Here is a 72,089-nt window from a genome sequence, read left to right as displayed (position 1 = left end):
ATGGTAAATTTTGAGAAGCAAAAATTTAAAAAAAAAATAAAGAAAACAATTCTTTTAAACAGAGTCTTGAAACAGGGAGATGTTGAACTGTAGCTTAGATTTGTCTGCCTCAGCCTTCTGAGTTCTAGAGCTACAGGTATGAGCTAACAAACATGCCTTACGAAAAGTGTTTCATAATAGAGCATTTCAGTTATCATGATAAATAGAGACACCTTAAGTTAAAAACGTTTCCTAAGTGGCCTCAAACTCCTGTGATGTTTGAAGCTTTCAGACTCACTGACTTGAAAGCCTTGACCTGGTACTTAGATTTTTCAGGGCATTCCCTTTTTCCGTAGTGGTAGTGGATGGGTTGAACAAATGCAAATGGATATGCATAATTTCTTTCCCAATTAGGCAAATAGAACAGGCTCTTTGTATAGGCAGAAAATTAGGAGTCACCTTGATAGGAGTGGATTCTGAATAGAGGGTAAAAGATTTTCCTTGTGTTTCATCTTCCAGGAGGGTGCCGGTGTGGTAGAAAGGCCTGAAAGTGGTCCAGGACCATGGAAGCATCAGTGCTGAGCCCCACATCCTGGGAGAAACGAAGGGCATGGTTACAACAAAGTCGTAACTGGCAAACCCAGGTCCTGGAAGAGGAGGCTGCAGCTGCCTTGCAGGATGCACTGGATCCCGAGCCTTCCAGCCTGGATGATGTTTTCCAGGAAGGTAAGAAGCTTCTGGACATCACACAGATATCCACTGTGTCTTGCAGAAGTCTGCAGAGGATGGAAAGTGGCCTCCGTTAAGTTAGGACCTGACAGAGGCTCATTTCAAAGAGTGTAAGGTTGAGATGTAGTATAATATGATATATGAATTGTTTGAGGAGGAGGCAGGTATATGTTTAGGAAGCAGAAAGGAACACCTTTACACCTGAGAATCTTCTGTGACAGTCAAAGGAAGAGGGCTTGTTTGTGAATTAAGTTTGCTTGTGTAACAAGACTGCATACAGTCTATGCCCAGATTCAGGCTGCAACTCTGACAACTGTGTGGCCTTTGAGAAGTCTCTCTGGAGATTCTTTGCTCACTGAAGCAGTGGTTCCTTCCCTTCTCACATACCCATATTATCTGAAGTACAATAGAAAGATCAGAAAAAAACAAGAACTTTTAGGTGATAAACCCACCCTTTTTTTATTTGTTAGAAAACAAAGGCCTAGGGCTGTCCCTCTTCTGATATTTCCTTCCTTCCTCCCTTCCTGTATCCCTCCCTACCATTCTTCATTTTTTTTGTATTGGGAAAGGAACCATCCCTATTGCCAATCTTTGGGAAAAGAAAGCAGAAGCATGGTAGCCTGGACTCTGGGAACTTGCCATTTCTGAGGTAGATAGAAGAGAGGCAGAGGCAGGACACACACCCATCCTCTTTACATATGAATGTATCCCTTTCATATCTCCCTTCCATGGGTAAAAGAGTCATGTTTTGGCTTGTGTGAAGACAGCTTGCTGAATGCCCTGAGTTGTTTGAGGTAGTGTACTTTTTTCAGTTACCACAATAACCAGTGTCTGCTTTTTCTAGGAAATCCAATCAATAAGATTGAGGACTGGCTACAGGGCTGTGGGTAAGTTCTCACAAACAAAGATGAGGCTGGTGGATGGCTGTGATGGTGGACACAGTCCTTATGCACTCAGAGACAGGAAAATAGTGAGAATCAGTTTGCTGTGCAGGCATGATGAAGAGAGTTAGGTCTTGGATCAGTTGGTGATCTAGGCTGTGAGTCAAATGTAACTCAGAACTGAGATACAGTTCAACTGGTTGAGAATCCAGGATAGATCTGGGATAGAGCTAAGAATAGATGGAAATTTGCCTCTTTTTAGAATCCCAGGGATGAGTGGCAGCCCCCACCCATTCGCTTTTCCCATTCTGATTGCCATTTTACATGGTATAGCAAAAATGGAAGAGCTGGAGGTGGACCATTCCTCCTCAGTAGCAGAACACAGGAGAGTCTCAGGGACTTCAAAACCATGAGGAGTTTAGAGACTTTAAGATAGTATTACCTCTTTTCTTGAAAACAATTTACTATATACTACAAAGAAGCCTGAAAACTTTCTTACCCTTGTTCTTGAAGGGTAATTGTTATGCTTTGAAAATATTTCCAAATTTCTCTTTTAAAAAAATCTGTCTTATATCTTTGCACTACAATCATACACAGGGAATAATCTGAGTACGATAGGATGAGTGTCTTATATCTAGGTACTGGTAATGAAGTTTGATTTGCAGAAATCAGGAATTTGACCAGTGTCACTTTAATGTAAATTTTATTGAAATGTATCATATATGCCAGCACAATTTTATTTTTACTTTAAATTTTATTGAAGCAAAATATTCCTGTTTAAAGATAAATTACTATGAACTAATATAGCTGAATGAATTTTCACAAAGAGAATATAAACAAGATAATTCAAACAGAACACCATCGGCATTCTTAAAGGCCTTTTTGATAATCTTTCATTCACTCGTCTGCCTTGCAGGGCTAATCAATATGTTGATAGAACGTCACACACACATTTTTGTCAGCCGAGTCTGCTTGTTCATTACCAGCTGCCCAGACCTGAAATAATCTCACAGAAACTATATTAATTTCAATAGTATTTGGTTAAATTAAGCTATTTCTATAATTTTATATTTACCTCATGGTTTTATATTTACTTCATGGCTCGTGGTTTACTGGCAAAGTTCCAGTGTGTCTGTCTCCTGCAGCAACTACACGGCTTCTCTTTGACTCTGCCTACTCTCTCTTCCTCTGTCTGCTTGTAATTCCTGCCTTGCCCTATTCTGCACTGCAATAGGCCCACAGCAGCTTCATTATTAACTAATGGTATTCACAGCATACAGAAGGGAATCCCACATCAAGTTTTGGCATTTTCTGAACTGCCTTTTTTGGCTCTGTATTATTTGTGATGTTCATCTACCCATTTTTGTGAATCTATCAATCCTTTTTTACTGCTGTTCAGTATTAACTTACATAAATTATTTTAACTTTTTTTCACTTTCTAAAAATTAAAGATTTTGGTACTTTCTGGGATATTTATGAGTAGTTTTCTTTTTCTGAATATATGCAGACATTTCTATTGAGTAATGTATAAGTAAAATAATATTCTGCTTTAATTGTCATTCTGTCTGCAGTAGACAGCTGAAAAAATTGTAGCTCTAATCTAAAATATTCTATATATAGTGCTTTTTGAATTCTAGGATAATACCATGTGTGTGAAAATCCCATCATGTAATGGGTCACAGTTGAAATGCATGAACTTCGTATAAAACATTATATAAGGTTACTGTCATGCTAACTCACATATATGTGAAAGATCAATAAATTTAACATTTTAGACTTGTTAGACTTGATTCTCTTTCCTAAGATATTATTATGCATGTACAAATATTCTAGTCTGAAAAACTATCTCAAAGCTTGTTTATTTAGAATATTTTGAGTAGTAAAGGACACTCAGTTTGTATGATTTGGTTATGACACAAGGATTTAATTCCGTTATTCTAACATTCTAGTAGTATATAACTGCATTGGTTATAAGAGGTTTAATACTATTGAAAAATTAATTTATATTAATATATGAATAAATATATATAGTAAAATATGCAAAGTATTTCTGTGTAATTATATATTAAGAATAGAAGTACATATTCATATGTCCAGTTGGATTATAAATTATCAACTCTTTTATTTAATTGTTTTTATTGAGCTATGTATTTTTTCTGCTCTTCTGCCCCCCTTTCCCCCTCCCCTTCTACCCTCTCCCATAGTCCCCACACTCCCAATTTATTCAGGATTTTTTTACTTCCCATGTAGACTAGATCCATGTAGGTCTCTCTTAGGTTACTCTTTGTTGTCTAGGTTCTCTGGGATTGTAATTGTAGGCTGTTTTTTTTTATTTGCTTTATGTCTAAAAGCCACTTATGAGTGAGTACATATTATATTTGTCTTTCTGGGTCTGGGTTACCTCACTCGATATGTTATTTTCTAGATCCACTCATTTGCCTGCAAATTTCGAGATGTCATTGTTTTTTATTGCTGAGTAATACTCTGTTGTGTAAATGTACCACATCTTCTTTATCCATCCTTCAGTCAAGGGACATTTAGGTTGTTTCCAGGTTCTGGCTATTACAAATTCTGTTGCTATGAACATAGTTGAGCACATGTCCTTGTGGTATGAATGTGCATCATTTGGGTATATATCCAAAAGTAGTATTTCTGAGTCTTAAAGTAGGTTGTTTCCTAATTTTCTGAAAAATCACCATACTGATTTCCAAAGCAGTTGTACCAGTTTGTATTCCCACCAGCAATGCAGAAGTGTTCCCTTTACCCTACATCCTCTCCAGCATGAGCTGTCATCAGTGTTTTTGATCTTGGTTATTCTGAATCTCAGAGTTGTTTTGATTTGCCTTTCTCTGATACCTAAAGATGTTGAGCATTTCCTTAACTTAATTATCAATTCTCAATTGGATTGCTGTAATTTCACACCTTTTTATGTATATTTACACACAATTTTATTGTAACAAAATAAAAATTCAAATTCAAGAACCATAGTTGACATTTTTCATGATTGATAAGAAGTTACTGGCTGAAAATACTAATATAGGAGATCAGTTTCATAAAATGGAAGCACAACTTTACAGATTCTCAGTTATGAGTCCATTTCCGTTGTTAACTATCTAAGATACTTCAAGAGCCATCTGGCTATGTACACAATTGGACACAGACAGAAGGGAAGATTGGCTTAGTACTAGCCCCATCGGGTGCACTTCAGCCTCTGGTAACCTAGACTTCTCCTACATTTCTCCACTCCAGACTCCACCTGAGGCTACACCCAAAGCACCAGGCATAGCTTCCATCTTGAAAGTGCTTGGAAAGCAAATACTACAAAACTCAAACCATATCAGTGCTTCAGGTAGGATTAGATGATAAAAGTCAAGGGATCCAAATTCCTTTTTGGTATTCTTACTCTTACTTTAAAAAAAAATTGGAAATAGACCCAGAAGGAAGTTTAAGTACCATTTTATTAGAATTTGAGGTGAAAGAAACAGGGCAGACAAGATTTAAGTCATGGCAGCTGCTGGATAGGTAAAGACAGAAAAGATGAAGAAAAAAGGTATTTTAAGAATTATTTATCTTATTTTTGAGATTATCAGATGATTACATTATTTCCCCACCCTTTCCTTCTTCCAACCCCTCTTTCCTCTCACTCAAATTCATAGCCTCTTTTTATATTAATTGTTGTTGCATATATATGTATGTATATATGTATGTATTATATACACACATTTTTAAATATAAGCTGATCCATCTGTAATATTACTTGTATGTATGTTTTCAGGAATTTTTTTTTGGTTTTTCGAGACAGGGTTTCTCTGTAGCTTTGGAGCCTGTCCTGGAACTAGCTCTTGTAGACCAGGCTGGCCTCAAACTCACAGAGATCCACCTGCCTCTGCCTCCCGAGTGCTGGGATTAAAGGCGTGTGCCACCACCACCCAGCCAGGGATAATCTTGGATATTGGGTGACAATTTGTTGTGCTCTTTCCCAGATAAAACTCTTTCCCCTACTCTCAGCATTCCTTAGTTGGTCTTTGTCTAGGGTTGAGGTTTCATGGGCTTTCCTCCATCCATGATGATAGCTTGTCTATCAGTGTCCTTGTTCAGTCCATGCTTTAGACAGTCATGTTGTTGAGGCTTTATATGTGTAGCTTCTGACATTCATAGAAGAAACAATCTTACAGAAAGCTCCCTGTTCCTCTGGCTCTTACAATCTTTGTGTCCTGATGCTGTGTTTAGTAATATTAGTTAGGACTAGGATCCAAACTTCTGCATTTTTATTGGTTGCAGTTTTCTGCAATAGTCTCCATCATCTGCAAACAAGAGTTTTGTTCATGAGACTTGATGATTATACTTATTGACAGAAGGACAAATAATTAGAGTGTAATTAGAGATTATGATGGTTAAGTAAAGCGATGATTGTAAGTTTCCCTCCACAATCCATCACTTCACCAGCCCTAGGTAGCTGGATAGGTGTCCAGTACCAGAGATGATTTCCCTCTTGTTGAGCAGACTCATGTCCAATTACAGAACTATTGAATACTGCTGAGATATGTGTGGCGCTACTATATCATTACGGTTATCCTGCAATGCTGCTCCTTGTCGTGGTTCATAGGCACCAGAGCTGTGTAGGAATGTTGGTTGCTTTTCATCCTTTAAAACTTGCTTGGCACCTTATTATACCCAGCTCTTACACAGATTACTTTGCCTACCGATTTCAGAGGAAGGGAATTTGTTTTGTTTTGTTTGTCAAACTGCTGCTGTTTCTTACTATCTGTTATGCTGATTTCTGTTTTTCAAGATGGTGAATGATTGATAAGGCATCATTACAAAACCTAAAACTATCTAACAGGAAGCAGTATCTTTTGTTTCCTGAAAGATGTGATATTTAAATAAGAGTTTGGGTGCTAGGAAAGTGAAGGGATGTGGGTAGATATGGTGAACTGACAAAAACCTGAAAAAATTGACCTTTGTATATGTTATATAAAAATAAGGATGTCAGATATTGTCAAATTCTAGCTATTAGATCACTAGGAAGTGATAGATATCATGGCATCAAAAACCTCTATTCTAGTAACATATTTCCCCAATTTTGCTTCTGTATTTTTTTTCTTATTTTGATAAAGACTGATGAACCATTGCAAAACCAATTTCAGGCTATGCAGCCATAACAGCAGTAGCACATTTAGGAAATACAACCTATTGCAATCTCAGGCTCTCATCACTATTTCTACGAACCTGCCAGCCAAGTAGTCAGAGCCTAGTTGTCTTCAATATGAAAGCAAATTCAATAGTGCTGATTCTCACTGGAAAATTATATGAACACGTGGGAGATATTTGAAGAAAGGCATGAAAATGTATTTTTTTTTCTTTTGGCTTTAGAGACACTGAGGAGGGACTCTCTGAAGAAACGGGGCAATCCAACTGCAGTGGTGAGCTGCTCTAGTTTCTTTTCTTTTTGGATGCTGTGCAGTTGTGTGTGTGTGTGTGTTTACACAACTACATTTATGTGTATGCGTGAGATTATGAGTGTCTTTAGTTTCTGAAAAATACCATTTGTTTGTTAGAGAAGAGTCTAGAAAGTCCAAAAAGAAGTGCTACCGCAAAGCAAATGATTCTAATATTCATAGATTACTACTATTGGAGAAGAACCTTGTGAACTGTGTGAATTTATATTTGTGTGTCCCTAAGTGTGGTCACACACCCCCATGTGTTAACTACTTGGCAGGAGATTGTGTGCATGATTATGATAATGTGTGGTAAAGTACACAGATAAATTACACATGAATGCATATAATTCATCATCAAAACATGACTATGATTGCTGACATAAAGCTGGGAGATTATTTGTGAACATGTAGATATCTAGCATGTTTGTGTAGTCATAAAAGTCATGTCCTTAAACATGTTCAAGTGTGTATTTGTGTGTGTATTTGTATTGTGTTCTGACTATTTTCTGCAATTTTTCTGTGATGTTTTTGGCAGGGTACTCTAGCCATGGGACTAGCTTTGAAGATGACTTGAGTCTTGGAGCGGAGGGTGAGTAGCACAGCTGTATAAGGTTGGAATCAGTGCAGAAGGATCACGTGGTAAGTTTTAAGAATAGGGTGAAGGGGAACGTAATAAAGAATCAGGGTCATCTTTGAGTTCTATCTGGATGGAAAGAATAGTTTGGTTTTCTTGTTGTTTGTTTGTTTGTTTTGATATGGGATAAACACAGAAAGTGTTCCAGATTTAGAAACATTTCTTCACCTGCCTATTATGATTTCTGACAGTCTTTTTATGGTGGTTGATGAGACAATATTAAAGTACCATAAAATCTGCTATATATTTACCTTTGTGATTTCTTTCTTTGTTAGCAGTCCAAAGAGCCAAAGAAGTTTGAGAGCTTCTTCCTCCTCTTCTACTTCATCTTCTTTATATTGGGGATCTGATCCAGTGATCCATTCTGCTAGGCAAATGCTCTATCACTGAATTATATACCCTTCCCTGAGAAGTGGTTTTAAGGGGTAAATTTTTCTACAGAGGATAAGGGTTTGAATAAAAGATAGAAGAACTGTCTCTTTCCAGTATCTCCAGAGACTTGTAAGAGACCCATATGATGAGCAGGAACAAGATCCTAAAGATCTGAGTGACTCCCACCCTCAGGTCAGAGAGTTCCTTGACTAGATCTCAGTTACAGATCGTAAATTCAGATTCCAGGCTAGGTGTTTGCTTGACCTGTCTGCTGCACTTCTTAGGCTGTGTTGGATGATACTGGGATCCCAAACTCTGTACCGCTCTGCTGGCCTTCAGTAATTATAGAGGTGAAGAGTGGAGCTATTTTATGGCCTAAGAAACAACACAGGTAGCTGGGCGGTGGTGGCGCACGCCTTTAATCCCAGCACTCGGGAGGCAGAGGCAGGCGGATCTCTGTGAGTTCGAGACCAGCCTGGTCTACAAGAGCTAGTTCCAGGACAGGCTCCAAAGCCACAGAGAAACCCTGTCTCGAAAAACCAAAAAAAAAAAAAAAAAAAAGAAACAACACAGGTGTTTTTTATTTATTTATTATGTATACAATATTCTGTCTGTTTGTATGCCTGTTGGCCAGAAGAGGGCACCAGACCTCATTACAGATGGTTGTGAGCCACCATGGGGTTGCTGGGAATTGAACTCAGGAACTTTGGAAGAGCAGGCAATGCTCTTAATGGCTGAGCCATCTCTTCAGCCCCAACACAGGTGTTTTTAATTTTCCTTCTAACTTATTTTTACCTTTCTGTTCCTATCCAGCCACACTACTGGCGACCAATGGAAACCTCTTCTCCAGGTAAGTATGACGTTTAGACTGTTTAAATGGTGTCTCCCAAGGAGACAATAAACTGGAGGAGGTACAGAATCAGAAATTTTAAGCAAAGAGCTAAAGATACATGGCAAAGAGGAAGGCTTTCTAAGCAGCAAAGGAAGGCATAGTCCTCAGCATAGGAAAAGTATACCCAGTAGGGGGAACTTGGGGCCGGGTATAGATTAGAAACTAGAGCTGAATGTCATCAACTTTGATCTCTGCAGGAAATTCCTCCAGACACCCAGGCCTTGTCAATTACTTGATCTTGGCTGTAGTTTGGCTTCCAGCAGCATGACTGGTGGAACCAACAAAACCAGTTCAAGGTAAGTAGGAAAGTTTGGAGGGTTAAGTTCATTGAGGGATAAAAGGCTGTGGAGAATGAGCTGAGAGTCTGCATACTGGAGCTTTTGTGCATTGTCTATTGTACAGTCAAGAAATATGATGATTTTTGTACCATGATGAGGGAGGGGCGTAGAGGAATATTCATCTCAGAGATGGATGCTGTGTATGAAGCATAGGAACCTTCTTCCAATGAACCTGTACGCCAAGAGGTATAGTAACAATTATCATCACAGTACCTAGATGTATAATAGGTATTCAGTAAACAGTGTGTATTATGTAATCAACTAATTTGTTGATAGAAGCAACGCAAGGACTCGTTCACTCCAGGCATTGACTGTATAGAACTTGCAAAGATAAAGCTGAGTTTGTCTTGAGGGTCTCAATTATTCCATAGAATGGAGAAGGTACACATGCAAATAAATCTAAAACAAGTTAGAAAGTGATAAGAATTAGTGGAATATAATGTGAGTGTCAAAACTTTGGGGACTAAGTTTTAATTTGAGTCATAATACTTAGACTTAACATTTTACTTCCACAGTGACTAACCCTACATACATGGAACTCAATTAAATGGGAAAGTATAGAAGTAGGATTCAGATATTAAATTAGTCAGTGTTTTCTAGTGAAATAGAACTTATATTATGAATATTTCCCTATATAAGGAAAGGGTGTTTATTAGAATAACTTACAGGCTGTGGTCCAGCTAATTCAACAAAGGCTGTCTATTAATGAAAAGGCCAAGAATCAAGTAGTTTCTCAGTCCAGGAGTCTGGACATCTCAGCTGACTTCCAGTATATTCGGGGATCCCAAAGCTGTAATGCCTTGAAGGCATGAGCTTGCTAGGGAGGCAAGAGCAGACAGGCAAAGAGAAAAATTTCCTTGTTCCTTGTGCTTATATAGGATATTAGCAGGTGTGGCCCAGTGTAGAGGTGGGTTTTCCCAGCTCAAAAGATCTGTGATGTAGGTGTGTCTTCTATCTATCTGATGATTTTATTGGTTAATTAATAAAGAAACTGCTTTGCCTGATAGGTCAAAAACATAGGTGGGTGGAGTAGACAGAACAGAATGCTGGGAAGAAGGGAAGTTAGGCAGTCGCCATGCTTCTCCTCTCCAAGACAGACACAGGTTAAGATCTCTCCTGGTAAGCGACCACCTCGTGGTGCTACACAGATTACTAATTATGGGTTAAAGAAAGATGTGAGAATTAACCAATAAGAGGCTGAAACTAATGGGCCAAGCAGTATTTAAAAGAATACAGTTTCCATGTAATTATTTTGGGTGTAAAGCTAGCCGGGTGGCAGGACGTAGCCCTGCCGCTCCATCAACAGATCTGGATTAAAGGTGTGTCCTTCTACCTCAAAGAACCAGATTAAAAGTAGGTGTTCCCACTTCAAATTAAGAAGAAAAAAAAAAAAGAAACCCTTTTCACAGGTATGTCCCTCCATTTATGGACTTGAGTTAATTCTAGATGAAGTCAAGTTGACAGCCATGAATAGCCATCACAGGTATCTAGATTTTTTTAATGATTCTTTTATTTTTGTGATTACATTGTAATTAAACCATTTCCCCTGATTTTTACTTCCTATAAATTCCCCCGTACTATTCCTTGTGCAAATGGAAGTTTCTATCTTGCCTGGTCCCACAGCCATTCAGTCCCATAGAAACACACAGAGGCTTATATTAATTATAAACTGTTTGATCATTAACTCAGACTTATAACTTGTAACCAGCCCTTACAACTTAAATTAATCCATAATTCTTGTCTGTTTAGCCATATGGCTTAGTGCCTTTTCTAAATAAGGCATTCTCATCTTGCTTCCTCCCCATCTGGCTGGTGACTGACTCTCTGCCTTTCTTCTTCCCAGAATTCTCTTAGTCTGGTCATGCCATGTATACTTCCTGCCTTGCTACTGACCACTCAGCATTTTATTAAATTAATATGAGTGACAAATCTTTACAGTGTACAATAGAATTATCCCACAACATCCTTGATCTCTTTCCAATTCATGACACCTTTTATTTTATTAATTGTTGTTTTGTGTGTATGTGTGTGAGTTCCTAAATGCAAATAAAATCTGTATAATGTTACTTCTGTGTATGTTTTCAGGGCTGATTATTTGATATTGGTTAACCAATTAGTATGTCCATCCTTGTGAAAGACTATTTCTCCTGTTTTCAGCATTCATTAGTTGCCTGCAGTTCTTTGTGTAGGATTCAGGCTTCCCTCCATCCACTTTGGCATGTCTATTGCTATTGCTGATGTTCAGCTTCTGTTTAGGCAGCCATGTCGGTGAGACTTTATGTAACTTCTGACATTCCTAAGGGACAGAATCCCACAGAAAATTTCATGCTCCTCTAACTCTTAAATGTTTTCTGCTCCACTCTGAGTCTTTAGGTACAGGAAGTGTGTTGTAGATACATCATTAGGGACTAGGTTCCAAAACGCTGTATTTTGATTGGTTGTGCTTGTCTTTAATGTTCTCCATCTATTGCAAAGAGAAGTTCCGTGATGAGGCATGAGGACTGTACTTATTTGTGGGTATAAAGATAAATATTTAGAATTCAGTTAGGGATTATGCTGGCTTAGCAAGGTGATTCTAACACTCAGCTTCTGAGCAAAGATCAAGCAAATCTGTGTCAGTAACTCACAGATGAGGAAACCTAACAATGGTGGAGATAAAAAGAACATGGGGCTGGAAACACGACGATTGATTGGTTCAGGGACTTCATGATCCAGCTGCTAATTAACAAAATGGTTCTGGTTTTGACTAAAAAAAAAAAAAAAAATCCTACCATCCTTTCTGAAAAGAATGATAGTGATAGCCTGGACTTCAAATAATCCACACACCTTGCCTCCATTGTTGAAACATAGTTATTGAAAACAGGTGTCCAGTAGCTTCGACATGGTTCCAGAATGAGCATCTATGCGATGAGAGGAGAGGAAGCACTTGGTCTTGTGTGGAACAGCATTTCTCTAGATGAACAAAGTGTCAGAAGGAGGGACACCTCTCTAACTCGGGTATTGAATGTACCTAAGTTCAAAATGAGACTACTATAAGATCTATGTTCTTCACACACTAACTGTTTAGTTGTCTCACACATCTTCTAAGGCAAATACAGTGACAGAAAAACCGCAAAGCACCCGGCAAAAGCCAGGTATATGGCAGCCTGCAACTGGGAACTGACGAGTTAGCAATGTGGGCGTATTTCTTTGACTCTGTATTGCTCTTCATTTTCAAGGCATTTCCATATTTCTTTAAATTTGTTTTCAGCTGTAGAAACAGTTCAAAGCCCTATGCTAACAGTTTTGTAAAGATATCTGGGATAGTCCAAGGGAACCCTGACTGCTCTTTGGACTGGGGAGGGAAGGTGAGGGGAGAGGAGGAGGGAAATGGGAGGAGGGGAGGAGGTGGAAATTTTTAATTAAAAATAAATAAAGAAAAAAAAGAAAAAGAAAGAAAGAAAAAAGATATCTGGGATATACTCCCCATGCCTCAGACACAGAAATGAAGTCCAAATAGTAAAATCTCTTTTCAATAGAGAAATGCCCAGGATAGAGTATAGAGAAATGCCCAGGAAAGAAATGTTAGTCTTGATAATATTATTAAATATTGCCCTTGGTACTATTCTATTGCCGTTAAGAGAGACCATGACCAAGGCAACTCTTATAAAAGAGAACATTTAATTGGGGGCTTGCTTACAGTTTCAGAAGTTTAGTCCATCATCATGGAAGAGTGTGGCAACATACACTGTGCTAGATCAGTAGCCTAGAGCTACATCCTGATCCAGAGGCTGAGAGAGAGATCCTAGACCTGGCCTGGACTTTTGAAACCTCAAAGTCCCCCTCCCCCATTAACATGCTTCCTCCAACAAGACCACACCTCCTAATCCTTGTAATCTTTTCAAATAGTAATACTGCCTGGTGATTAAGTATTTAAATATATGAGCCTGTGGGGGCTATTCTTACTCAAACCAACACAGATATTATGAATTCACGTTTATCTCCAAATTGTCTTATTACCAAAACTCTCTTTCTTTAGCATCTCAGAGATTTTGGACCAGGTACAAGAAGATGCAGAAGACGTCCTCTTCAGTCTAGGCTTTGGCCATGAGGGCCACAAAGATACATCTCGTATCCCTGCAAGATTTTTCACCAATCCCTCTCAGGCCAAGGGCATTGACTTTCAGCTCTTCCTGAAATCTCAGATGGAAAGGATTGAGATGGAGGATCCCTGCCTGATGCTGGCCAGTGAGTGTTACTTCAGCTCCATCTGTGCTCTTCTCCCTTACCTTCCTTTCATTTGTAACGTGGCTCCATCCCCTTTTTCTCTTGGTTAATTTTGTCCTCTCCTGTTCCATCCTCATTTATATTTTTCCAAAAATGGAGCACTTTGGTATCTGCTTTCTCTCTTTTGAAGAAACAGTCTTCAGGAAACCTAGGGCCATTCATGTTTTTGCTTAGGTCTGTTGTCCTTCAGCTGAATCAAATCAGCATAAAACCCTCACATCTTTATTCCACTTTAAAAGCTCATTGTTTGGGTTATTTTACTGGCAACTGGGAGTCTTCGAGCCAAGAGAGGGGTCTCTGGGTGCTCTGATTCTATATTGCAGGGTTACCAGTGGGTAAACTGGTACCTCTCTGAAATTAGAGCTCTGGGAAGGGTTTTGAATGAATATATTAAAGATGTGATTTGCTGATGAGCCCCTCAAGTCACCATCTTTATTTCTTGTATTCAGGCCGGTTTAAGCAGGTGCAAACACTGGCCGTCACCGCGGATGCTTTCTTCTGTCTCTACTCCTATGTATCTAAGACACCCGTCCAAAAGTTCACACCACCCAACATGTTCTGGCCTTGTGATCCAACTGATATGCCATCCATCAGGATTCTGGATACAGAGCCTGAACCCCACTCACCCAGAGAACGTCTGCGGAAAGCAATCTCTAAAATGTGCCTGTATACAGGTTCCCGGGATCGGTTGTCATCACATCACAGCAACCCCAAAAGGAACAGCTTGGACCAAGTTGTGTGGGAAGTGATGGACAGAGTGAAAGGAGAAAAGCTAGGTCTCCAGCAAGGCTCTGGGAACGGACAAGCTCCTCAGGAAGAGTCTGTGTCTCCAGTACAAAATACAAGGCTGTCCACTTCTTCTATTTCATGTGTTTTCTGCCCTAAAGAGGAAACACGGGGAGACAAGTACTGTGTTCATGCTCTGGACAGAAGAGGCCCACAATGCGATACAGACTCTATACAAGTAAGAGAGCTGTGGGGTCTACAGGCCATTAATGAGAAGCCCTACTCAGCTGAGAATGAGAGTTTATGGGAAAGAAAAAGCAAAGTGAGAAAGAGCCTATTTCAAAGTCCTCCCTCGGACAAGGAGATTAAATCACTGGACTTGTCCATCATGCAGAAGAAACAAAAGCAGAGCCAAGCCAGACATGAGCTACACCAATCTCTAACTCAGCAGCTTCGGAGTGCTTCTGACTTGGGTCAGGTGAGTGTACTGGGGGTGAGGGAAAGGCAGAACGTGAATAGCTCTGGATTTTTGCTCAGAAGATAAAGGGGTAGTGATTTGCAAAGCAAATCTATTATCTTATTCTTATTGGACAAAATAAACGCAACTTGAGAATATTCAGAAACTTTTGTTAAGTGTGCTAGTATAGACATAGGAAAAGAAAGCTACAGTTTCTTAAGAGATTCAGTTTCTCATGAAACATGCATGCACTGAGGGTTTTTAGTGTTTTTCATATAAGTGAAATTGAATACTAGCTATATACAAAGCTACAAATTATTTAATAAGGTGTGTGTTTTATATACATAGGTAACCGTTAAGGTCTAGACATCCAGGTTTCAAACCTAGGAGTTGTATCCATTTAACTGTGGGTGGAGCTTTTTCCTAGCCCGCACTTGGCACCCTGTTCTTTCTACACTTAGGTATAATTGGAACCATAAAGGATTTTTCACATACTTTTGTGAACTCTGCAAATGATGTAGCTAGCACAAGCCCTTTCCTACACAATTAGCCATTCATTAGTAATAACATGGACCTACGGATACATGCTGATGTGGAGAGGTTCTTGCAAGAACAGACAGCAGGTAAAACCAATGCAGGTCTATGCAAACAACTTAGGGTCATTTGACAAGCAAACTTTGTGATTCTAGGTAACCAGAGTCTTCGAGAGGGGATATTCAGGCTTCAGATTCTGCCCCATCTATTTCTACCTATTCTTTCCCCTGTGGACCATCTAAAGCTGAGCATCCCTTTGACCTTGATGTACAGATGGCACTGCCATCAAGTGTCAGGATCACTTGGAAAAGCTGTCAAATCCTTGTCACGCAGAAAATCTGTGATCATTTACAACAAAAGTCAAATGCATGTTCCCACTCATTGACTGTAGTTACATAAATCATACCTGAGCCAGGCGGTGGTGGCGCACACCTTTAATCCCAGCACTCGGGAGGCAGAGTCAGGCGGATCTCTGTGAGTTTGAGGCCAGCCTGGTCTACAAGAGCGAGTTCCAGGACAGGCTCCAAAGCTACAGGGAAACCCTGTCTCAAAAAAAAAAAAAAATCATACCTGACTACCAGATGTCTGACACAGCACAAGAAGGAAGCCTCTGGAATGTATTCAGTCCTCAGCCTTCTTTGTAACTCCTTCCTACCCTGTACCTTTCCTTGCTCCTATCTCCCATTAGTTCTGTCTGAGTTAGGAGGGGATTTTGTTCACAGGTACAAAACAATAATAAAGAAGAGGAGGAGTGTCACTTGCCCAGCAGAGCCGGGCACCCCTACTTCTACCACACTTCCCTTGGAGAAGACTCAAGAAGTAAGTGGGCCTGTGTGCCAGGCAGTGTTTCAATATGCAGACACATCCTCTTCCCAGTGAGAATGTACGAATATCCACAGCAGAAGTTACCACATGGTACAGTTATTTTACTAGTGCGGCACGGAATCAATAGCTGATTATGTTTTTTTTTTTTTTTTTTTTTTTTTTAATTCCACTGGTGGAGCTAGAAACTAGTTCTCTAAGTGAGTGGTGTTCGGTTTTAAATGTATGTCAGAACATTCCGAACGTCTTGGAAAACTGCAGGTATCTGGGACTCGGTTCACGGTTTCTTTCTCAGTAGGTCTGAACAGGCCAGACACGTCTGATATGTTTGGATTCTGAAATATATTTATTCTGAATGACTTCAGGTTTGGGAGGGGGAACAGGGTTTCACAGACATCTTGGCATTTTCTTGGGTGAGGCTGACACCTGGTGGACAGACAGCGTAGGAGCAGAGCTTTGTGTTTAACAGCAGGTGTCTGCTAATTAGGCACCCAGGCTCCGTAGTGTGCTTCGTGGTTTCCATTTAAATTCAGTGAGCTTAGGATTTAACTTCCTTTTCAAATTTCTGTTTGGTATGCCTGGGTTTGACTAGCCCTCGAATGAGGGTTTGCTGTTGGTGAAGTTTAAAGACATAAAGAATTACGATAAAGCTGGTGTTTTTTTACTATCTGTAATGAATTGTTTAAAAAGATGACCCAAACCTTCCCCTCCCACGTGTCTTTGTACTGTCTGTTTTTGTCACCCCATTAAATGTTTTAACTGAATGAGTAGATCTTATTTCCTGCCAATGTAACACAATTTCATCTTAGCATGAGGGCTAGGCATTCTGTATATTTTGTATTCTACGTGTGTAATTTTTAAAACTGTAACATATCTACAGATAGGATTAATCCTATAATTCATATCATGTGTGTGGAGGCCAAAGGTAGATATTAGATGTCTTCTTCCTCAAACTTTCTCCACCTCACTTTTTAAGACTCATTTTTTAAGTCTGGCAGTGGTGGCGCACGCCTTTAATCCCAGCACTCAGGGAGGCAGAGACAGGTGAATCTCTGTGAGTTCAAGGCCAGCCTGGTCTACAAAACAAGTTCCAAGTCAGCCAGGGATACACAGAGAAACCCTGTCTTGAAAAAAACCAAAAACCAACCAACCAAACAAACAAACAAACAACAATGACAAAAACACTCATTTTTAAAGTTTTCCTAATAAAATTTTATTTTTGTAGTGTGTGTGTGTGTGAGTGTGTGTGTGTGTGTGTGTGTGTGTGTGTGTGTGTAAGACTCAGAGGACAGTTTGTAAGAATCAAAAATCAATTCTTTCATTCTACCTTGTGTGTTCAGGACATTAAACTCAGCTGTTAGGGGTCTGTTTGCCCACTAAGATCCAACCATTATTTTTTTGAGACAGGGTCTGTTAACTTAACACAGGACTTCCTTACTTGGCTAGGACTGTCTAACTGAAAAACTCCCAGAAACCACCTGTATTTGCCTCTTCTCCAACAGATGTACACTACCACACCTGGCTTTACATGTGGGTGTTCATGTCTTCATGCTTACACATCAGGTGTTTTCCTGTTTGCCCCAGCTCATCAGCCCTTGTTCAAGGTTTTTATTACAATTACACACACACACACACACACACTATATATATATATATATATATATATATATATATATATATTCTATCTATCATTTACCATTTATCTGTTGTCTATCTATCTATCTATCATCTATATATCTTATATGTATGGATTATAAATGCTCAAGAAGAACATTCACAGCTTGCAAAGTAGCAAAAGATGATTTATTCAATTTTTTTTTTTTTGCTTCAAAGACACCAAGAAAGAACTTAGAAGATTTCTAAGAAAAGATGTTTTGGGGAAATAAGTGAAGGGTATCTTTCTAGTTGTATGCCAGGGAAACTAAAATTTATCTTTTAAATTGTCTTGAATTTGTATTGGCCCTTGAATACCTGCACAGTTTGTTGCTGTTTTGTTTGTTTCTCCCCACCCCCCTTCTGTTCCTTGGTTTTCTCTTTATATTTTCTCATTATTCTTTTTTTCTTTTTATACTCAGAAAACTTTTTTCTTTTTTATTTGTTCTTCTCATAAAATGCATCCCAACTCCCCCTCTCCACTGCTCCCAGATTTCCCCATCCTTTCCCCCATTCACTGCTCCTCCATTTCCCTTCAGAAAAGAGCATGGCTCCCTGTACTATCAACCCAACAATGCATAAAAAAAGTGGTAAAACTAGGGACAAACCCTGATATGAAGGCTGGATGGGGCAACCCAGCAGGAGGAAAAGGGTCCCAAGAGCAGAGGAAAGAGTGAGAGATAGCCTACTCTCACTGTTAAGAGTCCCACAAAAACCCCAATTAAACAACCACATCACATTTGCAGACGACTTATGGCAAACTTATGGAGGCTCAGTGATTGCCTCTTCAGTCTCTGAGCCTCTATGAGCCCTGCTTAGTTGATTCCATGGGCCATGTTCTCCTGGATTTTCTTATCCTTTTGTCTCCTACAATCCTTATTCCCCCTTTTCATTGGGTTCCCCAAGTTCTGCCTAATGTTCGGGTGTGGGTCTCTATATATGCTCCCATCAGCTTCCACAGGAAGCATCTCTGATAAGCATCAGTGGACTAGGTACTGATCTATTCAGTTCTATTCATCACTGAAGGAAGTCAGGACAGGAACTCAAACAGGGCAGGATCCTGGAGGCTGAGGTTGATACAGATGCCATGGAGTGGTGCTGATTACTGGCTTGCTTTCCCTTGCTTCTTCATCCTGCTTTCTTATAGACCCAAGATTTCCATACCAGGGATGGCACCACCCACCATCCTCACTCATTGATCACTAATTGAGAAAATGCCTTACATCTGGATCTCATGGAGGCATTTTCTCAACTAAGACTCCTTGTCTGATGACTCTAGTTTGTATCAAGGTGACACATAAAACCAGCCAGTAAGCTGACCACTCCCACAAGCTCTGGGCCACCATTTCCCTTACACATCTTACAGGCAGGGCAGGTGTTGGTCCAAGGTTCTATGGCTGGATTGGTGTAGCAGATAAGATCACTGGAAATCTTATCTGGTTACAGAGGATGATCAGTTTATGCTCTGAATCCTCCTAGTGTCACCCTCCTCCTAGGTTCCAGGAAGTTCCACTGCACTCAGTGTCCACATTGCCTTCTAAATGCCCTTCTAGTCCAGTCATTTCTTCCAGTGCTTTTTCCCTCCTTCTCTCCCTCTCCGACCTGATCCCTCCCATTTCCATCCATCTATTTCCTCATCTCAGGGAGATCCATGCATCTTTCTTAGAGCCCTCCTTGTTACTTAGCCTCTCTGGGTCTGTGTATTGTAGTGTGATTATCCTTTACAGCTAATATACATTTATGAGTATATATCATGTTTGCCTTTCTGGGTCTGGTTTGCCTCACTCAGAATGATTTTTTTTCTAGTTTCATTAATTTGCCTAAAAAACTTTTTATGACACTTTTTCTAACAACTGAGTAATACTCCATTGTGTAAATATATCTCATTCTCTTTATTTATTGGTTGAGGGACAGTTAGGTTATTTCTAGTTTCTGGCTACTATGAATAAAACTTCTATGAATACAGGTGAGCAAGTGTCCTTGTGGAAGTACGTGGTGTCTTTTGGGTATATGCCAAAGAGTGGTACAACTTGGTCTTAACTTGATGGTTCCTAATTTTCTGAGAAACTGCCATATTAGCTTCCAAAGTAGCTGTATTAGTTAGGGTTTCTATTGCTGTGAAGAGACACCATGACCACAGCAGCTTTTATAAGGAAAACATCTAATTGAGGGGGCTTACAGTTTCAGAGGTTCAGTCCATTATCAGGGTGGGGAGCATGGCAGCAGGCAGGCATATGTGGTGCTGAAGAAGTAGCTGAGAGCACTACATTGCAGGCAACAGAAAGTTGACTGGAAGATTAGGAGGTATCCTGAGCATAGGAAACCTCAAAGCCCTACCCCCACAGTGACCTCCGACAAGGTCATGTGCACTCTAACAAAGTCACACCCCCTAATAGTTCCACTCCCTGTGAGACTATGGTTAGTAGGTGGCTGCTTGTTTGTTCCCAGCTGCTCAGCCCCCAAATAACCATGCAGAAACAGCATTAATTAAATCACTGATGGGCCCATTAACTCTAGCTTCTTATTGGCTAACTCTTACTTGTTAAATTAACCCATCTCCATTAATCTGTGTATCACCATGAGGCTTACCGGGTAAAGTTCCAGCATCTGTCTCCAGCAGGGCTACATGGCTTCTCCTGACCCTTCTTTCTCCCAGCATTCAGTTTAGTTTCTCCACCTAGCTCCATTCTGTCCTATCACACAGGCCAAAGCAGTTTTGTATTCATCAACCAATAAAAGCAACACACAGACAGAAGAACTTCCCACACCAACTATGGGAGCTCATTACATTCAAACCACCATAGTGACCATACAAGTTTGCACTCCCAACTGCAATGAAGGAATAGTCCCCTTGCTCCACATCCTTGTCAGCATAAGCTATCCCTTGTGTTATTGATCTTAACCATTCTGACAGATGTAAGATGGAGTCTCAAAGTACTTTTTATTTGCATTTCCCTTGCTAGGCCTCTTTAGCCTCCTTATTCTCCAGGGAAAGGTGAGTGTGCTATCCACCTATCTGCAGTCCCATGGTGTAAGACAATCAGATGCAAAAGGGAGTCAAGTCAAATCAGGAACTCAGTCTATTACTGTGAGTGCCGGCTTAAATAGATTAGGTGACATCCTGTGATGTGGGGGTACCTCCAGCCAATGAGAGACAGCCAAGTCCTCCCTCTGGCTGGAGGGGCGTCCACCTAGATTTTGCTTTCTCATCCCCACTCAAACTCGAGCCAGGCTTTTCTCTGTCCCATAGGCCTCAAGGTACAGGCCCTGAGATAATTTTGGCCCAACATTCCCCTGAGTGCTAAGGATATTGAACGTTTCTTTAAATATGAGAAATTTTTCTTAAAGAAACATTTATTGGTGGTTGAATACATGAATAATTAGATTCAACTCATAATGCAGTATTAAGGGTAGTTTCAGGAATTTATTGATTAGTGTTCAGTGATTTACAAACAGGTATAAAAAAATATAAATATAAATTTTGCAGAATATCAGAGCTATAAAAAGCATACTTCAGGTATAAGCATAGGAGCCTTTAAATATTAAAGAATAAGTGGTTAACTCTTCTTGGAATCTTTCCTTATTGTGAAAATAGCAGAAACTTTAAGTCACATGACTATTGTAGTTGCTGTTGTTATTGCTGATAAATTTATGTATTACTTATGGCAGTGAGAAACGAGTCCACAGGTAAAATATAAAGAGTACTGCCAGCCTTCAGTTACTAAGCTTATCTCCAAATAGATACATATTACATTTCTTTTGAATTACCATCACAGGTTTCCTCCACCACCAACACAACATGATTTGACAACAGTGGCTTCACAGAAGAGCCAAACTACCACCTTATCCTGCAGTTAAGTTTCACAATCCTCAGCCTCCTACATCATGGGAGTAGCAGCATGGAACAGTAGGATGAAGACCGGACAGAGAGAATTAGACATACAACCTGATGCTGGTGTAATAGTATGCAGAGAGAAAGACTTCCAGGTAACATTATTTCTCTATGGACTGTGTTTTCTCCTTGGTGGATGCTACTCACATGATATGGATATGGGCAAGCTGAACAAAGACTTGCTTTTCTAAGCTTTGACACCGACAAAGATAGAAGACATATGAATGGTCATCTTCAGGGCCAGAGGTTATTCCTCAACACTGTTAAAAGGCCAAAGCTAAAAGAGAGAGAGATTCTAACTTCATGTTCAAAGACTTTGTGTGCTTTCCTCTGGACCTTGGCTCGTCCTTAAGTATTAATTAAATTCCGGCTGATCTTCCACAACATCAGAGTTTTAATTTCTTCTCAATGTTTTTTATAAAGATATATCTTTGAAACATTTTCCTTAAACACACTTCCTCTCTATTCCAAATTTCTGTGCCCTCCTAGAAAAAAGCCAGATGACTTAGCCTCAGGGTCCTTTATTTTTTATTATGTGAAACACACACGGGGGGGGGGGGGGAGAAAGAGAGAAGCAAAATTTCCTGCTGGCAGAGTAAAACCACAGTGTTCTGTTAAGTGGTCTAGAGTACCCTAAGCACTTTCTTCAAACTAGAACATTTGTTCAACAAGAAAAAATATGTTTCCATAAGTAGATCACTTCATTGTCTAATAAATTGAAAAAGAATACAGAAAAGGGAATTTTTTTTTAGGCATTTTGAAGAAAATCATGATCATGAGGGCTAGAGAAAATAAATTATACCAAGCAAGAACAGAAATAAGCCAAACACAGGGGCAGACACAGCCTACGGATGGTTATCTAGTGACAGAAAATTTTTATTGTATCCCAAACTAAATTGTAAGTGGAGGAATAGATGAAGAGGGGGAGAAAAGAATTAAATTTATTAGCCTCTATGGGTGAAACCAATTTGGAAAAAGATTCCGTGTTTATTTTAGTACCCAAATCCTTACTTTAAAAATCTTTACTCAGTTAATCATACCCTGGGCACCATAGTATCTTAATTATCCGGCAAGCCTAGATGCAAGAAGCACATCTCACTATGGACTATTAACTACCTCAATTTTTGTCCTGTTTTGTGTTATACATCTTGCTCAGCTATAATCACTTTAGGTCAGTGTCAGTAATATATGATTTTTCTTTTCCCATAGATGTATTTGACCCTAAATCAAGCAGATACATTTCCAACTGCTATGTATTTACTGCTTGCAGTTTCAGAGCACACCTGGTCTTCTCGTAGATAACACCTAAAATGGCAAAAACAAAACAAAGCCATCCTTTCTTTAAGAGATCCTTCAGTCTTCAAATTTTTGGTTCAGTACTAGGTAGTAAGAGATGGCACCAAAGGGCTGAGAGTTTTTACCTAAGTAAATGAGAAGTAAGCAACTTCCAAAACTCTAGAAATGACAGAGACATCTCTCTACCTGGACAGTCACCCAAAATTCTACTGTACTGTTGGAGCATCCATTTTCAGCCTACAGGCCCACAGTATCCAGCAGACATTTCCATGAAGCAGGAAAATTCAAAGACAGTTCAGTCACTTTCCTTTGTATCCTGCAGAATGTCTCGCAAGCTCTTTCATGAAGCTGGAACCCTGTAGGATCATCTCACCTTTGGGCAAGTTTAGCAGTCCTCTCTCTGTGGGTTCATTATGTCCAGTTTATGCATCAGTCCAGGCAAGAGCAGTTTCTTGCCCAAATGGCTAACCAACTCCATAAGGAGTCTCTTCAATGCCCATCTTCCTCTTGAAATAGATTGGTGCTCCCAGGAGCAGATGTGTCTCATTGTCATGAAAAGCCCTAAGTTATTAAAACATTAAATGCCATATTCTGTAGTCTTTGAAAGATATGAAGAATGCCTATCTAACTGAAATATATCTCTACATATCTAGAAAATCTAACTAAAATGACTACAAGCTTGACTATTATTGATGATTATCCATTAACAACCTATATTTCCTAATTATACATCACATTTTTAAAATGAAATACACAATCACAATACCTTAATCAAGATCAGAAATACATATACATATAACAAAATTGACCTTAAAATCTATACCAATACAAATTATTCATATCTATATCATATCCCTCTTTAAATGTAAAAGAACTTTTATAAACAATATCTGGGAATATGGACTTAGTTATTTCTCTCCAAACTTTTTCCTGCTGTATGGGGGCGCTGTTAATCAGATCTTTCATGGTGTATCCTGTATGCCAGGTTCATCTGAGTTGGCAATTGAGTGAAGTAATTTTTTTGAGGGTGTTCACAGCAACCTTTCAGGAGGGTGTGGTCTATCATACCATATTGGTCTAGAAGGAATCCACAGGGTCTCATCGTCTGTGAAAACAAAAGAATAACCTCTTTTTCAAAGCATCATATCCTTAGATCCAAATTCTGAAGTCAAGATAGCTTTATAATACACATGTTGGATTAGCTTAGCAGACCATGCAATGAAATGTCTCTCTGTATTTAGCTCCTTTGCAGTCAAAAAATTCAAAGAAAACACAATAATATACAGAATCCAAACTCTCTGTGACTTTTCCATTTTTTACATGGCTTATTTTTCTTTATTTCTTTTAGTCTATAACTATCTGTACTCTGTCTCTTTAAAGACTTTACCCTTTTTTAAGACATTAATTTTATTCTCATTATTCTTTTTCTTCTCTCTCCCAAGCCTACATATGTCTAACACTATGACCCATTTAGAGGTCTTTTATGTCTGAATCTGTCCTATTGCATTGTCTGTAATTCTTTACTGTCCAGGAACATTTTTGCTTTGCGCTTTTAAATCGCTAAGCACTTAAGAATTTAAGCTGTGATATTCGTAGGTCAAAAGCAGGTACTGTGGGCTTGCCACACCCAGTCGAACATGGCAGAGCCGCTTGTGCCTCTGAGCTGCGGCATGCAATGTCCTCCTTTTAGGCACATAGCAAGTCTAGTTGCCATCAAACAAAATGTAGCACTTTACTCCAAATGCTCCATTCAAAAGCTCTGTCTCTCACAGGAGCCAGACAGAGATCGCAGTGGCGGCACAGCCCACAGAATTTGCGCGGGTCTAGCCAGCTTTATTCTGTTACACCGAGGGAAAATTACTGAGAAAGTATTTCCTGAGCGTGCATGTAAGATGTCTGCTCTTACAGAGGACCCAGGTTCCTTCTGAACACAACACAGTTTACACTCATCTGTCCCACATTCCCAGGGGATCTGCTGCCCTCTTCTGGCTCTTAAGGGCACTGATGCATGTGGTGCATAAATGTGAGGGGGAAGACATCCATACACGTAGAACAAAATGCAAAAACAAAACAAAACCTGTACCTTCTGAAACTGTAAATAAAGAATTTAGAAATAAACTATGATGTTTGTCATGCACTTTAAAATGCTTCAAAAATGCTAGAACAGCACACAGGGAATGGCTGCCACTGTAGCAATGTCTTCATGTCTGCAGGACTGGAGGATGTCATGTTGTGGGAATAACTGTGTCAAGGGTCTATTAGGGACAAGGGACATTGGTCTGTTTACTTTTGAATGTTTCACCAGCAATATTCAGCGGGTTGCATGTAGATGGGAGTAGGCACAGGATATGTGTAGATGAGGATGGAGCCAACGGCTATGTGTAGGTTAGGATGTAGGTTCTGGCTAAATGTGGGTGAGTATGTATGCCGTATTAAGAATACCTAGTTGATTTTTCCAATAGATAACCAATTTTCACCCAGAGACCACATATGAGAGTAAGCACACACAAGATTTGCATCAAAAATCATTTAATGGTATTTGAAGTTTTTCACAATGCGCTTAGATTTGCTGATACAAGCTCATCTGTCTCAGAGTTAGTTAACATGCATGAAGCTACTTGAAAAAAGTCAAGGGCTAACATAGTCACCCATCTCTCTGGAATACCTCCTGATCAGCATGTGAGGATTCTCCTAAGGATTAAAACAGCCTGACTATGAGTTAAGAATTTGTATTTTAAGTGGTATAAATGGGACAGTTCTCTACTTTTTGAAAAGGTCACACATCTCTTGACAACAAGTTTCTAAGCTGAGGCAGTCTCAGTTCTACACACTCTGAGTTCTGTTCCCTTAAAACCAAACGTGCCCCACACAGCAGTGTTCTAACTGACTAGGTGCTGGATCCACACACAAGGCCTTGCAGCTCCTGCAGCTGTCATTTTACCCAATATCAAATTATCTCCTTAAGGATTTGTTGTCTGTGTATACAACAATGGAGATTAATTGTGATGGAACATAATGTGACATCATAGGTGAAGAATTTACAGATGTGTGTGATGATAAAGTGTTTGACCACTGTCACCAGCATCTGCTGCATCAGCTAACCAAAAAACGGAGGCTTTGCTTAAAATAGTGAGCACGTAAGGTAACAGTCAGGCACGTAGGAAACAGTCTCCATTTTGCTCCTGTTCCTGGTTTAACCTGATTGAACTGTGACCTTTCCCATAACTACTTCTAGAGCGAGAAAGAGAGAGGATGAGCTGAAGAGGAAACACACAGCGGTTAGACGCCACAGTCCTTGACGTACTTGGAGAGATCTTGGTTTTGACAGTGGGTTCTCCATGCCACCCTGTGGAGGAAATGGGACAGGGGAGAAATGGTGAAACTCCTCTCCTCGGTCACACACAGACTCTAACCTTGGGAGAAACAGTGCACCAGTGACCCTAACGCTGATTGTTTCTGGGCCAGGATCTAGTGTGGAACACAGCTACAGCTGCAGGCAGAAACGGCTACTGACGATGGAGCTGTGTCTGCAAGGCAGTGTGTTCCTTCCAAACCTGAGCAGAGCACAGGATGATCAGTGTCAATGGGACATCTCAGAAACAGAACACTTAGCTCATTCTACAAATAGTGTGAAAGGGTTGAGAAGAAAGGAGTCATGTATGGGATTCTCAGAATTCAGAGAAATTCCCTAAAACTAACGACGTAGAGAAAGGTCCCAGCTGTACCTGCAGAGCCCAGAATGACACTAGGACCTCAGAAAGGCTCACTGCATAGATCAACAGAACCCGCAGCTTCCCCTTCCCAAGTTCCCACATACCTTGCTCTAAAACCTTGTGGGTCACTCACAACCCTCTTTGCACATTTGATGGCTTCAGTGATGTCATCCTGGAGCAGAAGCTGAAAGACAGGGGTGGGGAGTGACAAGGACGGTTAGAGAACCCATGTAGTTCAGATCCAGGCAGCTTTCCTCTGTAACACTGAGCAGAGAATCCAAGAAATTTCTTCACAACTGTCCATGCATCTGTGATTACTGGAGAGAGTCTCTCTTGTTTCCATCCACTTACATGGTATAAGTCATTCTATTTCTCATTTCTCAACACCCTGGGTGATGGAATAGACTTGAGAGTAGAGTGGTCTTAGGATTCCATCCCTAATAAAAAGTAGAGAACACACCGAAGCAATGAAGAGTTACTGGAGGCTGTGTGACTGTCAGCTACCATAAGAGAAGTTCTTCTTCCTTCTCTCACTAGAAATTAGAAAATGCTAATAACAGTCACCTGGGTCTACCATTGGAAAATGCATCCTAATAAAACAGATACTGAACAGATGGCTCAGTGGCTAAGAGCGTTGGATGCTCTTCCAGACGACTTAATTCCCAGAACCCACATGGCGGCTCTTTAGTGTCTGTAATATCTGTTCCATGAGATGTAAATCCTCTTCTGACTTCCACAGGTACCAGACACACAAGTGATGCACAGTCCTATATGCAGGCAAAACACCCACACACATAAAGATAAATACTTTATGAGTGAAAACAATGCACAAGCCTTGGGTGAATAAACCTCTTTCTAGCAATTTATACCAGTAACATAAACAGAGCCAGGTGCTCTGACACTCAAGACCTGATGCTGTCGAGATAACTCAGGCTGAAGACACTGGGTGAGCCTCAGGATCTCGAGTTCAATTCCCAGCAACCATATGGAGGCTCATAACCATCTACAATAAGATCCTCTGACATCTTTTGAAATGCAGGTAGAACACTGTAACTATAATAAATAAACAATTTTTTAAAGTTTCTATACTTGTGTGGTGTTTTCAACATAGGGAATATTGCTACTGAAACTTTATTCTCTTTTTAAAATGAGAATTCAGGTCAGTATTTGTTACTATGAACATCTCTCGAAGCTATGCAAGTATAATTTGTGTAAAAATAGGAAATCTTTACATGTTTCTATGTCAGTACATATGTACGTTATATATCTCTACATGAATCTACAGAATAGATGTACAGGCTAGAAGAGTATTTTCCAGAGGTTTCAAGATATGTGAATTCTCTAAGCAGCCAAATCAGAAGTGATATTCCTCTATCCCCATAGATTCTAAACCCTTTCAATGACTGTAGATGAGTCTACAAATTGCTTTTGCAGATAGGCTAAGGAGATCACAAAAATATTTCACCATCTATTTCTCTTGAAAATTTTTAACAACCAAAGTTAGCAGAGTAGGAATTAATAGTTCACTGTTTAGTGCTTGGCTAAAATGTACCAAGTCTTGGGTTCACTTCCGACACTGGAAAAATAGAACAACATTGACTGATTAAATTCATGCACAGAAATTGCATATTACTTCCACCATGGTATGAATTCAAGTTCTTCCATCCCAAACCTCCATCCTAATATGAACCCTGCGTGCTCCGTTTCTTATTGAAAACAAGTTTCTTCTTAAATAGTTAAATATATGTTATTTTATTTGATGAGATAATGTCCATCTAGGAGTGAATTGTTTGAATATGCAAAGTAAAATTTTAAAACTAAATTTGAAATTAGTAATTCACTCTAAGATCTCTCAACATGAAGAGCACATCAACACATACAAAAAGAAGCCAGTTGGACAAAATGCCAGGACTCCAGAGTACTCTGTCATATGAGCTTTATTGTAGTAATATCTTTGTTTCTATATGCTAGAAATCCTTATAATAAAATCCACTAGGTAAAAAGGACCATACAACAATAACTAGCCATAAATAAACTGTTAGAATGGAAATCTTTAGAACAGAACACCAATAAGGCCACTTACAATTATTTGTTGCATATATATATATATATATATATATATATGTATTTATATATATATATCCCAGAAACATTCATGTTATAAAATAACAATTTGTTGCAAATATTTACTTTTATTAATTTTAATTACGTGTATGAGTAAGTGCATGTGAGTATATGTTAATGAAACGTCAAGTTTTAATGATACCAACTCTTTATTTTTAAATTTTCTACTGCTTTAACATGTGTGTCTCTGTGTCTGGTGGTATGTGCACCCGTGAACCTGTACATGTGTCTATTATTATGTAGAATTCAGAGGACAGGTATAAGACCTGTTCCTTTGAAGCAGTCCCCATTGTTTATGAGATAAGGTCTACCATTGGAACTGGCTTACAGATTAGGCTATGCTGGTTGGCCAGTAAGGTCCATGAATCTGCCTGTCTCCGACTCTGCTGGCCTGGTCTTACAAATGCACAAAACTCAGAAAAAAAAATAATGATTATCTTGAAATTTGCAGACAAATGGGTGGATCTAGAAAACATCATATTGAGTGAGGTAACCAAGACCCAGAAAGACAAATACTGTATATACTTATTCATAAGTGACTTTTAGACATAAAGCAAAAAAAACTACATTCACAACCACAGAGAACCTAGACAATAAAGAGGACCCTAAAAGAGACATAAATATAACTACATTTATCTAACAAGAAGTAGAAAAAGACAAGATCTGCTGAGTAAATTGGGAGCATTAGGATAATTGGAGATGGGAGAGAGGGGGGAGAGGGAGGGACAGATCGGAGAAAATTAATAGCTCAATAAAATCTATTAAAAATAAAAATACAATGATTTTATTACAAAAAAACAAAAACAAATGCATTCCACCAAATTTTTATGTGGATGCCTAGGGTCAAACTTTGGCTTAGGGACTCTGGTCTAAGCTGTCTTCCCAGGCACTATATGGTTTGTAATTCGGGGATTTTGAAGGTGGAACCCAGGCCCTCTGATTAGTAGGAAGGGCATTCTATCACCACACTATGCCCTAGTGTCTAATGTCTTCCTTGGCTAATGTTGAGTGAATGACAATGACTTTCTAACAGTCAAGACAGTCTGCCCAGGTTCCTGATGTTTGCTTCAGTGTTGTCTCCTGCACAGCATCTCTGCTCTTGCGCCTAGGAGCAGGTGACTGGTTTGCTCTCTGAACTAATCCTGCCATGTCTTACCGCTGCAGGATATTCCACAGGCGTTCACTGCTTTCGGGGTTTTGCCATCATTGCACCAGTATCGGCTATTGATCTGAAATATCCCGTAGTCGGTGCTTTGACCTCCAGAGTTGTAGTTTGTAGCCTTTGTGTTAAAGTTGCTCTCGTGTTGAGCCAAACACACCCCTAGGAAGAAAGGAATAGTCATCAATAAGCAGCAACACCAAATGATTTACACTGGATACCAAATTAGCTTCTTCTCTTGCTGTGTTTTACAAGTGATTTATTTATAAGTACAAATATAGAATTAAAATATGAAATATGATACTACAAGTTCAAGCCAGGTCTGGATGTGTTCCTCAGGGAAGTCCCTGGTCTCATTGATCCTCCTGCCTCTGCCTTTCAAGTAGGTGGAACTGCTGTCCCTTTCAGCGAGTGAAAATTTTCAAGGGCTCCAAACAGAATCTATTTGAAGATAAATTGATTTGCACTGAGAATAAATGGGAAAATGTCCTTTAAATATTCAAATATATGCAACTGACAGTGGTATTCAATTATATTCCCAGCAGTGGTTAAGTGGTTAACGCTGGTGAATCTGTATGGGTTTGAGACAGCCTGGTTTACATAGCAAGTTCCTGGCCAAACAGTGATATAGAATGAAACCATTCCCCCTGTTCTTCAAAATAAAATAGCTCTTTCTCCCACTGTTTCTCCCCCTTCCATCTATCCTCAAAACCCCTCTGCCAGAAATAGAATCATGAAGAGTAATTAGGTAAATTTGATAAAGTAATATCAAATACATATGCTAATAGAAGATTTCCTCTGAGAAAACTAAGGATTTCCTAAGATAACGCTCTAATAACCAAAGTGAATTTGCATGTTAAATTAGAATTCTTTTTTCTTCTCTGTGGCACTAAGTATTTTACTTTTGTACAGAACATGCAATCTCCTGCCTCAGCGTCCCAATTGCTTGAATTCCATGAGTGTGTAGCACCACAAATGCTGGTGAGAATATTGAAAGCAAGACCATTAGAATAGGAAAAGCTGTTCTGCAATCCAGTCAAGTTCATCAATCCACCCACACATCTACCCACACATCCATCCAAACATTTACCCAGTCATCCATCTGTCCACCCATTCATCTACACATGCTCTCTCTGCTCACTTGCTCATAGACAATTAGTTATTGAGTAGGAACTGTCTTCATCTAATCTGACAACCACACTAGTTGCAATGTGATAATGGGAGTAAGCCACAAACAGCTTTTCTTCATCCATGTCTTCCACTGTGTAGAATGAAAGGCCATCGCAAGGTGAAGAAGCACACTAACTCATTGCATACTCAGTGTCAGACAACATTTAAGCAGCCTCTAGGGGCAATCGGATCCTTCTGCCCTGCAGAGGAAGTTCACAAAGCTTGGAAACATTTCTCTCAAACTCTCCATACCATACTGAAAGGAGTGAAGACAAATGCCAGTCACTCCAGCTCTGAGTCCTCCCTTGTATTCTCAGCCCCCTGTGGACTTTCGAGTCTGAAGCAACCTGAAAACCCAGTGACATTCTAAGAGCCCCTGAGGTTCTATTGCCTTAGCCTGGCACAGCTGTCCCCTCCCATGCTCTCCTCACCCCAGTATCTGTGATGATAAGGACAAATGCTGGTGTTTTCAATTGAACCAAGCCAAGCACACAAGAATCCTACAAGCTTATTGACTCTGGGTCCTGCTCGGCTCACTCATTGCTTTCTTGTACCTGTTCTGCAGGGGTTGCTTGTCTAAGAAGAGACTTACAGTCCGCCAGGCTGACTCCCTTGTAGCCATCCATTCCATTTTGTTTCAGAAGTTTGGCTAACGCGCAGCGTGTATAGACCTTCGCGTGGACGGTGGCAGAAAGCAAGAGGAACCCTAGGGCTAGGAGAGCCTTCATTTTGCCTGGGTATCGACTCAGCAGCTGCCCGGAGCAAACCGACATCGGTATTTAAGCATCTTGTAACTCCCTTCATCCTCTAGTGGTTTGGGGCAATCTTCCCTGTGAACTTCCAAGCAGGAAGTTCTTATTGATCCGTAAACTTGAAAATCATTTTTTATTTTCTCCCAGTGTGTGAACAGAGATGTTCTGTCCTATAGACAATGATGAAATGAGACCGTGTGAAGGCTTGGCTCACAGAGAACCAAGTTGCACTCCTCCTAAACAGGAAGCCCATATTATTTTATCTTGAATATGGCCAATATAAAGAGAAAAGCGGTTATGCTTTACTGCTTAAAATAAGGTGTGACTATAAACCATACGTCTTTTAAAATTTAATTGGTTTTGTGTATTTTACCATTTTGCCTTGTCTTTTTCACTACAAACAATCTCACATAGACCTTCCCACATAAATAATCTCTTAGTATTTATGGTTATATGTCTTTGCTTAGTCAGTTTCCATTTGTAGACTTCTAGACTGTGTTATATTTTTTATATTGCTGCAAACCAGTGTATTGGTTTTTTTCTGTGAAACCCAGGCTGGTTTGTAAATTGTTATTAGAGTGGAGTGTGCTTGAACTGTTCTGCCTCCTGAGTGCTGGGGTTAAACATATGTGCTACCATGAACAGCAACCACAGTTTTTTTTTTTCTTTTTACATTTAAGTTACTTATTTAAGTCCTTTCTGAGTATAAGCAAAGGAATAGAAAACCAATATTCTGGTCGTGATTTGATATAAGAAACAGTGCCTTTAAAGCCCTGCGAACTTTCTGTCCACACCCTGAATAACAGCTTAATATAGAGCTGCGTGTGTCGAGTCTTTTTGTCATATTTCTTTGGACCTTCACCTTCCAAATAAGAACACAATTTGCAATGTTGTGAGAGTAGGAGCAGGATGGGAACAGAACTTCATGCAGTGAGGTGCAGCAGCAAGAAGATGTTGAGGAAGATGTGTAAGGCAATGCAGGAGTCTGGGGAGAAAATGCAGTTGGGGGAAACTGCACCACACACTGATGACCCAAACTACAGGAGGATCTAGACTCTTACCCTAGAGACAATGGGTGAATATTCATGAATATTTAACTGCAGTTTTGGGCAGTAGAATACTTAGTGTGCACAAAGCCTTGGAATGCATTCTTAACCCCCATAAACGTAGGAATGATGCTGCAAGCCTATAATTTCGACATTCAAGAGGTAGAAGCAGGAGGACCAGAAGGTTCAAGATCATCGTTGGGTAAGTATCCAGTTTGAAATCTGCTGTCTGAGACCCTGTGTCCCTCTGACTTCTCAGTTCAGAGTTGGGGCTGGGCTGATGGCTCAGCATGTAAACTGCTTTCTGTGCAAACATGGAGGATCAAAGGTTATTACCCAGAACCCACGTACAATGCCGTGTGACATGGTGCTCAGCCTGAAAGACAAGCACATGGGGTATGGAGACAGGGAATTCCTAGAGTAAGCTGGCCAGTGGGACAATCCAAAATGGTGGGGTCCTTGATCAATGAGAGACCCTGCCTCAAAGTGTAATGTGGAGAGCAACTGAGAAAGACACTGAATGTCAGCCTTGGCCTCCACAATAGTGCCTTTGTGAATGTGTGCGCACGGCCTAGGTTGCTGCACTAACATTGGTGAGTGTTACTCACTTAAGCAAGGGCAATTACCAGTGCCTACACCACTGAGGAAGGCTACCTCTTTCCCCCTCTGCCCAGCAACCATTTTCTGCTGATAGCTCCTCTGTGAGGGATGGGGTCTCACCCACCCCTCCCTCAGTGACTGTGCTCTGGGACACGATCTAACATGAAACACGGGCTGTTTATAACCTAAGCTTGGGGGGTACCTCCTTCACAAGATTATCATATGTTTGCCTCCCATAAACCCTGCCACTCTTTCTGTAGGGCTTACCACACCATGAATCATGTTCCAGTCAGCGTGATGAACTTCCAATAACTGCTGTGAGGATAAGGAGCATGATGTATGCTTTGGTCCTCCTTCAACCTGATGTCTGGGTACCGGGCACGCCTAGCTCAGTGTAGCTGCTAGATTAAATAATTTAGATGCTATATTTCCCACTAACGGGCTGGGAATAGTCATGGCCAGTCCAGTCAGGTAAGAGAATCAAAAGATAACTGTGCTTTAAGAATCAGAATCAGACAACAGGCATCAGCGTCACCGGACAGGAGGCTTCAAAACTCTTAGTGGATCTCCTGGCTTATACCCATGGCTGTTCCTTTAATATACATTTTGATTATTATATCTAAGGCCCCTGTCTAATCTACATACTGATCCAATTAATCTAGAATACTGTTTAACATGGCATTTGGACTTTTGTGTATAATGTCTCCTAATGCAGGAGTACAGATTCCAACCTGTGGTCGAAGCCCCAGCATCTGATGAGCACAAGATGAAGGTGAGGAGGGAGGCAAGTCCCCACAGCATGGCGGTCCAACTGGAAGAAGCTAGATCGGGGGAATGACCCAGTCTGTGGACCCCTACATCCCTTTGTCTTCTGTCCTGTGGAGCTCTTTCCTTCATACACTGAAACTAAATCAGGGAAAATTAGGTCATAGCCTGCTGCTCTTCACATGGCCACTGTAAGACAAATCAGCTACACCTTCCCTAATACATGAGTCTCTATCTCTCTTTAGCTATAAGAACAGTGTAAACTTAATATGCCTTCTTTAATCTCTGCCTCTGCAGGCAGGCACAGCCCTGATGCCCACCCACACCCTTGAGTTATGGCCTCATTTCTGACAGGAAAGCTATGTATCTTACAACACCAAACCCCTTGGGAAACTTGTAAATGTGACGACTTCTGTGTGTTCCCTGTACTCATCTTTCTAATCCATCCCAAAGATGGATTCCCTGTTGTGGTGATGGTCATTATCAAAAGTACCTGCTTACCTGAACTACGTCTCAGCACCTGTCACATCAACCACCGTCCTTATCTAACAGTTATCGCTACAGTCCAAGGCTACGGTTCTGTGAAGAGGAGGACAGACACAAGAACCTGCTGACTTAGAGTAAGAAAGAGGACAGAGAGGAGCAGAGTAAACAGCAGAGAACAGTTCTTTCTGCGGCCCTTGAGCAGAGAGAGCATCAGTGCGGACCCCATACATGGACCAGGTGGAACAGAACAAAGGGAAGAAGGGAACAGCAGAAGGGCAGCCCCAGGGAGGATGGGTGCAGGCAGCACCAGGAGCAGAGAGTTCTCTCATGTGCCTGGGGCAAATGCACAGCAGAGGCCAACTAGGCTGTTGCTGCTTAGGCTGTGGCATCAATCCTGGCTTTGGAACACAGTAACCTTTAGTTGGGTTCTGTTTGTTTTGTTTGTTAGAAACTGGCACAATGGTGGCAGTGTGGTAGAAATGACACTGTTTACACAGGCCTCTGGATTCTATTGAGCTGTCATTGCTGTCAGTGTTAAACTATTTCCTGATGCAAAGGCCAACGGAGGTCAGACTACAGCTTTGATTAAACGTAGGTTATGTCCAGAGATGGGATTGTGTCTGGAGATTTGGGAAGGAAAATCACTGCCTTCTTTTACCTAATTCTCACTGAGTAGGAGTTTCAACTCAGAGACATTGGTTATTTAAAGGCCAGAAATTGATCATTAATCTTCAAACCAAATACACTGGTTTTGACTTTCACACATCCAAATTCTGGGCTAGCAACCCAGGCATTACAGGGACCACCAAAATATCACTTCTGGGTTAGAGGCAAGACCTCCTGCTTGCACTCACAAGAAGTCCCCTGACCCAGGAGTCAAAAAGCAGGGGCTTAAGACGGTCTGTGTCTTTAGGGACATGACCGTTAGAAAATTGCAATTTTATGCAACTTCTCTTGCCATTTTAATATTAATACAAAAGGGAAAGCAATATTTTAGATACAAGCTCAAAGAGTGGTCCTATGAATTCCAGTTTAATAAGACTCACTCTAGAGGACAATTGCAAAGAGACCTCCAAAGATGCCCTCACAGTTCCAAAAGGATCTGAACTGCAGAAACCAGAAAGCTTGTTCAGAATAAAAAGAAAGGAGTGCAATGCCTTGGATTCCCAGGAACCATCTCACTCCCCATTCTCATCCAAATCAGAAGAACGAAATCTATTTCGACTATGAGTGGGAGTGAGCTTGTTAATCGTAAATGGAAATTTCACCTTCTTTTTCTAATTTTTCATTTTGTCCTGAGCCACAATTCTTATTGAGTGCAAAGTCAGTAATTCTCTTTCTGAATTAAAAACAAAAACAAACCACATTTCCTGTGCAGGAACTTCCAACTGTCTCAAGAAACTACAGTCAATCTGGTGCTCCTATGTGGGGCTCTGTCATTTTCTCCATCCAATGCCAGGTGAAGGTTCTATGGTGATATGCAAGATATTCATGAGTATGGCAATAGGATCTGGACATTTCTGGCACCCTCTCCTCAGCTGCCCAAGGAACTAGCTGGGGGCGTCTTCCTGGACACCTGGGAACCCCTCTAGAGTCAAGTCTCTGCCAATCCTAGAATGGCTCCCTTAATTAAGATATATAATTCCTTGATCCCAATATCCACCCTTCCTATATCCCAACCATCCTATTCCCCCAAGCTCTTCCCATCCTCCACTTCATACTTTTCTCTCCCCATCCCCCCATCCCCCCATCCCACCCCACCCCCAAGTTCCCATTTTTTGACCGGCAATCTTGTCTACTTCCAATATCCAGGAGGATAACTATATGTTTTCTTTGGATTCACCTTCTTATATAGCTTCTCTAGGATTTTTTATGAATTATAGGCTCGATGTCCTTTATTTATGGCTAGAAACCAATTATGAGTGAGTACATCCCATGTTCATCTTTTTGGGCCTGGGTTACCTCACTCAGGATGGTCCTGATGAGGAACAAAAGGAGGGAGATCATGAGCAAGGAAGTCAGGACCGTGAGGAGTGAGTTTACCCATTGAGACGGTGGGACAGATCTAACGGGAGACCACCAAGTCCAGTTGGAATGGGACTGATGGAACAGGGGACCAAACCGGACTCTCTGAATGTGGCTGACGGTGGAGGAGGACTGAGAAACCAAGGACAACGGCGATGAGCATGAACTCTACAGCATGGACGGGCTCACTGTGAGCCTTGTCAGTTTGGTTGCTCACCTTCCTGGACTTAGGGGGAGTTGGGAGGACCTTGGACTTAACATAGTGAAGGGAACCCTGATGGCTCTTTGGCTTGGAGAGGGGTGGAATGGGGGTATGGGTGGAAGGGAGGGGAGGGAAGGGGGAGGAGGAGGGGAGGAGATGGAAATTTTTAACAAAAAAAATGAGGGAAAAAAAAGAAACTACAGTCAAAAAACAAACAAAAACAAACCAAACTCCAAAAACCTAAAACAAAGAGGGGAGCCCTCAGATTAGGTCCAGTGTCCTCCTGAGACAGACATCAGTGGGTATAGCTGAAGCTGAGGTCATCAATCAGAAGCAGTAGGCTCCTCCCCTGAGCTTCCTGACTTCTGAGATAGAGCGGTGTGTGCTCTCTTTACCCAACAGCTATGTCCTCTTCGGGACGATTGTTGTCCTTGCCCTGGGCCTCATGTAGACATGTGTTGTAGAACCTGCCTTAGCACTCCTAGTAAATGTTCCAAATGCAATCACATTTTCTTTTATAATATATATATTCTCTCTATAAAAATTCTATTTTATTGTATCATTGAAATTTAGCATCCAACTTGTTCCATGCATGTGATTTTTTTCTCTTGTCTATACACATTATGGGTCATGTTTTGTTGTATTTCCTGAGTGCCTCTTTTTCTGAATCTTGTTTCTAAATGATTGCTTTGACCTGGCTTTCATAGTAATTTTGGATAGTGTGTTGGTGTGGGAGAATTTTCTGTATTCTGTCAATCATGTTTTAAATAAAATGCTGATAGGCCAAGCAGGAAGTATAGGTGGGAAAACCAGACAGGAAGTAGAAATGATGCAACAAGAACAGGAGAATTCTGGGAAGGAGGAAGCTGATTCCCCCAACTCCTGCAAAGACTCCGAAGAAGCAACATGTGATCTGCCTTGCTGTGAAAGGTACTGAGCCACATGGCTAACATAGATAAGAATAATGGGTTAATATAAGCTACAAGAGTTAACAAGAAGCCTGAGCTAATGGGCCAATCAATTTTATAACTTATGGAGATCTCTGTGTGATTTTCTTTGGGGTTTGCCGGCTGTGGGGTACCGGACGGGACAGAAACCCCAACAAGCCAGGCCCTTCATGTTACAGTGTGTGGTGATTTTTGGTTGGTTTTATACAGCCCTAAACACTAAGTGACTAACTGGAAAATTGGTGAACTCTGTAGGTGACATCAGAGGCAAATGAATAGAACTAGGTGTTTCAAAGGTAGTCACAAGTATTGGGATGGAAATATCTCTTCTTTTTGAGATGATTGCCACAGACAGAAATCATATGGAGTCCTACCTGGAGGTAGTTCTGTCAAGGGGAACTCAAGTTGCTCCAATGCAGCTGATAGTAATGAGTCTTGGCTTATGGCTCAAAATGCAGGATTTTATTTTATCACCCAATTTGCATTATGGCATTTTAACTCTGATTATAACCACTCTGTCCTGGGACTGGTGTTTCTATAACTTTTTTAAAAGATGAGAACAAAGGTCCATGTGTTCATATAGGACACCAACAATAGATCAAAGTCACAATTCACCAAAGTTCAATTCAGGGAGGCAAGGAGTGTAGTGTATTGGGTTTAGGTACAGAACGTAAAGAAGATATTCCTTAAAGAGTCAGAAGTAAGTGAAACAGCTAGCTGCATCACTGAGTTCCCACCCATCATGAATGACCACATCATGAAAGTTCATTATGGAGTTTCCCCTCCCAGCTAACGCGTACTGTACTCAATAATGACCCAGGATGACTAGCAGTTGGGAAAAGGCAGAAGGGTATAATGGCTGGAGCCCGTGATGAAGATCATGGATTCTCTCTTCCTCTGCCTACTAGAAGTGTTGACATCCTATTATCATTGCCTGCCTATTCCTTACTAGTTGACTCTGCTCATTGCCAAGGCCAGCAGGTAGTCGCTCTACACCAAGATGATGATCATTTTCTGCCTGGAAGAGAGCGTCCTACTCCAGCAGCTGGAGTTCTACATGTGCTAGAATGCACTCTACCGCTGAGATACATCCCAGCCCATCTGCTGTGCCTTGAGTCTCAGATCCCGAGTGTCCAGTTCATCCTCTCCAAAGAGTAACTGTGCCATTATTCCTCTGGAGTGTCTCCCTCTTGGGAAGGAAGAGTGGAACATTGAAAAGAGTTCTTTGACAACCTTCTAAGCTGCCCTGGTGTCTTTGGGCTGCCATGCAGTGTTTTCTCTTACTGTTTGCCACGTTGGAGGGTGAAACCCAGACTGTCTTTCCTTGATCTCTCCTTCGGTGGACCCTTGGGGATTGTTTTCCCACATCTCAAATTCCTGTTCTTCATGTATGGGTTATATCTTCTGTGCTTCTTCATTGTTCCTGCCTTTTCCATGTATTTTCAGATAAATTGAGAAAGTTGGAGCCCTGTGTCCAGGGCACTTCTTCAAACACAGATTCCAAGTGTATTCTATATACTTTCATGTATTGTGACAAGCTTTGGCCTTTGAATCAAGTTTTCACTGAGGGGCACAGTCAAATACCTGACAGAGTCCCCTAAGACAAGGTGTGACCCTCAGCACCCACATAAAACATGAGTTTGGGGGTATACATTTTAATGATCAGCACTGGGGAGTAGGAGACAGGCAGATCCATGGGGCTCACTGGCCAACCAGCACAATCTAATCTTTAAGCCAGTTCCAATGGCAGACACTATCTCAGAAACATTGTGGGCTGCTTATAAGGAACAGCTCCTTGTGCTATCCTCATATTCTGGATACACATACACACATGGAGAGGTTTACTGCATATACCACCACACCAAGACACATATGTCAAATTAATAGAAAATTAAAAAATAAAGAGCTGGTATTATTAAAACCTGGTGGTAGTTTTTTTAACCTATACTCAAATGCACTCCATACACAGATACATAATTAAAATTAATAAAAAAGGATATTTGTAACAAGTTGTCATTTTATAATAAAAGAACGTTTTTGGCATATGTACCAATTAATTGTGGATGGACGTCTGGGGCTTTCTCCTGAAAATTTACATTCTAACTGTTTACTTGGGGTAATTGTGGATATTGTTGTTGAGTTTTTTTGATGGAATGAATTTTATTAAAATGATTTCTAACTGATGCAAATAAAGATATTACCACTGAGTCAGTGGCATTTGACCAACTGGCTTCTATGTGTATGTACTGATGTACTCTTTGTATTGAGAGATTTTAGAGTGAATCACTAATATCATTTTTGTTTTTAAACTCTTTAGTTTACAAGTTCAAAGACATTATGTGATTCTAAATAACATAGATTTATGTATTTAAGCTGAAACTTATTTTTAACAAGAATCAAACAAGATTAATCAGAATGGAGGCCTTGAATGGTAGAACTTGAACTTATGCCATGATGAAAGTGATATGTAATTTCTAGTGTATGAATATAATTATTCAGTGCTGTTCTATTTTTCCAATGTGGGAACTGAACCCAAGACTTGTGACATTTTAGTCAAGTGCTCGAAACAGTTGACTATTAATTCCTAATCTGTTAAACTTGCTTTAAACAATGAGCACATAAGTTAGCAGTCAGCCACTTAGGAAACAGTCTCCATTTTGCTCCTCGTTCTTGTTTACCCTGATTGTTTGAAGGGAAAACCAAGAGAGTGGGACCTTTCCCGTAACTACTTCTAGAGCGAGAAAGAGAGAGGATGAGCTGAAGTGGAAACACACAGCAGTTAGACGCCACAGTCCTTGATGTACTTGGAGAGATCTTGGTTTTGACAGTGGGTTCTCCATGCCACCCTGTGGAGGAAATGGGACAGGGGAGAAATGGTGAAACTCCTCTCCTCGGTCACATACAGACTCTAACCTTGGGGAGTTGTTACCAGTGACCCTAACGCTGATTGTTTCTGGGCCAGGATCTAGTGTGGAACACAGCTACAGCTGCAGGCAGAAACGGCTACTGATGATGGAGCTGTATCTGCAGGGCAGTGTGTTCCTCCCAAACCTGAGCAGAGCACAGGATGATCAGTGTCAGTGGGACGTCTCGTGCACGGAACAGTTAACTCATTCTACAAATAGTCTGGAGGTTTGAAAAGAAAGGAGTCATGTATGGGATTCTCAGAATTCAGAGAAATTCCCTAAAACTAACGATGTAGAGAAAGGTCCCAGCTGTACCTGCAGAGCCCAGAATGACACTTGGGCTTCATAAAAGCTCACTGCATAGATCAACAGAACCAGCAGTTTCCCCTTCCCAAGTTCCCACATACCTTGCTCTAAAACCTTGTGGGTCCCTAACAACCCTCTTTGCACATTTGATGGCTTCAGTGATGTCATCCTGGAGCAAAGCTTAAAGACAGGGGTGGGGAGTGACAAGGACGGTTAGAGAACCCATGTAGTTCAGATCCAGGCAGCTTCCTCTGTAACACTGAGCAGAGAATCCAAGAAATTTCTTCACAACTGTCCATGCATCTGTGATTACTGGAGAGAGTCTCTCTTGTTTCCATCCACTTACATGGTATAAAGTCATTCTATTTCTCATTTCTCAACACCCTGGGTGATGGAATAGACTTGAGAGTAGAGTGGTCTTAGGATTCCATCCCTAATAAAAAGTAGAGAACACACCGAAGCAATGAGGAGTTACTGGAGGCTGTGTGACTGTCAGCTACCATAAGGGAAGTTCTTCTTCCTTCTCTCACTAGAAATTAGAAAATGCTAATAACAGTCACCTGGGTCTACCATTGGAAAATTCATCCTAATAAAACAGATACTGAACAGATGGCTCAGTGGCTAAGAGCGTTGGATGCTCTTCCAGACGACTTAATTCCCAGAACCCACATGGCGGCTCTTTAGTGTCTGTAATATCTGTTCCATGAGATGTAAATCCTCTTCTGACTTCCACAGGTACAAGGCACACAAGTGGTGCACAATCCTATATGCATGCAAATCACCCACACACATAAAGATAAATGAATACTTTAAGAAAAAAAATGCACAATTCTTGTGTGAATAAACCTCTTCCTAGCAATTTATACCAGTAAAATAAACAGAGCCAGGTGCTCTAAGATTCAAGACTTGGGGCTGTAGAGATAACTCAGGCTGAAGAGAACTGGGGGGAGGGTGTGTGCCAGAATCGTGAGTTCAATTCCCGGCAACCATATAGAGGCTCTTAACCATCTATAATAAGATCCTGTGACCTTTTTTGCCATTCGGGTAGAACACTGTAATCATAATAAATAAACAATTAAAAAAAACAAAGTTTCTGTACTTAAGTGTGGTGTTTTCAATATAGAGAATATTGCTACTGCAACCTTATTCACTCTTTAAAATGAGAATTCAGGTCAATATTTGTTACTATGAATATAGTTTTGAGTAATAACCATCTCTTGAAGCTATTGCATAATTTGTTTAAAATAGGAAATCTTTATATGTTCCTCTGTGAGTACATATGTACGTTATATATCTCTACATGAACCTATAGATACATATACAGTCTAGAAGAGTATTTTCCAGAGGTTTCAAGGTATATGAACTCTCTAAATAGTCAAGCCAGGAGTGATATTCCTCTATCCCCGTAGATTCTAATCCCTTTCAATGACTGTAGGTGAGTCTACAAAACATTTTGCAGATAGACTAAGGAGATGACAAAAATATTCCACCATCTATTTCTCTTGAAAATTTTTAACAACCAAATTTAGAAGAATAGGAATTAATAGTTCACTGTTTAGTGCTTGGTTAAAATGTACCAAGTCTTGGGTTCACTTCCAACACTGGAAAAATAGAACAACATTGACTGATTAAATTCACGCACAGAAATTGCATATTCTTCCACCATGGTATGAATTCAAGTTCTCCCATCCCAAGCCTCCATCCTGATATTAACCTTGTGAGCCCCGTTTCTTGTTAATAACATGTTTCTTCTTAAATACATATATCTATGTTATTTTATTTAATGAGATAATGTCCATATAGGAGTTAATTGTTTGAATATGGAAACTAAAGCATTTTAAAACAAAATTTGATATTAGTAATTCACTCTAAGATTTCTCAACATGAAGAGCACATCAATACATACACAAAGAAGCCAGTTGGACAAAATGCCAAGACTTCATGGTACCCTGTCATATGAGCTTTATTATAGTAATATCTTCATATCTATATGCTAGAAATCTTTATAATAAAATCCATTAGGTAAAAAGGACCACACAGCCGGGCGGTGGTGGCGCACGCCTTTAATCCCAGCACTCGGGAGGCAGAGGCAGGCGGATCTCTGTGAGTTCGAGACCAGCCTGGTCTACAAGAGCTAGTTCCAGGACAGGCTCCAAAGCCACAGAGAAACCCTGTCTCGAAAAACCAAAAAAAAAAAAAAAAAAAAAAAAGGACCACACAACAATATGTATAACTAGCCATAAATAAACTGTTAGAATGGAAATCTTCAGAACAGAACACCAATAAGGCCACTTACAATTAGTTGTTGCATATATATATATATATATCCCAGAAACATTCATGTTATAAAATAACAATTTGTTGCAAATATTTACTTTTATTAATTTTAATTATGTGTATGAGTAAGTGCATGTGAGTACATGTTTAAAGAAAACATCAAGTTTTAATGATACCAACTCTTTATTTTTAAATTTTCTACTGCTTTAACATGTGTGTCTCTGTGTCTGGTGGTATGTGCACCTGTGAATCTGTCTATTTATATGTAGAATTCAGAGGACAGGTATAAGACCTGTTCCTTTGAAGCAGTCCCCGTTGTTTCTGAGATAAGGTCTACCATTGGAACTGCCTTACAGATTAGGCTATACTGGTTGGCCAGTAAGGCCCATGGATTTGCCTGTCTCAGACTCTGCAGGCCTGGTCTTACAAATTCATGCCACTCAGAAAAAAAAATAATGATATCCTGAAATTTGCAGGCAAATGGGTAGATCTAGAAAACATCATATTGAGTGAAGTAGCCCAGACCCAGAAAGACAAATATTGTATATACTTATTCATAAGTGACTTTTAGACATAAAGCAAAAAAACCATACAATTCACAACCCCAGAGAATCTAGACAATATAGAGGATCCTAAAAGAGACATACATATATCTACATGTACCTAACAAGAAGTAGAAAAAGACAAGATCTCCTGAGTAAATTGGGAGCATGAGGATAATCAGAGAGAGGAGAAGGAAAGAGGATAGGAAGGGACCGATCAGACAAAATTAATAGCTCAATAAAATCAATTATAAATTAAAATACAATGAATTTATTTAAAAAAACAAACAAATGCATTCCACCAAATTTTTATGTGGATGCCTAGGGTCAAACTTTGGCTTAGAAACTCTGTCTGAGCTGTCTTCCCAGGCACTATATGGTTTGTAATTCGGGGATTTTGGAGGTGGAACCCAGGCCCTCTGATTGGTAGGAAGGGCATTCTATCACCACACTACGCCCTAGTGTCTAATGTCTTCCTTGGCTAATGTTGAGTGAATGACAATGACTTTCTAACAGTCAAGACAGTCTGCCCAGGTTCCTGATGTTTGCTTCAGTGTTGTCTCCTGCACAGCATCTCTGCTCTTGCGCCTAGGAGCAGGTGACTGGTTTGCTCTCTGAACTAATCCTGCCATGTCTTACCGCTGCAGGATATCCCACAGGCGTTCACTGCTTTGGGGATTTTGCCATCATTGCACCAGTATCGGCTATTGATCTGAAATATCCCGTAGTCAGTGCTTTGACCTCCAGAGTTGTAGTTTGTAGCCTTTGTGTTAAAGTTGCTCTCGTGTTGAGCCAAACACACCCCTAGGAAGAAAAGGAATATTCATCAGTAAGCAGCGACACCAAATGATTTACACTGGATACCAAATTAGTTTATTGTTCTTGCTGTCTTTTACAAGCCATTTATTTGTAAGTAAAAACATATGATTAAAATATAAAATATGCCGGGTGGTGGTGGCGCACGCCTTTAATCCCAGCACTCAGGAGGCAGAGGCAGGCGGATCTCTGTGAGTTCGAGGCCAGCCTGGTCTACAAGAGCTAGTTCCAGGACAGGCTCTAAAAAAGCTGCAGAGAAACCCTGTCTCGAAAAACAAAAAAAAATAAAATAAAATAAAATAAAATAAAATATAAAATATGATATGACAAGTTCAAGCTAGGCCTGGCTGTGTTCCTCAGGGAAGTCCCTGGTCTTAATGATCCTCCTGCCTCTGCCTTTCAAGTAGGTAGAACAGCTGTCCCTGTCAGCGAGTGAAAATTTTCAAGGGCTCCAAACAGAATCTATTTGAAGACAAATCGATTTGCACTGACAATAAACAGGATAAGGTCCTTTCAAAATATTCGGATATATGAAACAGACACAGTGGTACTCAATTATATTCCCAGCAGTGGTTAAGTGGTTAAGGCTGGTGAATCTGTATGGGTTTGAGACAGCCTGGTTTACATAGCGAGTTCCAGGCCGAACAGTGCCATAGAATGAAACCATTCCCCCTGCTCTTCAAAAAAAAAATAGCTTTTCTTCCACTGTTTCTCCCTCTTCCATCTATCCTCGAAACCCCTCTGCCAGAAATAGAATCACGAAGAGTAATTAGGCGAATTTGATAAATTAATATCAAATACATATGCTAATAGAAGATTTCCTATGAGAAAACTAAGGATTTCCTAAGATAATGCTCTAATAGCCAAATGCACAGCAGAGGCCAACTAGGCTCTTGCTGCTTAGGCTGTGGCATCAATCACGGCTTTGGAACACAGTAACCTTTAGTTGGGTTCTGTTTGTTTTGTTTGTTAGAAACTGGCACAATGGTGGCAGTGTGGTAGAAATGACACTGTTTACACAGGCCTCTGGATTCTACTGAGCTGTCATTGCTGTCAGAGTTAAGCTGTTTCCTGATGCAAAGGCCAACGGAGGTCAGACTACAGCTTTGATTGAACGTAGGTTATGTCCAGAGATGGGATTGTGTCTGGAGACTTGGGAAGGAAATTCGCTGCCTTCTTTTACCTAATTTTCACTGAGTAGGAGTTTCAACTCAGAGACATTGGTTATTTAAAGGCCAGAAATTGATCATTAATCTTCAAACCAAATACACTGGTTTTGATTTTCACACACCCAAATTCTAGGCTAGCAACCCAGGCATTACAGGGACCACCAACATATCACTTCTGGGTTAGAGGTAAGACCTCCTGCTTGCACTCACAAGAAGTCACCTGACCAAGGAGTCAAAAAGCAACTGCTTAAGACGGTCTGTGTCTTTAGGGACACGACAGTTAGACAATTGCATTTTTATGTAAGTTCTCATGCCATTTTAATATTAATACAAAAGGGAAAGCAATATTTCAGATACAAGCTCAGAGAGTGGTCCTATAAATGTCAATGAGATAAGATGATTCTAGAGGACAATTGCAAAGAGACCTCCAAAGATGCCCTCACAGTTCCAAAAGGATCTGAACTGCAGAAACCAGAAAGCTTGTTCAGAATAAAAAGAAAGGAGTGCAATGCCTTGGATTCCCAGGGACCATCTCACTCCCCATTCTCATCCAAATCAGAAGAACGAAATCTATTTCGACTATGAGTGGGAGTGAGCTTGTTAATCGTAAATGGAAATTTCACCTTCTTTTTCTAATTTTTCATCTTGTTCTGAGCCACAATTCTTATTAGGTGCAAAAGCAGTAATTCTCTTTCTGGATTAAAAACAAAAATTAAAACAAACTGCATTTCCTGTGCAGGAATTTCCAAGTGCCTCAAGAAACTGCAGTCAAACAAACAAACCAAACTCCAAAAACCTAAAACAAAGAGGGGAGCCCTCAGAGTAGGTCCAGTCTCCTCCTGAGACAGACATCAGTGAGTATAGCTGAAGCTGAGGTCATCATCCAAAAGAACTGGGCTCCTTCCTGAGCTTCCTGACCTCTGAGATAGAGCAATGTGTACTCCCTTTCCCAACAGCTATGTATGTGTCCTTCAGGATGATTCCCTCCATTGCTCTGGGCCTCGTGTAGACATGGGTTTCTCATAGGAAATCTATTAGCATATGTAATTTAATGTTACTGTATCAGATTCGCCTAATTACGCTTTATAATCTATTTTTGGCAGAGGTGTTTTGAAATAGATGGGAGAGGGAGAAACAGTGGAAGAAATGGCTATTTTATTTTCGGGAGCAGGGGGACTGGTTTAATTCTGTATCACTGTTTGGCCTGGAACTCGCAATGTAAACCAGGCTGTCTCAATCCCACACAGATTGACCAGACTCTACCCAACCACTGCTGGGAATATAATTGTGTACCACTGTGTCTGTTTCATATATCCGAATATTTTGAAAGGACCTTATCCTGTTTATTGTCAGTGCAAATCGATTTGTCTTCAAATAGATTCTGTTTAGAGCCCTTGAAAATTTTCACTCGCTGACAGGGACAGCAGTTCCACCTACTTGAAAGGCAGAGGCAGGAGGATCAATGAGACCAGGGACTTCCCTGAGGAACACAGCCAGACCTGTTCTGAACTTGTAGTATCATATTTCATATTTTAATTCTATATTTGTACTTATAAATAAATCACTTGTAAAAGACAGCAAGAGAAGAAGCTAATTTGGTATCCAGTGTAAATCATTTGGTGTCGCTGCTTACTGATGAATATTCCTTTTCTTCCTAGGGGTGTGTTTGGCTCAACACGAGAGCAACTTTAACACAAAGGCTACAAACTACAACTATGGAGGTCAAAGCACTGACTACGGGATATTTCAGATCAATAGCCGATACTGGTGCAATGATGGCAAAACCCCCAAAGCAGTGAACGCCTGTGGGATATCCTGCAGCGGTAAGACATGGCAGGATTAGTTCAGAGAGCAAACCAGTCACCTGCTCCTAGGTGCAAGAGCAGAGATGCTGTGCAGGAGACAACACTGAAGCAAACATCAGGAACCTGGGCAGACTGTCTTTTTTTTAATATTTATTTATTTATTATGTATACAATATTCTGTCTTGTGCATATGCCTGCAGACCAGAAGAGGACACCAGACCCCATTACAGATGGTTGTGAGCCACCATGTGGTTGCTGGGAATTGAACTCAGGACCTTTGGAAGAGCAGGTGGTGCTCTTAACCGCTGAGCCATCTCTCCAGCCCTGGGCAGACTGTCTTGACTGTTAGAAAGTCATTGTCATTCACTCAACATTAGCCAAGGAAGACATTAGACACTAGGGCATAGTGTGGTGATAGAATGCCCTGTCTACCAATCATAGGGCCTGGGTTGCACCTCCAAAATCCCTGAATTACAAACTAAATAGTGCCTGGGAAGACAGCTCAGACAGAGTTTCTAAGCCAAAGTTTGACCCTAGGCATCCACATAAAAATTTGGTGGAATGCATTTGTTTGTTTTTTTTAAATAAAATCATTGTATTTTAATTTATAATTGATTTTATTGAGCTATTAATTTTGTCTGATCGGTCCCTTCCTATCCTCTTTCCTTCTCCTCTCTCTGATTATCCTCATGCTCCCAATTTACTCAGGAGATCTTGTCTTTTTCTACTTCTTGTTAGATACATGTAGATATATGTATGTCTCTTTTAGGATCCTCTATATTGTCTAGATTCTCTGGGGTTGTGAATTGTATGGTTTTTTTGCTTTATGTCTAAAAGTCACTTATGAATAAGTATATACAATATTTGTCTTTCTGGGTCTGGGCTACTTCACTCAATATGATGTTTTCTAGATCTACCCATTTGCCTGCAAATTTCAGGATATCATTATTTTTTTTCTGAGTGGCATGAATTTGTAAGACCAGGTCTGCAGAGTCTGAGACAGGCAAATCCATGGGCCTTACTGGCCAACCAGTATAGCCTAATCTGTAAGGCAGTTCCAATGGTAGACCTTATCTCAGAAACAACGGGGACTGCTTCTAAGGAACAGGTCTTGTACCTGTCCTCTGAATTCTACATATAAATAGACAGATTCACAGGTGCACATACCACCAGACACAGAGACACACATGTTAAAGCAGTAGAAAATTTAAAAATAAAGAGTTGGTATCATTAAAACTTGATGTTTTCTTTAAACATGTACTCACATGCACTTACTCATACACATAATTAAAATTAATAAAAGTAAATATTTGCAACAAATTGTTATTTTATAACATGAATGTTTCTGGGATATATATATATATGTATATATACACACACACACATATATATATATATATATATATATGCAACAACTAATTGTAAGTGACCTTATTGGTGTTCTGTTCTGAAGATTTCCATTCTAACAGTTTATTTATGGCTAGTTATACATATTGTTGTGTGGTCCTTTTTACCTAATGGATTTTATTATAAAGATTTCTAGCATATAGATATGAAGATATTACTATAATAAAGCTCATATGACAGGGTACCATGAAGTCCTGGCATTTTGTCCAACTGGCTTCTTTGTGTATGTATTGATGTGCTCTTCATGTTGAGAGATCTTAGAGTGAATTACTAATATCAAATTTTGTTTTAAAATGCTTTAGTTTCCATATTCAAACAATTAACTCCTATATGGACATTATCTCATTAAATAAAATAACATAGATATATGTATTTAAGAAGAAACATGTTATTAACAAGAAACGGGGCTCACAAGGTTAATATCAGGATGGAGGCTTGGGATGGGAGAACTTGAATTCATACCATGGTGGAAGAATATGCAATTTCTGTGCGTGAATTTAATCAGTCAATGTTGTTCTATTTTTCCAGTGTTGGAAGTGAACCCAAGACTTGGTACATTTTAACCAAGCACTAAACAGTGAACTATTAATTCCTATTCTTCTAAATTTGGTTGTTAAAATTTTCAAGAGAAATAGATGGTGGAATATTTTTGTCATCTCCTTAGTCTATCTGCAAAAGTGTTTTGTAGACTCATCTACAGTCATTGAAAGGGATTAGAATCTACGGGGATAGAGGAATATCACTCCTGGCTTGACTATTTAGAGAGTTCATATACCTTGAAACCTCTGGAAAATACTCTTCTAGACTGTATATGTATCTGTAGGTTCATGTAGAGATATATAACGTACATATGTACTCACAGAGGAACATGTAAAGATTTCCTATTTTAAACAAATTATGCAATAGCTTCAAGAGATGGTTATTACTCAAAACTATATTCATAGTAACAAATATTGACCTGAATTCTCATTTTAAAGAGTGAATAAGGTTGCAGTAGCAATATTCTCTATATTGAAAACACCACACTTAAGTACAGAAACTTTGTTTTTTTAAATTGTTTATTTATTATGATTACAGTGTTCTATCCGAATGGCAAAAAAGGTCACAGGATCTTATTATAGATGGTTAAGAGCCTCTATATGGTTGCCGGGAATTGAACTCACGATTCTGGCACCCCCCTCCCCCAGTTCTCTTCAGCCTGAGTTATCTCTACAGCCCCAAGTCTTGAATCTTAGAGCACCTGGCTCTGTTTATTTTACTGGTATAAATTGCTAGGAAGAGGTTTATTCACACAAGAATTGTGCATTTTTTTCTTAAAGTATTCATTTATCTTTATGTGTGTGGGTGATTTGCATGCATATAGGATTGTGCACCACTTGTGTGCCTTGTACCTGTGGAAGTCAGAAGAGGATTTACATCTCATGGAACAGATATTACAGACACTAAAGAGCCGCCATGTGGGTTCTGGGAATTAAGTCGTCTGGAAGAGCATCCAACGCTCTTAGCCACTGAGCCATCTGTTCAGTATCTGTTTTATTAGGATGCATTTTCCAATGGTAGACCCAGGTGACTGTTATTAGCATTTTCTAATTTCTAGTGAGAGAAGGAAGAAGAACTTCCCTTATGGTAGCTGACAGTCACACAGCCTCCAGTAACTCCTCATTGCTTCGGTGTGTTCTCTACTTTTTATTAGGGATGGAATCCTAAGACCACTCTACTCTCAAGTCTATTCCATCACCCAGGGTGTTGAGAAATGAGAAATAGAATGACTTATACCATGTAAGTGGATGGAAACAAGAGAGACTCTCTCCAGTAATCACAGATGCATGGACAGTTGTGAAGAAATTTCTTGGATTCTCTGCTCAGTGTTACAGAGGAAGCTGCCTGGATCTGAACTACATGGGTTCTCTAACCGTCCTTGTCACTCCCCACCCCTGTCTTTCAGTTCTGCTCCAGGATGACATCACTGAAGCCATCAAATGTGCAAAGAGGGTTGTTAGGGACCCACAAGGTTTTAGAGCAAGGTATGTGGGAACTTGGGAAGGGGAAACTGCTGGTTCTGTTGATCTATGCAGTGAGCTTTTATGAAGCCCAAGTGTCATTCTGGGCTCTGCAGGTACAGCTGGGACCTTTCTCTACATCGTTAGTTTTAGGGAATTTCTCTGAATTCTGAGAATCCCATACATGACTCCTTTCTTTTCAAACCTCCAGACTATTTGTAGAATGAGTTAACTGTTCCGTGCACGAGACGTCCCACTGACACTGATCATCCTGTGCTCTGCTCAGGTTTGGGAGGAACACACTGCCCTGCAGATACAGCTCCATCATCAGTAGCCGTTTCTGCCTGCAGCTGTAGCTGTGTTCCACACTAGATCCTGGCCCAGAAACAATCAGCGTTAGGGTCACTGGTAACAACTCCCCAAGGTTAGAGTCTGTATGTGACCGAGGAGAGGAGTTTCACCATTTCTCCCCTGTCCCATTTCCTCCACAGGGTGGCATGGAGAACCCACTGTCAAAACCAAGATCTCTCCAAGTACAGTCAAGGACTGTGGCGTCTAACCTGCTGTGTGTTTCCATCTTCAGCTCATCCTCTCTCTTTCTCGCTCTAGAAGTAGTTACGGGAAAGGTCCCACTCTCTTGGTTTTCCCTTCAAACAATCAGGGTAAACCAGAAACGAGGAGCAAAATTGGAGACTGTTTCCTAAGTGGCTGACTGCTAACTTATGTGCTCATTGTTTAAAGCAAGTTTAACAGATTAGGAATTAATAGTCAACTGTTTCGAGCACTTGACTAAAATGTCACAAGTCTTGGGTTCAGTTCCCACATTGGAAAAATAGAACAGCATTGAATAATTATATTCATACACTAGAAATTACATATCACTTTCATCATGGCATAAGTTCAAGTTCTACCATTCAAGGCCTCCATTCTGATTAATCTTGTTTGATTCTTGTTAAAAATAAGTTTCAGCTTAAATACATAAATCTATGTTATTTAGAATCACATAATGTCTTTGAACTTGTAAACTAAAGAGTTTAAAAACAAAAATGATATTAGTGATTCACTCTAAAATCTCTCAATACAAAGAGTACATCAGTACATACACATAGAAGCCAGTTGGTCAAATGCCACTGACTCAGTGGTAATATCTTTATTTGCATCAGTTAGAAATCATTTTAATAAAATTCATTCCATCAAAAAAACTCAACAACAATATCCACAATTACCCCAAGTAAACAGTTAGAATGTAAATTTTCAGGAGAAAGCCCCAGACGGCCATGTACAATTAATTGGTACATATGCCAAAAACGTTCTTTTATTATAAAATGACAACTTGTACAAATATCCTTTTTTATTAATTTTAATTATGTATCTGTGTATGGAGTGCATTTGAGTATAGGTTAAAAAAACTACCACCAGGTTTTAATAATACCAGCTCTTTATTTTTTAATTTTCTATTAATTTGACATATGTGTCTTGGTGTGGTGGTATATGCAGTAAACCTCTCCATGTGTGTATGTGTATCCAGAATATGAGGATAGCACAAGGAGTTGTTCCTTATAAGCAGCCCACAATGTTTCTGAGATAGTGTCTGCCATTGGAACTGGCTTAAAGATTAGATTGTGCTGGTTGGCCAGTGAGCCCCATGGATCTGCCTGTCTCCTACTCCCCAGTGCTGATCATTAAAATGTATACCCCCAAACTCAATGTTTTATGTGGGTGCTGAGGGTCACACCTTGTCTTAGGGGACTCTGTCAGGTATTTGACTGTGCCCCTCAGTGAAAACTTGATTCAAAGGCCAAAGCTTGTCACAATACATGAAAGTATATAGAATACACTTGGAATCTGTGTTTGAAGAAGTGCCCTGGACACAGGGCTCCAACTTTCTCAATTTATCTGAAAATACATGGAAAAGGCAGGAACAATGAAGAAGCACAGAAGATATAACCCATACATGAAGAACAGGAATTTGAGATGTGGGAAAACAATCCCCAAGGGTCCACCGAAGGAGAGATCAAGGAAAGACAGTCTGGGTTTCACCCTCCAACGTGGCAAACAGTAAGAGAAAACACTGCATGGCAGCCCAAAGACACCAGGGCAGCTTAGAAGGTTGTCAAAGAACTCATTTCAATGTTCCACTCTTCCTTCCCAAGAGGGAGACACTCCAGAGGAATAATGGCACAGTTACTCTTTGGAGAGGATGAACTGGACACTCGGGATCTGAGACTCAAGGCACAGCAGATGGGCTGGGATGTATCTCAGCGGTAGAGTGCATTCTAGCACATGTAGAACTCCAGCTGCTGGAGTAGGACGCTCTCTTCCAGGCAGAAAATGATCATCATCTTGGTGTAGAGCGACTACCTGCTGGCCTTGGCAATGAGCAGAGTCAACTAGTAAGGAATAGGCAGGCAATGATAATAGGATGTCAACACTTCTAGTAGGCAGAGGAAGAGAGAATCCATGATCTTCATCACGGGCTCCAGCCATTATACCCTCTGCCTTTTCCCAACTGCTAGTCATCCTGGGTCATTATTGAGTACAGTACGCGTTAGCTGGGAGGGGAAACTCCATAATGAACTTTCATGATGTGGTCATTCATGATGGGTGGGAACTCAGTGATGCAGCTAGCTGTTTCACTTACTTCTGACTCTTTAAGGAATATCTTCTTTACGTTCTGTACCTAAACCCAATACACTACACTCCTTGCCTCCCTGAATTGAACTTTGGTGAATTGTGACTTTGATCTATTGTTGGTGTCCTATATGAACACATGGACCTTTGTTCTCATCTTTTAAAAAAGTTATAGAAACACCAGTCCCGGGACAGAGTGGTTATAATCAGAGTTATAATGCCATAATGCAAATTGGGTGATAAAATAAAATCCTGCATTTTGAGCCATAAGCCAAGACTCATTACTATCAGCTGCATTGGAGCAACTTGAGTTCCCCTTGACAGAACTACCTCCAGGTAGGACTCCATATGATTTCTGTCTGTGGCAATCATCTCAAAAAGAAGAGATATTTCCATCCTAATACTTGTGACTACCTTTGAAACACCTAGTTCTATTCATTTGCCTCTGATGTCACCTACAGAGTTCACCAATTTTCCAGTTAGTCACTTAGTGTTTAGGGCTGTATAAAACCAACCAAAAATCACCACACACTGTAACATGAAGGGCCTGGCTTGTTGGGGTTTCTGTCCCGTCCGGTACCCCACAGCCGGCAAACCCCAAAGAAAATCACACAGAGATCTCCATAAGTTATAAAATTGATTGGCCCATTAGCTCAGGCTTCTTGTTAACTCTTGTAGCTTATATTAACCCATTATTCTTATCTATGTTAGCCATGTGGCTCAGTACCTTTCACAGCAAGGCAGATCACATGTTGCTTCTTCGGAGTTTTTGCAGGAGTTGGGGGAATCAGCTTCCTCCTTCCCAGAATTCTCCTGTTCTTGTTGCATCATTTCTACTTCCTGTCTGGTTTTCCCACCTATACTTCCTGCTTGGCCTATCAGCATTTTATTTAAAACATGATTGACAGAATACAGAAAATTCTCCCACACCAACACACTATCCAAAATTACTATGAAAGCCAGGTCAAAGCAATCATTTAGAAACAAGATTCAGAAAAAGAGGCACTCAGGAAATACAACAAAACATGACCCATAATGTGTATAGACAAGAGAAAAAAATCACATGCATGGAACAAGTTGGATGCTAAATTTCAATGATACAATAAAATAGAATTTTTATAGAGAGAATATATATATTATAAAAGAAAATGTGATTGCATTTGGAACATTTACTAGGAGTGCTAAGGCAGGTTCTACAACACATGTCTACATGAGGCCCAGGGCAAGGACAACAATCGTCCCGAAGAGAACATAGCTGTTGGGTAAAGAGAGCACACACCGCTCTATCTCAGAAGTCAGGAAGCTCAGGGGAGGAGCCTACTGCTTCTGATTGATGACCTCAGCTTCAGCTATACCCACTGATGTCTGTCTCAGGAGGACACTGGACCTAATCTGAGGGCTCCCCTCTTTGTTTTAGGATTTTGGAGTTTGGTTTGTTTTTGTTTGTTTTTTGACTGTAGTTTCTTTTTTTCCCCTCATGTTTTTTTGTTAAAAATTTCCATCTCCTCCCCTCCTCCTCCCCCTTCCCTCCCCTCCCTTCCACCCATACCCCCATTCCGCCCCTCTCCAAGCCAAAGAGCCATCAGGGTTCCCTTCACTATGTTAAGTCCAAGGTCCTCCCAACTCCCCCTAAGTCCAGGAAGGTGAGCAACCAAACTGACAAGGCTCACAGTGAGCCCGTCCATGCTGTAGAGTTCATGCTCATCGCCGTTGTCCTTGGTTTCTCAGTCCTCCTCCACCGTCAGCCACATTCAGAGAGTCCGGTTTGGTCCCCTGTTCCATCAGTCCCATTCCAACTGGACTTGGTGGTCTCCCGTTAGATCTGTCCCACCGTCTCAATGGGTAAACTCACTCCTCATGGTCCTGACTTCCTTGCTCATGATCTCCCTCCTTTTGTTCCTCATCAGGACCATCCTGAGTGAGGTAACCCAGGCCCAAAAAGATGAACATGGGATGTACTCACTCATAATTGGTTTCTAGCCATAAATAAAGGACATCGAGCCTATAATTCGTAAAAAATCCTAGAGAAGCTATATAAGAAGGTGAATCCAAAGAAAACATATAGTTATCCTCCTGGATATTGGAAGTAGACAAGATTGCCGGTCAAAAAATGGGAACTTGGGGGTGGGGTGGGATGGGGGGATGGGGGGGTGGGGGGATGGGGGGATGGGGAGAGAAAAGTATGAAGTGGAGGATGGGAAGAGCTTGGGGGAATAGGATGGTTGGGATATAGGAAGGGTGGATATTGGGATCAAGGAATTATATATCTTAATTAAGGGAGCCATTCTAGGATTGGCAGAGACTTGACTCTAGAGGGGTTCCCAGGTGTCCAGGAAGACGCCCCCAGCTAGTTCCTTGGGCAGCTGAGGAGAGGGTGCCAGAAATGTCCAGATCCTATTGCCATACTCATGAATATCTTGCATATCACCATAGAACCTTCACCTGGCATTGGATGGAGAAAATGACAGAGCCCCACATAGGAGCACCAGATTGACTGTAGTTTCTTGAGACAGTTGGAAGTTCCTGCACAGGAAATGCGGTTTGTTTTTGTTTTTAATTCAGAAAGAGAATTACTGACTTTGCACTCAATAAGAATTGTGGCTCAGGACAAAATGAAAAATTAGAAAAAGAAGGTGAAATTTCCATTTACGATTAACAAGCTCACTCCCACTCATAGTCGAAATAGATTTCGTTCTTCTGATTTGGATGAGAATGGGGAGTGAGATGGTCCCTGGGAACCCAAGGCATTGCACTCCTTTCTTTTTATTCTGAACAAGCTTTCTGGTTTCTGCAGTTCAGATCCTTTTGGAACTGTGAGGGCATCTTTGGAGGTCTCTTTGCAATTGTCCTCTAGAGTGAGTCTTATTAAACTGGAATTCATAGGACCACTCTTTGAGCTTGTATCTGAAATATTGCTTTCCCTTTTGTATTAATATTAAAATGGCAAGAGAAGTTGCATAAAATTGCAATTTTCTAACTGTCGTGTCCCTAAAGACACAGACCGTCTTAAGCCCCTGCTTTTTGACTCCTGGGTCAGGGGACTTCTTGTGAGTGCAAGCAGGAGGTCTTACCTCTAACCCAGAAGTGATATTTTGGTGGTCCCTGTAATGCCTGGGTTGCTAGCCTAGAATTTGGGTGTGTGAAAGTCAAAACCAGTGTATTTGGTTTGAAGATTAATGATCAATTTCTGGCCTTTAAATAACCAATGTCTCTGAGTTGAAACTCCTACTCAGTGAAAATTAGGTAAAAGAAGGCAGCGAATTTCCTTCCCAAATCTCTAGACACAATCCCATCTCTGGACATAACCTACGTTTAATCAAAGCTATAGTCTGACCTCCGTTGGCCTTTGCATCAGGAAACAGCTTAACTCTGACAGCAATGACAGCTCAGTAGAATCCAGAGGCCTGTGTAAACAGTGTCATTTATACCACACTGCCACCATTGTGCCAGTTTCTAACAAACAGAACCCAACTAAAGGTTACTGTGTTCCAAAGCCATGATTTATGCCACAGCCTAAGCAGCAACAGCCTAGTTGGCCTCTGCTGTGCATTTGCCCCAGGCACATGAGAGAACTCTCTGCTCCTGGTGTTGCCTGCACCCATCCTCCCTGGGGCTGCCCTTCTGCTGTTCCCTTCTTCCCTTTGTTCTGTTCCACCTGGTCCATGTATGGGGTCCGCACTGATGCTCTCTCTGCTCAAGGGCCGCAGAAAGAACTGTTCTCTGCTGTTTACTCTGCTCCTCTCTGTCCTCTTTCTTACTCAAGTCAGCAGGTTCTTGTGTCTGTCCTCCTCTTCACAGCACCGTAGCCTTGGACTGTAGCGATAACTGTTAGATAAGGACGGTGGTTGATGTGACAGGTGCTGAGACGTAGTTCAGGTAAGCAGGTACTTTTGATAATGACCATCACCACAACAGGGAATCCATCTTTGGGATGGATTAGAAAGAGGAGTACAGGGAACACACAGAAGTCGTCACATTTACAAGTTTCCCAAGGGGTTTGGTGTTGTAAGATACATAGCTTTCCTGTCAGAAATGAGGCCATAACTCAAGGGTGTGGGTGGGCATCAGGGCTGTGCCTGCCTGCAGAGGCAGAGATTAAAGAAGGCATATTAAGTTTACACTGTTCTTATAGCTAAAGAGAGATAGAGACTCATGTATTAGGGAAGGTGTAGCTGATTTGTCTTACAGTGGCCATGTGAAGAGCAGCAGGCTATGACCTAATTTTCCCTGATTTAGTTTCAGTGTATGAAGGAAAGAGCTCCACAGGACAGAAGACAAAGGGATGTAGGGGTCCACAGACTGGGTCATTCCCCCGATCTAGCTTCTTCCAGTTGGACCGCCATGCTGTGGGGACTTGCCTCCCTCCTCACCTTCATCTTGTGCTCATCAGATGCTGGGGCTTCGACCACAGGTTGGAATCTGTACTCCTGCATTAGGAGACATTATACACAAAAGTCCAAATGCCATGTTAAACAGTATTCTAGATTAATTGGATCAGTATGTAGATTAGACAGGGGCCTTAGATATAATAATCAAAATGTATATTAAAGGAACAGCCATGGGTATAAGCCAGGAGATCCACTAAGAGTTTTGAAGCCTCCTGTCCGGTGACGCTGATGCCTGTTGTCTGATTCTGATTCTTAAAGCACAGTTATCTTTTGATTCTCTTACCTGACTGGACTGGCCATGACTATTCCCAGCCCGTTAGTGGGAAATATAGCATCTAAATTATTTAATCTAGCAGCTACACTGAGCTAGGCATGCCCGGTACCCAGACATCAGGTTGAAGGAGGACCAAAGCATACATCATGCTCCTTATCCTCACAGCAGTTATTGGAAGTTCATCACGCTGACTGGAACATGATTCATGGTGTGGTAAGCCCTACAGAAAGAGTGGCAGGGTTTATGGGAGGCAAACATATGATAATCTTGTGAAGGAGGTACCCCCCAAGCTTAGGTTATAAACAGCCCGTGTTTCATGTTAGATCGTGTCCCAGAGCACAGTCACTGAGGGAGGGGTGGGTGAGACCCTCACAGAGGAGCTATCAGCAGAAAATGGTTGCTGGGCAGAGGGGGAAAGAGGTAGCCTTCCTCAGTGGTGTAGGCACTGGTAATTGCCCTTGCTTAAGTGAGTAACACTCACCAATGTTAGTGCAGCAACCTAGGCCGTGCGCACACATTCACAAAGGCACTATTGTGGAGGCCAAGGCTGACATTCAGTGTCTTTCTCAGTTGCTCTCCACATTACACTTTGAGGCAGGGTCTCTCATTGATCAAGGACCCCACCATTTTGGATTGTCCCACTGGCCAGCTTACTCTAGGAATTCCCTGTCTCCATACCCCATGTGCTTGTCTTTCAGGCTGAGCACCATGTCACACGGCATTGTACATGGGTTCTGGGTAATAACCTTTGATCCTCCATGTTTGCACAGAAAGCAGTTTACATGCTGAGCCATCAGCCCAGCCCCAACTCTGAACTGAGAAGTCAGAGGGACACAGGGTCTCAGACAGCAGATTTCAAACTGGATACTTACCCAACGATGACCTTGAACCTTCTGGTCCTCCTGCTTCTACCTCTTGAATGTCGAAATTATAGGCTTGCAGCATCATTCCTACGTTTATGGGGGTTAAGAATGCATTCCAATGCCTTGTGCACACTAAGTATTCTACTGCCCAAAACTGCAGTTAAATATTCATGAATATTCACCCATTGTCTCTAGGGTAAGAGTCTAGATCCTCCTGTAGTTTGGGTCATCAGTGTGTGGTGCAGTTTCCCCCAACTGCATTTTCTCCCCAGACTCCTGCATAGCCTTACACATCTTCCTCAACATCTTCTTGCTGCTGCACCTCACTGCATGAAGTTCTGTTCCCATCCTGCTCCTACTCTCACAACATTGCAAATTGTGTCATTATTTGGAAGGTGAAGGTCCAAAGAAATATGACAAAAAGACTCGACACACGCAGCTCTATATTAAGCTGTTATTCAGGGTGTGGACAGAAAGTTCGCAGGGCTTTAAAGGCACTGTTTCTTATATCAAATCACGACCAGAATATTGGTTTTCTATTCCTTTGCTTATACTCAGAAAGGACTTAAATAAGTAACTTAAATGTAAAAAGAAAAAAAACTGTGGTTGCTGTTCATGGTAGCACATATGTTTAACCCCAGCACTCAGGAGGCAGAACAGTTCAAGCACACTCCACTCTAATAACAATTTACAAACCAGCCTGGGTTTCACAGAAAAAAACCAATACACTGGTTTGCAGCAATATAAAAAATATAACACAGTCTAGAAGTCTACAAATGGAAACTGACTAAGCAAAGACATATAACCATAAATACTAAGAGATTATTTATGTGGGAAGGTCTATGTGAGATTGTTTGTAGTGAAAAAGACAACGCAAAATGGTAAAATACACAAAACCAATTAAATTTTAAAAGACGTATGGTTTATAGTCACACCTTATTTTAAGCAGTAAAGCATAACCGCTTTTCTCTTTATATTGGCCATATTCAAGATAAAATAATATGGGCTTCCTGTTTAGGAGGAGTGCAACCTGGTTCTCTGTGAGCCAAGCCTTCACACGGTCTCATTTCATCATTGTCTATAGGACAGAACATCTCTGTTCACACACTGGGAGAAAATAAAAAATGATTTTCAAGTTTACGGATCAATAAGAACTTCCTGCTTGGAAGTTCACAGGGAAGATTGCCCCAAACCACTAGAGGATGAAGGGAGTTACAAGATGCTTAAATACTGATGTCGGTTTGCTCCGGGCAGCTGCTGAGTCGATACCCAGGCAAAATGAAGGCTCTCCTAGCCCTAGGGTTCCTCTTGCTTTCTGCCACCGTCCACGCGAAGGTCTATACACGCTGCGCGTTAGCCAAACTTCTGAAACAAAATGGAATGGATGGCTACAAGGGAGTCAGCCTGGCGGACTGTAAGTCTCTTCTTAGACAAGCAACCCCTGCAGAACAGGTACAAGAAAGCAATGAGTGAGCCGAGCAGGACCCAGAGTCAATAAGCTTGTAGGATTCTTGTGTGCTTGGCTTGGTTCAATTGAAAACACCAGCATTTGTCCTTATCATCACAGATACTGGGGTGAGGAGAGCATGGGAGGGGACAGCTGTGCCAGGCTAAGGCAATAGAACCTCAGGGGCTCTTAGAATGTCACTGGGTTTTCAGGTTGCTTCAGACTCGAAAGTCCACAGGGGGCTGAGAATACAAGGGAGGACTCAGAGCTGGAGTGACTGGCATTTGTCTTCACTCCTTTCAGTATGGTATGGAGAGTTTAGGAGAAATGTTTCCAAGCTTTGTGAACTTCCTCTGCAGGGCAGAAGGATCCGATTGCCCCTAGAGGCTGCTTAAATGTTGTCTGACACTGAGTATGCAATGAGTTAGTGTGCTTCTTCACCTTGCGATGGCCTTTCATTCTACACAGTGGAAGACATGGATGAAGAAAAGCTGTTTGTGGCTTACTCCCATTATCACATTGCAACTAGTGTGGTTGTCAGATTAGATGAAGACAGTTCCTACTCAATAACTAATTGTCTATGAGCAAGTGAGCAGACAGAGCATGTGTAGATGAATGGGTGGACAGATGGATGACTGGGTAAATGTTTGGATGGATGTGTGGGTAGATGTGTGGGTGGATTGATGAACTTGACTGGATTGCAGAACAGCTTTTCCTATTCTAATGGTCTTGCTTTCAATATTCTCACCAGCATTTGTGGTGCTACACACTCATGGAATTCAAGCAATTGGGACGCTGAGGCAGGAGATTGCATGTTCTGTACAAAAGTAAAATACTTAGTGCCACAGAGAAGAAAAAAGAATTCTAATTTAACATGCAAATTCACTTTGGTTATTAGAGCGTTATCTTAGGAAATCCTTAGTTTTCTCAGAGGAAATCTTCTATTAGCATATGTATTTGATATTACTTTATCAAATTTACCTAATTACTCTTCATGATTCTATTTCTGGCAGAGGGGTTTTGAGGATAGATGGAAGGGGGAGAAACAGTGGGAGAAAGAGCTATTTTATTTTGAAGAACAGGGGGAATGGTTTCATTCTATATCACTGTTTGGCCAGGAACTTGCTATGTAAACCAGGCTGTCTCAAACCCATACAGATTCACCAGCGTTAACCACTTAACCACTGCTGGGAATATAATTGAATACCACTGTCAGTTGCATATATTTGAATATTTAAAGGACATTTTCCCATTTATTCTCAGTGCAAATCAATTTATCTTCAAATAGATTCTGTTTGGAGCCCTTGAAAATTTTCACTCGCTGAAAGGGACAGCAGTTCCACCTACTTGAAAGGCAGAGGCAGGAGGATCAATGAGACCAGGGACTTCCCTGAGGAACACATCCAGACCTGGCTTGAACTTGTAGTATCATATTTCATATTTTAATCATATGTTTTTACTTACAAATAAATCACTTGTAAAACACAGCAAGAGAAGAAGCTAATTTGGTATCCAGTGTAAATCATTTGGTGTTGCTGCTTATTGATGACTATTCCTTTCTTCCTAGGGGTGTGTTTGGCTCAACACGAGAGCAACTTTAACACAAAGGCTACAAACTACAACTCTGGAGGTCAAAGCACCGACTACGGGATATTTCAGATCAATAGCCGATACTGGTGCAATGATGGCAAAACCCCGAAAGCAGTGAACGCCTGTGGAATATCCTGCAGTGGTAAGACATGGCAGGATTAGTTCAGAGAGCAAACCAGTCACCTGCTCCTAGGCGCAAGAGCAGAGATGCTGTGCAGGAGACAACACTGAAGCAAACATCAGGAACCTGGGCAGACTGTCTTGACTGTTAGAAAGTCATTGTCATTCACTCAACATTAGCCAAGGAAGACATTAGACACTAGGGCATAGTGTGGTGATAGAATGCCCTGCCTACCAATCAGAGGGCCTGGGTTCCACCTCCAAAATCCCTGAATTACAAACCAAATAGTGCCTGGGAAGACAGCTCAGACAGAGTTTCTAAGCCAAAGTTTGACCCTAGGCATCCACATAAAAATTTGGTGGAATGCATTTGTTTTTTTTTAAATAAAATCATTGTATTTTAATTTATAATTGATTTTATTGAGCTATTAATTTTGTCTGATCGGTCCCTTCCTATCCTCTTTCCTTCTCCTCTCTCCGATTATCCTCATGCTCCCAATTTACTCAGGAGATCTTGTCTTTTTCTACTTCTTGTTAGATACATGTAGATATATGTATGTCTCTTTTAGGATCCTCTATATTGTCTAGATTCTCTGGGGTTGTGAATTGTATGGTTTTTTTTGCTTTATGTCTAAAAGTCACTTATGAATAAGTATATACAATATTTGTCTTTCTGGGTCTTGGTTACCTCACTCAATATGATGTTTTCTAGATCCACCCATTTGTCTGCAAATTTCAAGATAATCATTATTTTTTTTTCTGAGTTTTGTGCATTTGTAAGACCAGGCCAGCAGAGTCGGAGACAGGCAGATTCATGGACCTTACTGGCCAACCAGCATAGCCTAATCTGTAAGCCAGTTCCAATGGTAGACCTTATCTCATAAACAATGGGGACTGCTTCAAAGGAACAGGTCTTATACCTGTCCTCTGAATTCTACATAATAATAGACACATGTACAGGTTCACGGGTGCACATACCACCAGACACAGAGACACACATGTTAAAGCAGTAGAAAATTTAAAAATAAAGAGTTGGTATCATTAAAACTTGACGTTTCATTAACATATACTCACATGCACTTACTCATACACGTAATTAAAATTAATAAAAGTAAATATTTGCAACAAATTGTTATTTTATAACATGAATGTTTCTGGGATATATATATATATAAATACATATATATATATATATATATATATGCAACAAATAATTGTAAGTGGCCTTATTGGTGTTCTGTTCTAAAGATTTCCATTCTAACAGTTTATTTATGGCTAGTTATTGTTGTATGGTCCTTTTTACCTAGTGGATTTTATTATAAGGATTTCTAGCATATAGAAACAAAGATATTACTACAATAAAGCTCATATGACAGAGTACTCTGGAGTCCTGGCATTTTGTCCAACTGGCTTCTTTTTGTATGTGTTGATGTGCTCTTCATGTTGAGAGATCTTAGAGTGAATTACTAATTTCAAATTTAGTTTTAAAATTTTACTTTGCATATTCAAACAATTCACTCCTAGATGGACATTATCTCATCAAATAAAATAACATATATTTAACTATTTAAGAAGAAACTTGTTTTCAATAAGAAACGGAGCACGCAGGGTTCATATTAGGATGGAGGTTTGGGATGGAAGAACTTGAATTCATACCATGGTGGAAGTAATATGCAATTTCTGTGCGTGAATTTAATCAGTCAATGTTGTTCTATTTTTCCAGTGTTGGAAGTGAACCCAAGACTTGGTACATTTTAACCAAGCACTAAACAGTGAACTATTAATTCCTATTCTTCTAAATTTGGTTGTTAAAAATTTTCAAGAGAAATAGATGGTGGAATATTTTTGTCATCTCCTTAGTCTATCTGCAAAATGTTTTGTAGACTCACCTACAGTCATTGAAAGGGATTAGAATCTACGGGGATAGAGGAATATCACTCCTGGCTTGACTATTTAGAGAGTTCATATACCTTGAAACCTCTGGAAAATACTCTTCTAGACTGTATATGTATCTATAGGTTCATGTAGAGATATATAACGTACATATGTACTCACAGAGGAACATATAAAGATTTCCTATTTTAAACAAATTATGCAATAGCTTCAAGAGATGGTTATTACTCAAAACTATGTTCATAGTAACAAATATTGACCTGAATTCTCATTTTAAAGAGTGAATAAGGTTGCAGTAGCAATATTCTCTATATTGAAAACACCACACTTAGGTACAGAAACTTTGTTTTTTTTAATTGTTTACTTATTATGATTACAGTGTTCTACCCGAATGGCAAAAAAGGTCACAGGATCTTATTATAGATGGTTAAGAGCCTCTATATGGTTGCCGGGAATTGAACTCACGATTCTGGCACACACACCCCCCCCCCCCAGTTCTCTTCAGCCTGAGTTATCTCTACAGCCCCAAGTCTTGAATCTTAGAGCACCTGGCTCTGTTTATTTTACTGGTATAAATTGCTAGGAAGAGGTTTATTCACACAAGAATTGTGCATTTTTTTTTCTTAAAGTATTCATTTATCTTTATGTGTGTGGGTGATTTGCATGCATATAGGATTGTGCACCACTTGTGTGCCTTGTACCTGTGGAAGTCAGAAGAGGATTTACATCTCATGGAACAGATATTACAGACACTAAAGAGCCGCCATGTGGGTTCTGGGAATTACGTCGTCTGGAAGAGCATCCAACGCTCTTAGCCACTGAGCCATCTGTTCAGTATCTGTTTTATTAGGATGCATTTTCCAATGGTAGACCCAGGTGACTGTTATTAGCATTTTCTAATTTCTAGTGAGAGAAGGAAGAAGAACTTCCCTTATGGTAGCTGACAGTCACACAGCCTCCAGTAACTCCTCATTGCTTCGGTGTGTTCTCTACTTTTTATTAGGGATGGAATCCTAAGACCACTCTACTCTCAAGTCTATTCCATCACCCAGGGTGTTGAGAAATGAGAAATAGAATGACTTATACCATGTAAGTGGATGGAAACAAGAGAGACTCTCTCCAGTAATCACAGATGCATGGACAGTTGTGAAGAAATTTCTTGGATTCACTGCTCAGTGTTACAGAGGAAAGCTGCCTGGATCTGAACTACATGGGTTCTCTAACCGTCCTTGTCACTCCCCACCCCTGTCTTTCAGTTCTGCTCCAGGATGACATCACTGAAGCCATCAAATGTGCAAAGAGGGTTGTGAGTGACCCACAAGGCGTTAAAGCTTGGTATGTGGGAACTTGGGAAGGGGAAGCTGCGGGTTCTGTTGATCTATGCAGTGAGCTTTTATGAAGCCCAAGTGTCATTCTGGGCTCTGCAGGTACAGCTGGGACCTTTCTCTACGTCGTTAGTTTTAGGGAATTTCTCTGAATTCTGAGAATCCCATACATGACTCCTTTCTTTTCAAACCTCCAGACTATTTGTAGAATGAGTTAACTGTTCCGTGCACGAGATGTCCCTTTGACACTGATCATCTGGAATAAGCTGCCCTGCAGACACAGCTCCATCGTCAGTAGCCGTTTCTGCCTGCAGCTGTAGCTGTGTTCCACACTAGATCCTGGCCCAGAAACAATCAGCATTAGGGTCACTGGTAACAACTCCCCAAGGTTAGAGTCTGTGTGTGACCGAGGAGAGGAGTTTCACCATTTCTCCCCTGTCCCATTTCCTCCACAGGGTGGCATGGAGAACCCACTGTCAAAACCAAGATCTCTCCAAGTACGTCAAGGACTGTGGCGTCTAACCGCTGTGTGTTTCCTCTTCAGCTCATCCTCTCTCTTTCTCGCTCTAGAAGTAGTTACGGGAAAGGTCCCACTCTCTTGGTTTTCCCTTCAAACAATCAGGGTAAACCAGAAACAGGAGCAAATTGGAGACTGTTTCCTAAGTGGCTGACTGCTACCTTACGTGCCTCCATCTTTTGGTTACCCGACGCAGCAAAGGCTGGTCACACTGGTCAAACACTTTGATCATCACACACATTCTGTTTTCACCTATGATGTCATTCACGTTAAGTTTCATTGGAATTAATCTCTATATTTTCCTCGTTGGATACACAGACAAGAAATATTTAAGGAGATAAGTTGATATTGTGGAAAAGGGCAGCTACGTGAGCTGCAAGGCCTCGTGTGTGGGTCCAGTACCCTAGACAGTTAGAACACTGCTGTGGGGGGCACGTTTCACTTTTAAGGGAACGGAACTGGCAGTTCATAGATCTGAATCTGCCTCAGCTTAGAAACTTGTTGTCAAGAATTGTGTGAGCTTTCCAAAAAGTAGAGAGCTGTCCCATTTATACCACTTAAAATATAAATTCTTAACTCATGTGTCAGGCTGTTTTAATCCTTAGGAGAATCCTCACGTGCTGATCAGGACGTATCCCAGAGAGATGGGTGACTGAGCTAGCCCTTGACTTTTTTCAAGTAGCTTCATGCATGTTAACTAACTCTGAGACAGATGAGCTTTTATCAGCAAATCTAAGCGCATTGTGAAAAACTTCAAATACCATTAAATGATTTTTGATGCAAATTTTGTGTGTGCTTACTCTCATATGTGGTCTCTGGGTGAAAATTGTTTATCTATTGGAAAAATCAACTAGGAATTCTAATACGGCATACATACTCACCCACATTTAGCCAGAACCTCCATCCTAACCTACACATAGCCGCTGGCTCCATCCTCATCTACACACATACTGTGTCTACTCCCATCTACATGCAACCCGCTGAATATTGCTGGTGAAACATTCAAAAGTAAACAGACCAATGTCCCTTGTCCCTAATAGACCCTTGACACAGTTATTCCCACGACATGACATCCTCCAGCCCTGCAGACATGAAGACATTGCTACAGTGGCAGCCAGATCCCTATATGTTGTTCAAGCATTTGGCTGCCATCACTTCCTTTCTATGTGTCCCACTCACTCTCTGTATCTCACCAGTTTTTTTTTTGAAGCGTTTTAAAGTGCACGAGAGGGCTGGAGAAATGGCTCAGAGGTTAAGAGCACTGGCTGCTCTTCCAGAGGTCCCGAGTTCAATTCGCAGCAACCACATGGTGGCTCACAACCATCTGTAATGAGATCTGGCGCCCTCCTCTGGCGTGCGGGCATACATTGAGGCAGAATGTTGTATACATAATAAATAAATAAATCTTTAAAAAAAATAAATAAAGTGCACGAGAAACATCATAATTTATTTTAAATTCTTTATTTTCAGCCTCAAAAGCTACAATATTTTTTGCTTATTTTTTTCCATTTTGATCTATGCGTATGAATGTCTTCCCTCCACATTTATGCACCACATGCATCAGTGCCCTTAAGAGCCAGAAGAGGGCAGCAGATCCCCTGGGAGGTGGGAACAGATGAGTGTAAACTGTGTTGTGTGTTCAGAAGGAACCTGGGTCCTCTGCAAGAGCAGACATCTCATATTCAGTCTCAGGAAATTCTTCCTCAGTAATTTCCCCTCAGTCTAACAGAATAAAGCTGGCTAGATCTGTGGCCGTCCCTTTTTGTCCCTCACTCCTGTCTTTCACCTTCACTGCAAATGACACCACTCAGGTCATCGCCAGGGCAGACAGTTGTGTGGGACCCTCAAGAGAACGGTGTAAGTTTAAAGAAGGAAAACATGCTCTGTTGTTACAGTTACATGCAGGATATCACTTCATCCTTGAACAAAGTGTTTACAGCAACTCTTAGGGAGTCTTATCTTTGACTTTGTCTTTGTTTTAAGCTTATCCAAGGTATTTAATATCCATTCAGTTAATAGCAGTATGGGTCTAACTCCAGACCATGTTGTATTTTATGAAATACTTTGTTTTTCCAAATCATTTGAAGTGTTTTACTATAAAGAGGATTGGAAGGGGTGCAAAGAAATGCTACCTTCTGGATATAACAGGGCTGTTTTTTTGTTTTTTTTTTTGTTGTTGTTGTTGTTTTCCTCATGGTTTATTTTTTTTATATTTAAAAATTTCCATCTCCTTCCCTCCTCCTCCCCCCTCCCTCCCCTCCTCCTTCCTCTTCCCTCCCCTCCTTTTCCCCCTTCCCTCCCCTCCCCTCCACCCATACCTCCCCTCCCTCCCTCTCAAGGCCAAGGAGCCATCAGGGTTCCCCACTCTATGCTAAGACCAAGGTCCTCCCAACTCCCCCCAGGTCCAGGAAGGTGATCGACCAAGCTGAGAAGGCTCCCACAGAGCCCGTCCATGCAGAAGAATCAGAGCCCAGAGCCATTGTCCTTTGCTTCTCAGTCAGCCCCCGCTGTTGCCCACATTCAGAGATCTTCACCAACCCTGCAACTGACAAAGGTCTGATCTCTAAAATATATAAGGAACTCAAGAGACTAGATGGTAAAATGCCAATTAACCCAATTAAAAAATGGGGCGCTGAACTGAACAGAGAATTCTCAACAGAAGAAGTTCGAATGGCCAAAAGACACTTAAGGTCATGCTCAACCTCCCTAGCTATCAGGGAAATGCAAATCAAAACAACTTTGAGATATCATCTTACACCTGTCAGATTGGCTAAAATCCAAAACACCAATAATAACCTTTGCTGGAGAGGTTGTGGGGTAAGAGGTACACTCATCCATTGCTGGTGGGAATGCAAACTTGTGCAACCACTTTGGAAAGCAGTGTGGCGGTTTCTCAGGAAATTCGGGATCAACCTACCCCAGGACCCAGCAATTCCACTATTGGGAATCTACCCAAGAGATGCCCAATCATACAACAAAAGCATATGCTCATCTATGTTCATAGCAGCATTATTTGTAATAGCCAGATCCTGGAAACAACCTAGATGCCCTTCAGTGGAAGAATGGATGAAGAAACTGTGGAATATATACATGCTAGAATACTACTCAGCGGTAAAAAACAATGACATCTTAAATTTTGCAGGCAAATGGATGGAAATATAACAGGGCTGTTGAACCAATAAATTCTCAGCAGCAGTGGCTCTCTGCTCAGGACTGGTCCCATTAGCATTTCAACCTGGCTGAGGGAGGAGTGTATGAGGCCCCACCCCTCCCAGAGGAGCTATCAGCAGTTAATGGCTGCCCAGGGTGAGAGGGAGAGAGGAGTTCCATTCCTCAGGGGTTTAGTCACTGGTAATCTCCCTTGCTCAAGACATTAACATTCACCCAAGGAAATGCAAGCAGCACTCACTTATGCTGCAGGCAGGCACAGACAAAAGTTCTTAAGTGAGAAGAAGGCATGATGGGAAGGAGCTCAGTGAGAAGAGGAAGGGGATAGGAGAAGATACTGGGAAGGAATAAGAACAAAGTACATTGTATGAGTGCATAAAACTGTGGAAGACTAAGTAAGTTTAAAGAAACCCAGGGCCTCATACTCTGAAGGAAAAGAAGCAAATGCTGCACAGTGTCCTCCCCTCCAAGTTCCCCAAACTATTGGTGACATCCCTGGGCTTCTGCTATTTTCTTTCTGATTTGATTGAAGGGCTTTGGCTCTTGATAAAGGTGATGTCTCCACGTGCAATTGGAATCCCAGCACACTCAATGCTCCAAACCGTTTGTCCTCTTTGCTGCATCACGTCTATTATGGTACCTAATAAGCCAGGGACCTGTCATCCAAAAACACACAACGTTCTCCATCAAGTTCATCTTCTGCTCCCACTAGCACAGGATGTGAGTGTGAAAGATCTGCACATGGTCATCTGCTGTATTCTCAACTCCTGTCTCAGTCAGTGTTCTGCTGCTGTGAAGAGACACCATGACCATGGACCCTCCTATACAGAAAAACACTTCATTGAGGCTGGCTTTCAGTTTTAGAGGTTTGGTCCATTATCATCACGGCTGGACATGGTGGCATGCAGGCCGATATGGTGCTGGAGAAGGAGCTGAGAGTTTTACGTCTTGATCTACTGGCAACAGGAAGTAAACTGTCCTGCGCTGGATGTTGCTTGATCATAGACCTCTAAGTCTAGTCCCACAGTGACATTCACCTCCAAAAGAGCCATACCTCCTCCAGAAAGGATACACCTCCTCCAACAAGGGCACGTCTCCTAACGGTACCACTGCCTTTAGGAGATACATGCAAACACGTGACTCTACAGGACTGTTAGTTTCCAGCTGGGCAGCAGCCTGCCTCTCCTGCCAGAGCAGTTACATTGCCATTTGTCTCCAGGTGCCTTTCCTCTGTCAGCTATGTGACATGTGCACTCCTTAAAAGTGGCCCCCAGGCACAGTTGGCTCTCATACCTCTTGCTCATCTCTGACTGTCTTTTTCCTCTTGTCCCCTCCCTGTTCTCTCTGTCATCTGTCTGTCTGTCTGTCTGCATCTCTCATGTCCCCTCTCCACCATGGCCTTTCATTCTTTGACTCTTTTCCTCCCCCAATAAACCTCTTGTACTGACTGTTCTTAATGGGGCCAATGTAACCCTTCCCTGCAGCTTAGATCTCTATCTCTCTCTCTCTTCAGCTGTAAGAACGGTATAAATATTCCATCTTTATCTCTGCCTCAGCAAGCTGGCACAGTCTTGATGCCCATCCACACCCTTGCGTTATGGCCTCGTTTCTGAGAGTAAAGCTATGTATCTTAGAACACCTATCTCCTCCGGAAACTTGTAAATGTGAGGACTTCCGTGTGTTCCCTGTACTCCTCCTTCTAATCCATCCTGAGACGGATTCCCTGTTGTGGTGGCCGCCATTATCAAAAGTACCTGCTTGCCTGAAATCCATCTCAGCACCTGTCACATCAACCACTGTCCTTATCTAACAGTTATCGCTACAGCCCATGGCTATGGTGCCGTGAAGAGGAGGACAGACACAAGAACCTGCTGACTTGAGTAAGAAAGAGGACAGAGAGGAGCAGAGTAAACAGCAGAGAACAGTTCTTTCTGCGGCCCTTGATGAACTTGAGAGCATCGGTGTGGACCCCATACATGGACCAGGTGGAACAGAGCAAAGGGAAGAAGGGAACAGCAGAAGGGCAGCCCCAGGGAGGATGGGTGCAGGCAGCACCAGGAGCAGAGAGTTCTCTCATGTGCCTGGGGCAAATGCACAGCAGAGGCCAAAAAGGCTGCTGCTGCTTAGGCTGTGGCATCAATCACAGTTTGCAACACACCAACCTGACACTGAGTTTTGTTTGTGTTTTGCTAGAAACTGGCACAGTGTTGGCAATGTGGTAGAAATAACACTGTTTATTCAGGCCCCTGGCATATGTTGAAAGATCATTTCGTCTGTGTTGTTTCCGGATGCAGAAGGCAACTGAAGTCAGACTATTTAATCTGAGTCAGCTCAGATTAAAGGTAGGAGATGTTCAGAGATGAGATGGGGTCTGAAGACTTGGAAAGAAAACGCTCTGCCTCTTTATATCTAATTTTCACTGATGAGGCATTCCAACTGCAGGGACATTGGTTACTAAAAGGCCAGAAAGTGATCATTAATTTTCACATGAAAATATACTGGTTTTGGATTTTACCCACCCAAATTCTGCGCTGTTTCCTAGCAACCCAGGTATTACAGGGACTACTAAAATACCACTTCTGGGTTACAGTTAAGCCCTCCTGCTTGTTCCCACAAGAAGTCACCTGACTCAGGATGCAGGTAGCAGCCTAATAAAGTGGTCTGTGTCTCTGGGATGCTGCAGTTAGAAAGTAGAAGGCCATTTTTATGCAGTTTCTCATGCCGCGTTAATTTTAGTGTTAACA

The 72,089-nt window shown here is 41.0% G+C and overlaps 3 protein-coding genes across 3 annotated transcripts; 2 read left to right on the top strand and 1 right to left on the bottom strand.

Annotated features, from left to right (window-relative positions):
• Positions 1-542: 542 nt before the first annotated feature.
• On the top strand, positions 543-21,883 carry Tespa1 (thymocyte expressed, positive selection associated 1). Its single transcript, XM_038315036.1, has 9 exons — positions 543-705; positions 1,553-1,595; positions 6,963-7,012; positions 7,566-7,619; positions 8,850-8,886; positions 9,126-9,224; positions 13,285-13,493; positions 13,982-14,736; positions 21,501-21,883. The coding sequence occupies exons 1-9, from the start codon at positions 543-545 to the stop codon at positions 21,525-21,527; spliced, it is 1,437 nt and encodes a 478-aa protein (XP_038170964.1). The 3' UTR covers positions 21,528-21,883.
• Positions 21,884-26,191: 4,308 nt separating this feature from the next.
• On the bottom strand, positions 26,192-31,806 carry LOC119803479 (lysozyme C-1-like). The gene is made up of 4 exons (XM_038314828.1): positions 31,671-31,806; positions 29,906-30,070; positions 26,730-26,808; positions 26,192-26,258 (listed from the first exon to the last, which is right to left on the bottom strand). The coding sequence occupies exons 1-4, from the start codon at positions 31,804-31,806 to the stop codon at positions 26,192-26,194; spliced, it is 447 nt and encodes a 148-aa protein (XP_038170756.1).
• Positions 31,807-60,563: 28,757 nt separating this feature from the next.
• On the top strand, positions 60,564-66,182 carry LOC119803482 (lysozyme C-1-like). The gene is made up of 4 exons (XM_038314832.1): positions 60,564-60,699; positions 62,300-62,464; positions 65,592-65,670; positions 66,116-66,182. The coding sequence occupies exons 1-4, from the start codon at positions 60,564-60,566 to the stop codon at positions 66,180-66,182; spliced, it is 447 nt and encodes a 148-aa protein (XP_038170760.1).
• Positions 66,183-72,089: the final 5,907 nt, after the last annotated feature.

The sequence above is a fragment of the Arvicola amphibius genome, chromosome 17, assembly GCF_903992535.2.
Source record: "Arvicola amphibius chromosome 17, mArvAmp1.2, whole genome shotgun sequence".
Lineage (NCBI taxonomy): Eukaryota > Metazoa > Chordata > Mammalia > Rodentia > Cricetidae > Arvicola > Arvicola amphibius.
This window is presented reverse-complemented; position numbering and strand designations above follow the sequence as displayed.

Coding starts and splice junctions, on each gene's coding strand:
- Tespa1 (XM_038315036.1), top strand. CDS start 543: ATGGAAGCATCAGTGCTGAGCCCCACATCCTGGGAGAAACGAAGGGCA. Junction 706..1,552: donor GGATGATGTTTTCCAGGAAG/GTAAGAAGCTTC, acceptor TGCTTTTTCTAG/GAAATCCAATCAATAAGATT. Junction 7,620..8,849: donor CTTGAGTCTTGGAGCGGAGG/GTGAGTAGCACA, acceptor GTTCCTATCCAG/CCACACTACTGGCGACCAAT.
- LOC119803479 (XM_038314828.1), bottom strand. CDS start 31,806: ATGAAGGCTCTCCTAGCCCTAGGGTTCCTCTTGCTTTCTGCCACCGTC. Junction 26,809..29,905: donor CTGTGGAATATCCTGCAGCG/GTAAGACATGGC, acceptor CTGTCTTTCAGC/TTCTGCTCCAGGATGACATC. Junction 26,259..26,729: donor CCACAAGGTTTTAGAGCAAG/GTATGTGGGAAC, acceptor TTTCCTCCACAG/GGTGGCATGGAGAACCCACT.
- LOC119803482 (XM_038314832.1), top strand. CDS start 60,564: ATGAAGGCTCTCCTAGCCCTAGGGTTCCTCTTGCTTTCTGCCACCGTC. Junction 60,700..62,299: donor GGGAGTCAGCCTGGCGGACT/GTAAGTCTCTTC, acceptor CTTTCTTCCTAG/GGGTGTGTTTGGCTCAACAC. Junction 65,671..66,115: donor CCACAAGGCGTTAAAGCTTG/GTATGTGGGAAC, acceptor TTTCCTCCACAG/GGTGGCATGGAGAACCCACT.